The 72,089-nt window shown below is 46.1% G+C and overlaps 1 protein-coding gene across 1 annotated transcript; it reads right to left on the bottom strand.

The window, feature by feature from the left end:
• Positions 1-11,723: 11,723 nt before the first annotated feature.
• RPSA (ribosomal protein SA) lies at positions 11,724-47,627 on the bottom strand. Its single transcript, XM_069737187.1, has 8 exons — positions 47,535-47,627; positions 47,180-47,343; positions 33,310-33,428; positions 30,011-30,256; positions 25,598-25,726; positions 21,080-21,236; positions 20,966-21,001; positions 11,724-11,899 (listed from the first exon to the last, which is right to left on the bottom strand). The coding sequence occupies exons 2-8, from the start codon at positions 47,310-47,312 to the stop codon at positions 11,799-11,801; spliced, it is 921 nt and encodes a 306-aa protein (XP_069593288.1). The 5' UTR covers positions 47,313-47,343; positions 47,535-47,627; the 3' UTR covers positions 11,724-11,798.
• Positions 47,628-72,089: the final 24,462 nt, after the last annotated feature.

Genomic DNA, 72,089 nt, shown 5'->3' with positions numbered 1-72,089 from the left:
CGTGTGCGGAGAGGACCGAGGGGCTGCACCATGGAGCCGTGTGCGGAGAGGACCGAGGGGCTGCACCATGGAGCTGTGTGCGGAGAGGACCGAGGGCTGCACCATGGAGCTGTGTGCGGAGAGGACCGAGGGCTGCACCATGGAGCCGTGTGCGGAGAGGACCGAGGGCTGCACCATGGAGCTGTGTGCGGAGAGGACCGAGGGGCTGCACCATGGAGCCGTGTGCGGAGAGGACCGAGGGGCTGCACCATGGAGCCGTGTGCGGAGAGGACCGAGGGGCTGCACCATGGAGCCGTGTGCGGAGAGGACCGAGGGGCTGCACCATGGAGCCGTGTGCGGAGAGGACCGAGGGGCTGCACCATGGAGCTGTGTGCGGAGAGGACCGAGGGCTGCACCATGGAGCTGTGTGCGGAGAGGACCGAGGGCTGCACCATGGAGCCGTGTGCGGAGAGGACCGAGGGGCTGCACCATGGAGCCGTGTGCGGAGAGGACCGAGGGCTGCACCATGGAGCTGTGTGCGGAGAGGACCGAGGGGCTGCACCATGGAGCCGTGTGCGGAGAGGACCGAGGGGCTGCACCATGGAGCCGTGTGCGGAGAGGACCGAGGGGCTGCACCATGGAGCCGTGTGCGGAGAGGACCGAGGGGCTGCACCATGGAGCTGTGTGCGGAGAGGACCGAGGGGCTGCACCATGGAGCCGTGTGCGGAGAGGACCGAGGGGCTGCACCATGGAGCTGTGTGCGGAGAGGACCGAGGGCTGCACCATGGAGCTGTGTGCGGAGAGGACCGAGGGCTGCACCATGGAGCCGTGTGCGGAGAGGACCGAGGGGCTGCACCATGGAGCCGTGTGCGGAGAGGACCGAGGGCTGCACCATGGAGCCGTGTGCGGAGAGGACCGAGGGGCTGCACCATGGAGCCGTGTGCGGAGAGGACCGAGGGGCTGCACCATGGAGCCGTGTGCGGAGAGGACCGAGGGCTGCACCATGGAGCTGTGTGCGGAGAGGACCGAGGGCTGCACCATGGAGCCGTGTGCGGAGAGGACCGAGGGGCTGCACCATGGAGCCGTGTGCGGAGAGGACCGAGGGGCTGCACCATGGAGCCGTGTGCGGAGAGGACCGAGGGGCTGCACCATGGAGCCGTGTGCGGAGAGGACCGAGGGCTGCACCATGGAGCCGTGTGCGGAGAGGACCGAGGGCTGCACCATGGAGCTGTGTGCGGAGAGGACCGAGGGCTGCACCATGGAGCTGTGTGCGGAGAGGACCGAGGGCTGCACCATGGAGCCGTGTGCGGAGAGGACCGAGGGGCTGCACCATGGAGCCGTGTGCGGAGAGGACCGAGGGGCTGCACCATGGAGCCGTGTGCGGAGAGGACCGAGGGCTGCACCATGGAGCCGTGTGCGGAGAGGACCGAGGGCTGCACCATGGAGCCGTGTGCGGAGAGGACCGAGGGCTGCACCATGGAGCTGTGTGCGGAGAGGACCGAGGGGCTGCACCATGGAGCTGTGTGCGGAGAGGACCGAGGGGCTGCACCATGGAGCTGTGTGCGGAGAGGACCGAGGGGCTGCACCATGGAGCTGTGTGCGGAGAGAACCGAGGGCTGCACCATGGAGCTGTGTGCCGAGAGGACCGAGGGCTGCACCATGGAGCTGTGTGCGGAGAGGACCGAGGGGCTGCACCATGGAGCTGTGTGCGGAGAGGACCGAGGGGCTGCACCATGGAGCTGTGTGCGGAGAGGACCGAGGGGCTGCACCATGGACCCTTGTACCAATGGGAATCAGTGTGAGTGGTCTGAGGATGTATTTTGGAAAGAGTTTGTTACGTGAGTAGGGCTGTTGGAGAGGGGGAGGGGCTGTGCGGGGAAGGGAGGTGGGTGAGGGGCTGTGCGGGGAAGGGAGGTGGGTGAGGGGCTGTGCGGGGAAGGAGGGGGTGAGGGGCTGTGCGGGGAAGGAGGGTGGTGAGGGGCTGTGTGGGGAAGGGGGGAAGGGTGGTGAGGGGCTGTGCGGGGAAGGGGGGGAGGGTGGTGAGGGGCTGTGCTGGGAAGGGTGGTGAGGGCCGCTGTCGGGAAGTGGGTAATGTCACTCGTGAGGATGCATGGTTGTGGGGAAGAGAGGGTGATGTCACTCGTGCCTTTTGTTAATTATCTCTCATTTGGCTTAATTTAGATTTGTGTGTATGTATGTATGTATGTATATATTTTTTTAGACTTATTTATGTGTTTTTAATAAAACTGTTTTGGAACTATTGGTTGAATTTTCATTTCTAAAGCTCTGGGTACGTTCACATATTACAATTTGTTGGGGAAACAATCTGTAGTAAAGTTCTCACCAGTAGACCCGCACAAAATTGTTCAGATCTCGCTCTCAATTTCTTCCTTGTCTTCAGCAGCTTGTAGCATATTTTTTTTAACTATAAAATAAGAATATAGCTTACTTGGGGCAGCGGTTATGGAGAAGGGTCCCTGCTGCAGGAAGCCACCAGCAAAATTGGGGCCAGGTTGCGGGCCCTCATGCGAGATCCCAATCTGCCATCTTCCTGCAGCCCACCGCTTACCCTTCCAGCCCAGTATCCGCAGCCTTGCACCGATGGGCCCCCCTCCCACCCAGGGTCGAAGCTTCACCCCACCGTCGCCGTCTTCCTGCTTCATGGACCCTGCCTCCTGTGACCCCAATCCGCTGCCCCCCAGGGAACCTACCATAAATTCTGGGGCTGTGGTGGCGTCGCGCTGTGTGTGGCTGGTGCAGTGGAGGCATCGCGCGGTGTGTGGCTGGTGCAGTGGAGGCATCGCGCTGTGTGGCTGGGGCTGTGGTGGCGTCGCGCTGTGTGTTGCGGGGGCAGTGGTGGCGTCGTGCTGTGTGTGGCTGGGTCAGTGGCGGCGTCGCGCTGCGTGTGGCTGGGGCGGCGTCGCGCTGTGTGTGGCTGGGGCTGTGTCGGCGTCGCGCTGTGTGTGGCTGGGGCTGTGGCGGCGTCACGCTGTGTGGGGCTGTGGTGGCGTCGTACATTGTGGGGCCATTGAGCTCTGTGGGAGGGCTGTTTATCAAGGTACAATGGCTGAATAACGGGAGCAACTGATTTATAGATTTTATAAAAAGCAGTGAATTATATGGCGCTGATTTGCTGTTAGAAGTAAGGACACAAGTGACAATAAGCCCTATCGTAACATGTAGCAGCGAGTCAGCGGAATTAATTCTGCTCAGTATTAAGTGATACAAATATTAAATAGTAATAATTACATTAATACTGAGCAGAATTAATTTCAGACTATTAGTTTGGCCTCCACAACAGTCTTTCATGTGGCCCCTGGAATACAGAATACTAAAATCTCACTATGAGGGAAAACGATCTTATAACGAAGCTTCCACACTTGAATAGAGAGAACTTGTTTTCATCAGATGACCCCTTTATCAGAGGTGTCAAACTGCATTCCTCGAGGGCCGCAAACAGGTCATGTTTTCAGGATTTCCTTGCATTGCACAGGTGATAATTTAATCACCTGCACAGAATGATTCCAGCACCTTGTGCAATGCTAAGGAAATCTTGAAAACACTCATGGTTTGAGGCCCTCGAGGAATGCAGTTTGACACCTCTGCCTTTATCATCTATCCAAGGTGATCGGTGGTGTCCCAACAGCAGGGATCGGCACTGATCGGCAGAATGGGGCACTTTTATCGCTGTAAGGTCTCCCTCACACTAGCATTTAAGTCAGATGAATGCAGTTCGATAAAAAAATCAGATTGCTTTTGTGCCAATATTATTCAAATGAGGGCGTACAGATCAGCGTTTTTTTCTCAGCTGTATGCTCACGATTTCACTCTGAAATCTGATGGGTGTGGGAAAAAAAATCAGATGCCATACAGACCATCAATAAGCGGACCACCAGTATACATTCTGTAATGCTGTAGATAAGCCCCCCGATGTAACCTGAAAGATAAGAAAAGCAAGTTAAATTATACTCATCTGGGGGGTGATCCGGTGCAGTCAGATGGGGGTCTCGGTCCGGCGCCTCCCATCTTCATGCAATGACATCCTCTCCCTTGCTTCCTGTCGTGGCTCCTGCGCTGGCGTATTTTATCTGTCCTGTTGAGGGCAGAGTTAAGTACTGCAGTGCGCAGGCATCGGGAAAGGTCAAAGAAGCCCAGTGCCTGCGCACTGCAGTACTTTGCTCTGCCCTCAACAGGGCAAAGTACGCCTATGCAGGAGCCATGACAGGAAGCAAGGGAGACGACGGACCGCGATGTCCACCGGACCACCACCCCAGATGGGTATAATCTAACTTGTTTTGTTATCTTTCAGGGAACATTGGGGGGGGGGGGGCGTATCTACAGCATTACAGAATGCTGTAGATGAGCCCCTGATGGTTGTGGCTGAAGCTTATATACGAAAAAGTATGTGATAGATTCCCTTTAAAAGGACTTTGTCAGCACAGAATGATTATTCAAAACAAGTACAGGTGCTTGGTGCACCCTTGGTATGGACAGATATTTAAAGGGGTTGTCCACTGCAAGTGTAAGGGGAGTCAGGGCCGTAGTCATGTCTGACATATATTGCTCAATCGTGCCCTGGTCCCCCGTCACATAAAACCAGTGTCCCTTTTTCAGCATACCTTCTGCTTCACCTGAAGTTCTGCTGCTGGCACTATTACGCATAAAGAGACTGAGTCCAAGTTCAACTTAAAACAGACAACTTTCATGTCCTTTGAACAATTGCAGACTAAACATGATATCCCAAGATCCCAATTTTTTCATTACCTACAACTGAGATCAGCTTTTCAGTCGTATATAAGGGGTATGGGTGCAGGTCGAGCTATCTCGTCCCTGCCTCTGATAGGAATTCTCAACTCGCAGGGTCCCCAGGGCCTTATCTCTTCTTTGTATACTTATATGCTGTCTGTGGGGACTGGGTCTGCTATAAGATCTATCAAGGGGAAGTGAGAGGCACTTATCCCTGACGTGCACGAGAAGGAATGGGAAGAGATTCTAGAGTCTCCACTCAGGGTGTCCCCATCGATTAATAACAGGATGACCCAATTATATATATACCAATCGTATTTGACTCCAATACGTCTTTTTAGAATGGGCCGATTTCAATCGTCAGAATGTTTACGTTGTCACTCATCGGACGCAGGTTTTATCCACATGATGTGGAAGTGTCCCATCATTCTTCAGTAGTGGAAGAGGTGATGTTCATTATTACCGTCCTTGTTGTCAACTCCTGTTCCCTTTGAGCTGCTAATTTGTCTGTTTGGGGTATGGGATGAGGAGGCTTGGGATCATTATGTCGGGATTTTTCTACGAGAGACACTTTTTATGGAACGGAAGTGGGTGGGGGGGTTCATGTCCCTCACTTAGGGTTTGGATTGAACTGGTGAACTCTGTTATCCCATACGAATGTACATTATATCAGAACAGAGGATGTCCGGGTAAATTTGATAAAATCTGGGATAGATGGAACGCCTCCCACCTTACTCTATAAATTCATAGTAATTGGATATCAGTGGAAAGAGTTAGATTTTTTGTTCTGAAAACATTGCACAGAGAAAATATAATGCATAATATTAAATGGCGGAATAGTAGTTAGTATAGATACAGTTGTAGTAATAGTTTAGGAACTTTAAATTTTCACAGGTCCATTTTTTTTTATTTATATGATTCACATGAAGCAAATGATTCAATATGCACAATTTGTTGCTCTTTGAAATTTCATAGATTGTAAACATCGTTTTGGATATAATTAAGAATGTTTCACTCTGTACTTATAATGCATATAATGTGTTGTTGTGCAACACAATAACAAGTACAAGTGTGTATATTGTACAATTATATTTTGTGGTTAATAAACGAATTTAAAAAAAAAAAGACATCTTTACTGGTTCCTTTTTTCAGCACATCCGTGTCTTTTGCAGCATCAACATTGGGTTCCACACAGTTTACATCCTTCGCTTTCCCTGTGCTCTCCCTCATGTCTTTCAGCACGTTCCTGGATCGTACAGTCTTGTCCAGTATCACAGCGTGCTCCTTATCCAGCTTCACTACTCTTATTCCCCTGTCCGCTTCGCCCTAGACAATTGTAAGCTGACACATGATAGACACCTGCATTCCTGTGCTGCCGCAATTCCTGATCTCCCTACCTTGTGTCTGGATGTCTGGGCTTCTAGCTTCCAATGTTACGGAGCCCTTGGTGTTGTCCCAGGTTCTGGGGTCCTCCGGGAGTGCTAGTGATGTGTCATTGGCAAACGATCGGACACTAAGGGCCGGCTCCCTTCTGTGAACAATGGGGACAGCACCCCAGTGAGAGCCACTAAATTCTCTGAATGGCTCTCACTGGGTGTAAAATCCTAGTGTTTGGCAGGTGTAACACTAATTGGTTCCTAGCAAGTGGGCAGAGTTTCGGACGCCTGAACACGCATTCAATAGGGATCCATTTAGGATCCAAAAAGAGCCGGATCTTTTTGATGAGCAAAGCTATAAGAACTGGATCACCAAAAAGAGCTGGACTGCCCATCACTAAGAGTCCCTGGCCCTACTGCTCTCTAACAAGGAAATACTCCTTATCTTATCCACAGATGTGCTCTTCACAGAGGAAAGCAGGTTCACACTGAGCACATGTGACAGTCTGGAGACGCCGTGGAGAGCGATCTGCTGCCTGCAACATCCTTCAGCATGACCGGTTTGGCAGTGGGTCAGTAGTGGTGTGGGGTAGCATTTCTTTGGAGGGCTGCACAGCCCTCCATGTGCTCAACAGAGGTAGCCTCACTGCCATTAGGTACCAAGATGAGATCCTCAGACCCCTTGTGATCCCGGATGCTGGTGGCCCTGGGTTCCTCATAATGCAGGACAATGCCAGACCTCATGTGGCTGGAGTGTCAGCAGTTCCTGCAAGATGAAGGCATTGAAGCTATGGACTGGCCCGCCCGTTCCCCAGACCTGAATCAGATTGAACACTATCTGGGGCATCATGTCTCACAGCATCCACCAATGTCTCGTTGAACCACAGACTGTCCAGGAGTTGGCGGATGCTTTAGTCCAGATCTGGGAAGAGAACCCTCAGGAGACCATCTGCCGCCTCATCAGGAGCATGCCCAGGTGTTGTAGGGAGGTCATACAGGCACGTGGAGGCCACACACTACTGACCATAATTTCCTTGTCTTGAGGAATTTCCACGGAAGTTGGATCAGCCTGCAACTTCATTTTCCACTTTGGTTTTGAGCATCATTCCAACTCCAGACCTCCGCGGGATATTAGTTGTGATTTACGTTGATCATTTTTAGGTTTTATTGATCAACACATTCCACTATGTAATGAATAAAGATTTACAACTCGAATATTTCATACAGTGTGGGATTTTAGTGTTCCCTTTATTTTTTCAGCAATGTACATAGCAGCATTCAGTAGTAAAACATACAGTAAGAACATTTAACCGAGAGAAGGGTGGGGATCTTTTCAGTCTTTGTAACCCCTTACACAAGGACAACCCCTTCTAAAACTAAATGTTAGGCCCCCGCAAAAAATAAAGCTTATACTCACCTCCTGTACCGATGCCGTTCCCACAGTGTTGGCACTTGCGGTCCCGGGGTTGTGATGCAGTGGAATGACATGTAATGCCCAGCGCCCAATCAGCGCTGGCATCACTGTACCCGCCTTCAGACAAACTGAGCATGAAGAGGAAGTCCCGGCTGCAGCTGATCCCTGGATTTTTCTTCATGTTCAGTTGGTCCGAAGGCAGAGGCAGTGATTGGGTGCCAGTGTCGCATGTCACAACACCGTATCACAGCCCCGTGCGAGTGCCGACACTGCGGTATCGGGGCCAATCATTTAGGACAATCCCTTTAAGTGCTCCTTCTCATCTAATTTTTTCCTCTCTCTGCTCTCCCTCTATTTTGATTGACAGCTCTGGCTTTATAGAACCAGAGAGGGGCGGACATAGATGGAAAACAAGTAGGTTGGTAATGAGCACTTAAATGTTTGTCTGCACCAAGGGTGCTGTATTAAGCACCTGTGCTTGGTTTCAACAGTCATTTTGTGCAGACAGAGTCCTATTAGGGCTACGCACATGAGAGGGGAAGAAGAACCAGTGGATGGAGTGAGAACTGTCGATTAAAGCAGAATTCCACTAGCGATGGTGTGTGATAAACTTTTTAATAGAGCTAGTGGAGTTTTGCTTCACTCAGCAGCGCTATTCACTTCACTCGAGTTGTGCCTGCCTCGCACACCCTCCATAGGAGAGTACACTCTCCACATTGCCTGAATCAGTCCCAGCTGACATGCCCAAGGTGCACTTTCTTTCTACATACCTTTAAAGGGACACTGTCACCTGAATTTGGAGGGAACAATCTTCAGCCATGGAGGCGGGGTTTTTGGGTGTTTGATTCACCCTTTCCTTACCCGCTGGCTGCATGCTGGCTGCAATATTGGATTGAAGTTCATTCTGTCCTCCGTAGTACATGCCTACAATCTTGCCTTGCGCAGGCGTGTACCATGGAGGACAGAGAATGAACTTCAATCCAGCTCAGCGCTGCTGAGTGAAGCAAAACTCCACTAGCTCTATTAAAAAGTTTATCACACACCATCGCTAGTGGAATTCTGCTTTAATCGACAGTTCTCACTCCATCCACTGGTTCTTCTTCCCCTCTCATGTGCGTAGCCCTAAAGGGACTCTGTCTGCACAAAATGACTGTTGAAACCAAGCACAGGTGCTTAATACAGCACCCTTGGTGCAGACAAACATTTAAGTGCTCATTGTTCCCTCCAAATTCAGGTGACAGTGTCCCTTTAAGGCCACATTAAGGCTAGTTTCACATTTGTGGAGGACTGCTCCGCCCACTGCCGCACCTCTTCCTTCAGCTCCGCCTACGTCAGCATGCATCCTGTGTACTCTAACATTGGGTACGCAGGTCATGCGGATGCCCCTGCATGCGCAGTTTTCACGCTACGTCAACCGCAACAAAATGCAACATGTTGCGTTCGAAGCAAGTCGGCGCAGCGTGAAAACGACGCATGCGGAGGCCTGCGTACCCAATGTTTAAGATAGGGTACACAGGACGCATGCCGATGTAGGCGGAGCTGAAGGAAGAGGCACAGCAGTGGGCGGGGCTTCACGGAGGAACTACGCAGCCCTCTGCAAATGTGATACCAGCCTAACACGACCAATATTTGGATAGTATTTTACCTCAGTATTTATAAGCCAAAGCCAGGAGTGGGTGATAAATACAGAAGTGGTGACGCGTTTCTTGTATACTTTTCCTATATTTCACTCCTGACTTTGGCTTATAAATACTGAGGTAAAATACTGACCAAATACTGATAGTGTGACCATGGCCTAAGACCCCAAAGCATATTAGATAACTGTCAGCTCTCCAGCCGTTCGTCTGACAGCTATTTCGTCTATCTCATACACAGGAGCACTTTACAAACGTTCTCGTGCGGTCTATTAGAGAGCAGATGTCATGTTACTGTGGTGGTGGCATATCTTCAGAGAGAGCAAGAGGATCAACCATTAAAATTCTAACAGGCTGGATCCTTCCTTTAACTGACAAAGTATGGAAGGATAGTTGAGATGCCCCATACACATCAGATTGTAGCTGAACCTGCCGACATTAGTCTTATGTGCATGGAAACCTTAGTGTAACTGTGCTGATCAGTTTATTCTGATAGACTTCCAGCCATACATGGACATTTATGCAATGGTAATATACTCAGTTCTATCATTTATTGTATTTGTTATACTTTGCTGCCATCTACTGGCCGTTGCTGTATTCACTAATATATTGTGTTATGTACTTCCCACAATACCTTTCTGTCATAGCTCCTCCTATCTTCTTCCTTCTTTTCCTGCTTTGTACTCCATGTCATCTTGGATCTCGCATGTGCTGCAGAGCTGGAGAAAGGATTCTCTTTGTTACCTCTAACCCGAAGCTTCTATTATCTCTATCTGGTGATTCTGTAACAGCTCTAACCTACAGTCCTCACTCTCACCAAGGTACTGTAAATAAACCTGTTGAATGTATCACTGCATCATCCTTCCGGATCACCACGCACGGCTGATAGAGACTGGTGGCACAGGTTGGCGAGTAACGCTACCTGCCATTGTTTATATAGCGATTTGTGATCACATCCCTCAGACACATCTCATCCACATATATCGGTGGCAGAATAGTAACCACTAGAATAGACAGTACCAATCTGCAGAAACATCAGTACAGCAACTTCGATCTAGTCAACTCTGTAGTGAGGCAGCTGAAACGGAGTTGCTGTACAGAGGATGTCTTTATAGACAGTGCTGTGTGCCCAAATATAATGAACCTCAGTGCAGGAACGCCAATCTAGTCATCTCTGTAGTGACACAGCTAAAATGGCATTGCTGTACGGAGTACATCCTTATAGACCAGTGGTGCCGAACCTATGGCACGCATGCCAGAGGGGGCACGCAGAGCCCCTCCTGATGGGCACACACCATCTCCTCAAAACTAGTCTCGCCACCAGTCCCCAGCCCGCTCGTAATCTCCCTTGTCACTCGCGCCGGCGCTGCGGCCACTCCTCTGCACTTAACTCTCCCATCAGGCTGCACAACGGTCCATCAGTCTGCGCACGTGCCGAGGATGACACACGGGCTTAGGAGAGTGGTGGCGGCACTATTACCAAGATGGCATGTGCCCACAGATAGGACTGATATGAAGAGACCAGATCAGCATTGGAACAGGCAGAGGTGAGTAGTTTTTTAATTTGAGGGCATACTGTATGCAGTGTCACGTGGGGCCATTATACTGTATGCAGCGTCACGTGGGGCCATTATACTGTATGCCGCATCACGTGGGGCCATTATACTGTATGCCGGGTCACGTGGGGCCATTATACAGTATGCAGCATCGCGTGGGGCCATTATACAGTATGCAGCATCGCGTGGGGCCATTATACAGTAAGCAGCATCGCATGGTGCCATTATACAGAATGGAGCATCATGTGGGGCCGTAATACTGTATGGAAGGCAATGCAGGGCCCCATTATACTGTATAGAGCACTATGAGGCCCATTACGCTGCATGGAGGACTATGTGGAACTACAGTACTGTATGGAGGACATTTTGTGGACATTATACTGTGTGGGGATTACCTTTGGAGAATCACACTGATGGGGTCATCATTATTTGTTATTCTATAGTATAGACGCTATAGGGCACTAATGTAGGAGTTTTTGTAATCTAAAACCTCAGTATTCCGGTTAAATTGCAGTGTTGGCACTTTGCAATAAATAAGTGGGTTTTAGATTGCAGTTTGGGCACTTTGTCACTAAAAGGTTCACCATCACTGTGCTAGATCATAGAGGAGAGACAAATGAATTGTAAATCAGGCTTTGTGACTGCAGTTATTCGGTGAATAGCAGCGATCACGTGACAGGGGACCGTAAAAAAACCAGCCCCGATCATGTTCTCCAGGGTCTCAGCTGCCCCCAATAGCAGAGACCACACAGATTTTCGGACACTGGGAGGGAGCTATACCCTTTTTTTCTAAGAGTTGTCACAAAGCGGCACCGAGGAATAAGTACCTTTAACTGCCGCTGTTAAAAAGGCGTATCGGCGGTCTTTAAGGGGTTAAAGTTATTTTTACTATTGAGTTAATTTTTTTTTAAACTACCCTTTATAACTTATGTTATAAACAAAAGGATAGTGTGGACATATGTTTAATATTCACAGCTAAGACATTTCTCCAGCATTTTAAATGAAGATGCAGCACCACTTTTAACTTGAAAACATGTTCATGTTTATTCTGGGATCATAGCAGGCACTAAAATAAGTGACACCAGATAATTCTTTAGGACCATTCAGTGGTTGTTCCAACCCACTCCGATGCTTGAGCAGTCGGAGCAGCAGACCAATCATCCGTGCTAGCAGGCTGTGAACTCCAGTCTTCCGCTACAAATAAGAATTGAAGACTTTAGTATTTTATATACATTGCTGCACATTTTATTTATTTTGAACATTTTATTTATAAATAAAAACAATGTCCTAAATGAACTTTAGAGCTGTTATTTCTCAAGGATTTTGTCATCAAGGTTCTTAAAACGCTTATTTAGAAGACATACACATTGCAATAATTCATTAACATGTACAATTAAACCTGGTATGAGTCTATCAAACTATGCTAGACATCAAGACTGTGGTCACTAGCAAGAGTCATGAACATATACCCAACTAAAAGTGCACACAATGTGCACGTCGTCCTCTTCACACACATTGTGGGACCAGAGCTTAGCCCATATTTGCCGTTGCTTTATACATTGACTTATGTGGCTCTTAAACACAAATATCTGTCTCAAAATAAAGTACCTGATCTATTGGATGAAGTGGTAAACTATGACTGCCTAGTTAAGCAGCATTTTTCATAAGTGCTTTCAATAAAGAAATGAAAGTAATATATAATGACTAGGATTTCACTGTGTATACAAATATCAAAAGACTGACCGTCACAGAAAATAGGTGTGTACAGGTGCTTACCAAGTTAGCCATATCCATACATAACCAATAAAGTAGTTTGCATGCTATAGGGCTACTTTGTTCGTTATAGATGGAGGTGGCTACTCTTAATTCACATCTGGTATTTGTTAGGAAGTCACGGTCAGTCTTGATATTTGTATACATAGGGTCTCTGAGCACCACCATCAGCCTCAGGCGTTTTTAATTATAGCTGGATCCTACCTTCACATAAATGTAGGCTTCAGCCTAAGAGGATTCACATTTAGCAGGTTCCCAGCAATGAGAATCGCCTTATCGTGGCTGCTGGGTATACATGAATTGGCAAATTTATGCACTAAGTATTCTCAATTATTCAAATTTTTTAGTGCATGAACGCAGTTCAACATTTGATATATTTCATGTTTGCATGCTATAGAGCTACAGAGTGCGACTATTTGTTGGTAGGATTACACTGCGTGCACCATTAAATATTTTGATCAAATTTTATGCAATTTTTTAACTTCTAGCTGTATAATCTTGAATGATTATTGGATGAAGGAGATCAGATGTGTGTTTGTGTAATGAGAGGGGTGTGGTTGAAGGATACATCTCCCTTCACCGAAGTGTGCAGAATTATTATTAGGCAGGGATGAAGGGCGAAAAATTAAGATTTAACGAACTATAAAAAGTCAATAAATGGTTACAAGTCTTAGGCTGGGTTCACACTGCGTTCCACGTGTCCGTTAGACTACGTTACACCGCGGCATAACGCGGTGTAAAGCAGTCCGTCTAACCGCCGTTAGACGGACTGCTTTACACCGCGTTATGCCGCGGTGTAACGTAGTCTAACGGACACGTGGAACGCAGTGTGAACCCAGCCTAAGACTTGTAACCATTTATTGACTTTTTATAGTTCGTTAAATCTTAATTTTTCGCCCTTCATCCCTGCCTAATAATAATTCTGCACACTTCGGTGAAGGGAGATGTATCCTTCAACCACACCCCTCTCATTACACAAACACACATCTGATCTCCTTCATCCAATAATCATTTAAGATTATACAGCTAGAAGTTAAAAAATTTGCATAAAATTTGATCAAAATATTTAATGGTGCACGCATTGAATACAATATCGGACGCATCGCTAGAGCGCGCCCACAATGGGCGTGCGCTAGCGATGTGCACGCAAATTAACTGCAAAAGATTAAATGTGCAGTGACCAGGAACCCATTACCCTCCAAAGCGGTCATATCCCAGAACTGCAACCTCTGGAGAGCCCATAAGTACAAGACGTTTAGTGATCAGGACATGACCAAGGTAAGGAAGGCTGAAACCTGACCACCACCGAGCATTACACAGAAGTTGAAACATCAAGACTGGGCCAAGAAATATCTGAAGATTTTTCAAAGGTTTTGACGAGTGTCTGTTGATGGCTAGGCTAGTGGAGTAACAGGTAAAGATGTCCCTTTCAACTCAGATGCAAGGTGGAGGTGCGGTACTGCTATGTGCTGGTATTAACCCCTTTCTGACCTCGGACGGGATAGTACGTCCGAGGTCAGAAGCTTCGCTTTGATGCGGGCTCCGGCGGTGAGCCTGCATCAAAGCCGGGACATGTCAGCTGTTTTGAACAGCTGACATGTGCCCGTAATAGGCACGGGCAGAATCGCGATCTGCCCGCACCTATTAACTAGTTAAATGCCGCTGTCAAACGCAGACAGCGGCATTTAACTACGGCTTCCGGCCGGGCGGCCGGAAATGATCGCATCGCCGACCCCCATCACATGATCGGAGGTCGGCGATGCTTCTGAATAGTAACCATAGAGGTCCTTGAGACCTCTATGGTTACTGATCGCCGGTAGCTGTGAGCGCCACCCTGTGGTCGGTGCTCACAGCACACCTCCATTTCTGATACATAGCAGCGAACATCAGATCGCTGCTATGTAGCAGAGGCGATCGCGTTGTGCCTGCTTCTAGCCTCCCATGGAGGCTATTGAAGCATGGCAAAAGTATAAAAAATTAAAGTAAAAAAAAATGTGAAAAAAAAATAAAAAAATAAAAAAAAAGTTTAAATCACCCCCCTTTCGCCCCATTCAAAATAAATCAATATAAAAAATAAAAATCGAACCTGCACATTTGGTATCGCCGCGTTCAGAATCGCCCGATCAATAAAAGAAAAGCATTAACCTGATCGCTAAACGGCGTAGCGAGAAAAAATTTCGAAACGCCAGAATTATGTTTTTTTGGTCGCCGCGACATTGAATTATAATGCAATAACGGGCAATCAAAAGAACATATCTGCACCAAAATGCTATCATTAAGAACGCCAGCTCCGCACGCAAAAAATAAGCCTTCACCGGACCCCAGATCACGAAAAACGGAGACGCTACGAGTATCGGAAAATGGCACTTTTTTTTAGCAAAGTTTGGAAAAAAATTTTCACCACTTAGATAAAAAATAACCTAGTCCTGTTAGGTGTCTATGAACTCGTAATGACCTGGAGAATCATAATGGCAGGTCAGTTTTAGCATTTAGTGAACCTAGCAAAAAAGCCTAGCAAAAATCAAGTGTGGGATTGCACTTTTTTTGCAATTTCACCGCACTTGGAATTTTTTCCCCGTTTTCTAGTACATGACATGGTAAAACCAATGATGTTGTTCTAAAGTACAACTCATCCCGCAAAAAATAAGCCCTCATATGGCCAAATTGACGGAAAAATAAAGTTATGGCTGTGGGAAGGAGGGGAGCGAAAAATGAACACTAAAAAACTGAAATTCTAAGGTCATGAAGGGGTTAATAAGCTAGTTGAAAAAACAAAACAAAAAAAAAACCTCCCAAACCGACTGCCAGTTTTTAGAAGACATGATCAAGCTGTAGAACAGTGGGGAAAAAGGCTGCATCTTTCATGTAAAGTAAGATTTTTATACAGAACATTGCTCCATCGCACGCGTCAGTCTCCACTGCTCTGCTGTCAGTAAAGGCCTTAGGCTATGTGCACACGTTGCGGATTAGGCTTCTTTCACACTAGCGTCGGAATCTCCCCGACGCATTGCGACGGGGAGATTCCGACGCTAGCGTTTGCTGCATTGCACAATGGGTGCAGCGGATGCATTTTTCCGGCGCATCCGCTGCCCCATTGTAAGGTGCGGGGAGGTGGGGGCGGAGTTCCGGCCGCGCATGCGCGGTCGGAAAAAGCGGTCTGTCAGCTGAAAAAAACGTTACATGTAGCGTTTTTTTTCTCCCGACGGTCCGCAAAAGCACAACACATCCGTCGCTCGACGGATGCGACGTGTGGCAATCCGTCGCAAATGCGTCGTCAATGCAAGTCTATGGGGAAAAAACGCATCCTGCAAGCACTTTTGCAGGATGCGTTTTTTCTGCAAAACGACGCATTGTGACGGATTGCAGAAAACGCTAGTGTGAAAGTAGCCTTAGGAATTTTTGGAGCGGATTCTGCCTCTCCTGGCAGAAAACACACCTGCGGATTTTTCACGTTTTTTGTGCGGTTCCACAGCGTTTTTTTTTTTTTATTTGCTGTTTATTTACCCCTGCGGTTTTCTATAATGGAATGGGTACAAAAACGCTGCAGATTCACAAAAAAGTAGTGACATGCTACTTATTTTAAACCGCAGCGGATTTTCCACAAAGTGTGCACAGCATTTTTTTTTCTCACTGATTTACATTGTATTGTAAATCAATTGCGGATCTGCAGCGTTTCAGCACCTCAAAAAACGCTGCGGATCTGCAGAGAATCTGCAACGTGTGCACATACCCTTACAGATGAAACAATGACATTTCCTCCCTTAAGGTACCGTCATATTAAGCGAAGCTGCAGCGATATAGACAACGAGCCGATCGCTGCAGCGTCGCTGTTTAGGTCGCTAGAAGACATCAAACACGGCAACAGCAGAACGATGCAGGAGCGATCCAGTGCCGTACTTATCGTTCTCGCTGGTTGTTCGCTACATGAAAAAACATTGCAGGCATCGTTGCTTTTGCTGTCAAACATGACGAATCACGCCGACCTGACGACCAAATAAAGTTCCGGACTTCTAGCTCCGACCAGCGATGTCACAGCAGGATCCTGATCGCTGCTGCATGTCAAACACAACGAGATCGCTATCCAGGACGCTGCAACGTCACGGACCGTTGTCGTTCTCGTTGGAAAGTTGCTCAGTGTGAAGGTACCTTAACCTGACCTAAACCCTACTGAGAACCTATGGGCACTTCTTAAAAACAGGAGATTAACGTTAAAGGAAAAAAAGTACACCCGTCACAGTGTCTGAAGCTGTGGTTGGTGCAGCCAAAAATCAACAAATAAGAAACTGACCGGATCCATGGAAGGAAGGTTGCTAGCGAAAAGAAGAGTGGCTATATTGGTCACGGATTGTTTTTCTTTAAAAGTCAGTAATTTATTTTGTACACTGAAATGTTTGGTTATTATTCTCACTTTAGCAGATATTGAGATGGGGAAAAAAAAAAATCATCATTTCCATTTAATCCCTTCACGACCTATGACGTATAGGTAAGTCATAAGTCGAATCCTGGCCAGAGCCCAAATCTCTCACATTACAGCAGATTTGATCAGCTGTCATGTGCCCCTATCAGCTGTGGGTGGAATTGCGATCCACCTGTGGCTGTTGACATGTCAACTAGCGATGAGCGAATATACTCGTTGCTCGGGTTTAACATAGTTTTTAAGGTTGAAGGAAGACTTTAAGTCCATCTAGTTCAACCCATAGCCTAATCTAACATGCCCTAACATGTTGATCCAGAGGAAGGCAAAAAAAAAACCCATGTGGCAAAACAGTAAGCTCCACATTGGGGAAAAAAAAAATTCCTTCCCGACTCCACATACGGCAATCAGACTAGTTCTCTGGATCAACACCGTAACAAGGAATCTAGTATATATCCAGACCCCCCTTAAATTTAAGTAATGAATCACTCATTACAACATTATACGGCAGAGTTCCATAGTCTCACTGCTCTTACAGTAAAGAATCCGCGTCTGTTATGCTTAAACCTTCTTTCCTCCAGACGCAGAGGATGCCCCCTTGTCCCTGTCTCCGGTCTATGAGGTTTGCCAGAGAACGCTCGGGTGTCCTTTGAGTTTTTGTGACTGCTCGGAGATTTAGTTTTTGTTGACGGAGCTATATGATTTGCGGCTGCTAGACAGCTTGATCACATGTGGAGATTCCCTAGCAACCCTCACATGTACTCAGGGTGGCTATCAGCCATAAATCAGGCAGCTGAGACAGAAATGGAATCTCCGAGCAGTTACAAATACTCGGAGACCACCTGAGCGTGCTCAGGAAAACCCGAGCAACAAGTACACTTGCTCATCACTAGTGTCAACTCCTTTATGATTTATGACATACAATGCCGCATCTTTGCCCATGACAGCTGATTTGATAGCGATCCACCTGCGTCTGTTAACATGTTAAATACTGCTGTTAATCTCAGTCACACCCTGCCCATCAGCGTCCCTGTCACATGATCTCAGGGCGCCGATGGGTTAGCATGATAGCCGGGGGTCTGCAGAGGAACCCCGTGGCTGTCACTGCAGGTGTCCTATACAGTCAGCTGATTTTGCAGAATATATAACTGCAGCTTGTCCTGTTGCTTGTTTACATGCCCCATTATCTTTATATGTAAATACATCCCAAAAAAATGGAAGCAGCACACCATAGTAGAGTCAATCCACGTGCAGTTTAATTGCCCATATGAGCAATTAAACTGCACGTGGATTGACTACTATGGTGTCCTGCTTCCATTTTTTAGATATATTTACTAGAATTGCTATATAAGCATACTGACCGTAAGGTTATTAGACCATACTCAGTCATGAAGTGTTTTACAATTTTAAAAATGACCTTTATTCACATAAAAAAATACACACATTTAAAAACAGTGCCTCAAAACCAAAATATTAATGAGGACCAACAAAGACAGGGGCAAATGTCCAATACTATAGAAATTTAGTTGTTAAAGGCAATCCATTACTTTAATTTTTGTTTTTAGCAGCAGCTACTCACAATTAAGGTGCAAATGCAGAGTAATTTATTACGGAGTTGTATCATGGGAAGGTGCCAAACGCGCAATTATTCCTCAATGGATCATTGTTAAATAGATCAAATGTCAATCACCAGAGACATAATTCCCTAGTGAATAGGGCAATTGGCCACCCCAAAATGCTCACACAGGAACACCAGGCACAGCAACCCACATGTCCAAAAGCTGTAAATCATAAAGTGATACTAACCAGTATCGGTACCTCCTCTCATTGGTGTAATCACCCAAGCATCTAAGACATGCTGCCCCAAGTATTAACCATAAAGCTGTTGCACCTCCCACCGGCCTCTTAAAATCCACACCTAACATATTACACGCAAAACCTGCATGTAAAAGTAATCTGCTCGGTACATATTACCTGAACTTACTGCCGTTGTCCTGCCTCGTGGCACGCTAGACCTCAGCTACCCCCAGGGGCAGTGCATGTCTTAGATGCTTGGGTGATGCTAGGGAATTATGTCTCTGGTGATTGACATTTCATCTATTTAACAATGATCCATTGCAGAATAATTACGTGTTTGGCACCTTCCCATGATACAACTCTAATAAATTACTCTGCATTTGCACCTTAATAACCGAGTAGCTGCTGCTAAAAACAAAAATGAAAGTAATGGATTGCCTTTAACAACTAAATTTCTATAGTATTGGACATTTGCCGCTGTCTTTGTTGGTTTTTTAATATTTGATCTGGTTTTGAGGCACTGTTTTTAAATGTGTGTATTTTTTGTGAATAAAGGTTATTGTTAAAATAGTAAAACACTTCATGACTGAGTATGGTGTAATAACCTTACGGTCAGTATGCTTATGTCTATTCTGGGGTGTTGCCTATCCTCAGTTTAGTGGAAATGGGCTGGTGCGTTGTGTTTATCATAGAATTGGTATATGCCTGGGAAGCTTTTACACCCGATGGATATTTTTTGTGCTGTTTTTTCACTTTTTTCTACATGTAAAAACCAGTGAAACCACTGATTGCAGAATGTACTAAGGCTATGTTACGTCCTATAGTGATCAGTTAGACCGATTCCCGCAGCAATCCATTGGCAAACCGTTGTGCAAACTTTAGTCAGTTTTTTCTCTCTGCTGGCTCCGTTAATTAGCCATCCGTTTCATTTGTAACGCTTCTGTTTTTTGCTTATGAACCAGATACTAGATCCAGTAAGCAAAAAAAAATGTATAAGTTACAATTTAAACAAATGGATAGTTAATAGATCCATTTTCCATAAACTTTAATGTTCAAAAGACAGAACCAGCAGAAATCAGTTAGTTAAAACTGACTAAAAAGTTGTGTCTGCACAACATTTTTGCCAAAAGGATTGCTGCTGGATCCATTCTAACTGATCACTACTGGACATGTGAACATAGCCTTAGGCTACGTTCACATGTCCAGTAATAATCCATTTAAATTAGTCCATTAAATAGCCACACTTTTTCCCCCAATTTTAAAAGAATCTGTTTTTTGCTTACTGGACCAGTTTCAAATGGATGAACACTTGAAAGTTCTCATTTGTCCAGCAGTATATGTTTCCCACCTCCAGTAAGCAAACAAACAGCTACTTTTCAAATGGATGGCTAGTTAAAGGCAATCTGTCACCTAATTTTGGGCCACCGCAATCAGGGGCTTACCTACAGCATTCTGTAATGCTGAAGATAAGCACCCCCCCCTATATAACCTGAAAGATAAGAACAACAAGCTAGATTATACTCACCCAGGGGCGGTCCGGTCCAATGGGAGTCGCGGTCCGGTGCCTTTCATCTTCATACGATGTTGTCCTCTTCTTTGCTTCCTGTCGCGGCTCCTGCGCAGGCGTATTTATCTGCCCTGTTGAGGGCAGAGCAAAGTACTGCGGAGCGAAGGTGCCGGGAAAGGTCAGAGAGGCCAGCCGCCTGCACACTGCAGTGCTTTACGTTGCCCTCAAAAGGGCAGATCAGTACACCTGCACAGGAGCCGCGACAGGAAGCAAAGAAGAGGACGTCATCGTATGAAGATGGGTGGTGCAGACCCGGACCTGCGACGCCCATCGGACTGTATCGGACCCCACCCCCCACCCCCAGATCAGTATAATTAACTTGATTTACTTATCTTTCAGGTCACATCGGGGGCTTATCTACAGCATTACAGAATGATGTAGATAAGCCCCTGATGGCGGTGGCCGCAGTTTATAGCCCCAAAATTAGGTGACAGATTCCCTTTAACAGACCCATTTCCTATGGACTTGTTGGCAAAAATACACGCAGTTTTTTTTTTTTTTTTAGCTGGACCAAAAAAAAGTTTTTTTTTTAAATGGAGCATAACTATAAAATACAAAACCATTTATTTCCACCTTTTCTGCTTGGTTAAATATATTCCTTTAAAGTCGTGCAAACAGCGTTTCACATGCAGTGTAAAGAGGACCCAAGTTCGGATCTATTATGTCAACATTTTATTCTAAAATTGATTTTTATATTTAAATTTCTTACCTGGAACTTTGGGCACTGCTGGAAGTTCAGGACGATCTAGGTTTGAATATTAGAAGTAGATTAAACATCATGAAACATTTTATGGCAATTTTTAAAAACAAAACAGCTACATACCAGCAAACTGTTGAATGGGCACTGAAGGAACCTGAACTCCCTCTGACCAGTCTGCAACTTCAGTTGTATTAAATTCTGCGACAGGTGCAGTCCATTCACCCTGGTATTCCTCCTTTGTGGTAGCCTTCTCAGCAGCAGCTTGCTCCTCTTTCTCAATCTGAAATTAAAATAAAAAAATATATTTGCAAAACTAAGCATCAGCAAACGCTTGAAGACCAGACAAAATTCAATTTACAAATGAATCACACTAGGTTACAGAACTTGTGCCCAAACCCCCAGATGTCTGCTACAACTACCATGGTCAAACAAAACAGGCAAAAGAGTTTCTGAAAATGCTTTGTCTATCAAATATCCAGTTCAAAACTTAAAACAATCTCCAAATCTCCATTTAGATGTTGAAAGTTGATCAATTGCAGAAACTCACGTCAATATATCTTAACTCCATACCGTCGAAGCTGGTTTTCACCTTCCCGATAGTGACACGCTAGAACTGAAAAATTGGGCTTTGTGCGATAGTAACTTTGTAATGCTTCTTTGACCCAGCAAGAGTGAGTTTTTCACTAACGTACTGTAAGAGTGGTAAACGAAAATGGCTAAATTTGCATTTACCAAACTGAAATTTGATGCCCTTGTTACTTCGGTCCAGCACACAAAATCGCTAATAACTAACAATTCCTACCTGTCTAGTTACTATCTTCTTGTATGTGGTCTGATACTGTGTAATCACTGGGCAGGCAGCTATAGCAGCTTGGAGCAGGAAACACCCCCAATATCAGATGGTATCAGGGGGCTGGCTACACCCCTAATGTATGACGTTACTTCTCATAAGGGAGCAGCCACAGCACAACACAGAATTACACGTAGTGAGGATGGGAAACTGCACTCTTCATGTTATTTAAATACCTTATGAAAGTATGGCCATTACAATATTTTTTTATCTCCCTGGGAGTACCCCTTTAAAACAAAGTGGAAACAAAAAAATTAAAATATGTAGTATTTTCCACAAAAATATTACTTTAACCCAGGGGTAGGGAAAAAGAGGCCCAATATGACCTTTGCTGCATCCCCCAGCAGAATCCCATGAGCCAGTGCTCGGGATGGCAGCCGCACTTGTAAGCATTGAAGGATTCCTTCACTGGCCAGCATACTTGGTGGGCAGGTTGACGCACCCCTGCTCCTCCCAGTGATGTATATATGGCAGTCCCAGCATCTCCTGTGTGATGAATATGATTCACAAAGTTACGCTCCAGACTGGCAAATATGGAAGAGCAGCTGTGAGAAGCAACATACTCAATATCACCCAATTTCAAAGCCGCACCAAAGAGAAGCAGCTCCAGCCATCATGTAAGGGGCGAGTTCATTGTTTCATGAAAGGGTAATTTTTAAGTTGATAATTTTGTGTAGCGACCGAATTATGGTAGAAATTTCAAAATGGCCCTTGGCAGAAAAATGGTTCCCCAGCCCTGCTTTAGCTCCAAATTCTCTTATTTTTACAATATTAGCAGTAAAAATAGGAGAAATTGCACAACAAATTGGGAGGTCTAGAGTACAATGATAAACCATACATGGTCACATACTACTGTTTGGGCACACGGAAAGGAAGGGGAGACGTTTGAATTTTGGCTGAAACCGATTGCAGATGTCATGCCACTTTTGAAGAGCCTCCGAAATGCCAAAACAGCAGAAACCCCCACAAGTAGCTAATCTGGAAACATCACTCAAGGAAATCTGGGGATGTAGGGAGCATTTTTAAACGGATTGTCAGCACAGAATGGCCATCAAACCCACTACAAGCATTCGGTACATGGAGGCGCAGTTAAACATTTAGCGTATGTGCACAGGGACTCCGTTTGAAGAGTTATTCTGTGCTGACAGAGTCCCATTATTTTGTGAGATCAGCACCATTTCGTTTCGCTAGTCAGGAAATTCAAAGCGCAAAATACATGCACTTTTGGTGCAGATTTGTCCCCACTCATTAGTATGAGTGTGATCGGCAGCAAAAACACTTAGGCTATGTTCACACTTTGCAGATTCCACTGCGGATTTTTCCGCAGCAGAATTCCAAAATCCGCAGATAAAACCCGTCGCGGTTTTTACTGCGGATTTATCGCGGTTTTTACTGCGGTTTCTTCTGCGGATTTTCATCTGGAGTTTTCTATTGGAGCAGGTGAAAATCCACAGAAAAGAAGTGACATGCTGCGGAATGTAATCCGCAGCGTTTCCGCGCTTTTTTTTCCGCAGCATGTGCACTGCGTTTTTTGTTTCCCATAGGTTTACATTGTTCTGTAAACTCATGGGAAACTGCTGCAGATCCGCAGCGGTCAAATCCGCTGCGGATCCGCAGCAAAATCCGCAAAGTGTATAGCCTTAGGCCATGATCACACGTTCCTGATTTCCCTGCTGTTTTTCTGCACTAAAAACCGCAGCTCTTGGCAGAAAACGCAGGTCTTTTTTTTATGCGTTTTTGGTGCGTTTTTTGATGCAGTTTTCTATGCAGAGTCTGTTTTCTAGGAAGTTTTTTAGGGTTAAAATGGCTGAAAATACCCTAACCCTACCCCTACCTTTAACCCTACCCCTAACCCTACCCCCATTCTAACCTTAGTGGGAAAAAAAAAAATAATTCTTTATTTTATTATTGTCCCTACCTATGGGGGTGACAAAGGGGGGGGTCATTTACTATTTTTTTTATTTTGATCACTGAGATATAATCTATCTCAGTGATCAAAATGCACTTTGGAACGAATCTGCCGGCCGGCAGATTCGGCGGGCGCACTGCGCATGCGGAGATGAGGGCACGGGGGGGTGGCGTCGGAGCACGGGGGGTGGCATCGGAGCATGGGGGTGGGATTGGGGCACGGGGGGGCAGCTACACTGCAGCGGTTCTGCACCACAAACCGCAGAAAACCCGCAGATATATTTTTGATCTGTGGGTTTTACTGCGGGTTTGACCTCACAATGGAGGTCTATGGGTGCAGAACCGCTGCAGTTCCGCAAAAAGAAGTGACATGGTACTTTTTTACCGCAGCTATTCAGCGCGGCTTTTTTAGTTAATTCCCGCATCATGTGCACAGTGGTTCCTGTTTTCCACAGGGTACAGTGTACTGTACCCTGCATGGAAAACAGCTGCGGACCCGCAGCGGCAAAATCGCGGCGGTTCCGCAGTAAAAAACGCACTGTGTGAACATGGCCTTAAAGAATCGACATGCTGCAGATCTAAATCTGCAAGTCAAAAATAAGCAACTTCAAGATTCCCATTCACTTTGCTAGCATCAGGAAATCGTTCATGTGTTGAGACAAAACTCTGCACACGTTGCTTTTTTATTCCCTCACACAGCCTTAAACACAACTTTCCACCTGCTTTTCTTCGAACATTTCATCCTTGTGGTTGGCTCTTTAAAAGCAGACCTGTCAGAGGAGGGCAGAAGGGAGATTGATGGAACACAAGCAGGTGGGAAGTTTAGGTCCTGCCAAGTACCCGCTAGCTGTGGTGGTAATTTGCACTCATTCTGTGCTGACCAAATCCCATTATGCCTTAGTTGACTAATAGAACTATTTTCATTGGGTTGTTGAAAATATATACATTTGATTTTTTCCCACTAAAATGTTAATTTTACAAAGGACCAATAAGAGAAAACACATTCCATAGCTCAGAAGGGAAGGAGCGCCATGCTGGAGTTCAGATTTTCCTGGAATGGATTTTTGCTGAGTGGGGGCTTGTCATTTTTTCTGAAGATCTCATAAGTGACCACATTTTACAAACTAAACCCCTCAATGAATTCATTTAGGGGAAGCTTGGACATGCCTACAGGAGAATCCTCCGGTGGGCCCCTGTGCAAGTGCGAGCCTCCACCCTCTTCTATGAGCAGTTCTTGGCACAATATACTATGTGTAAAAAGGCAGCAGCTTATTTAATTCATGGTTATATACATTTGTGATTGAGGATAATGTCACATTTGCATGTAGTTGAAAGGTGGGGCCCTGGTGTTGGGTATTGGTGGGCCCTTAGCAAGAGAAAAATTCAAAATAAATTTTTTCCTTTGACCATTGAGCACACATGAGGTCAGAAACTGGGCACACAGCAGGGCTCCGAAGAGAAGGGGCGCTATAACTTATGGAGAGCGATTTTGACTAATTTAAAGGATTTAAATAGGGACTAGACCCCCTATATAAATTAGGTAGTTTAAATGCTATTTTTGGGGGTGACAGACTCCCTTTAGCATTTAAGTGCAAGTCCAGCTTATACACCGAAGTACCCATAGACCCAAACATATGGCGTAACTACTGTAAGTATCTGCAAATTGTTACTGCTCTGAATTTGGAAACTGACTACTACTGCGTAGCGTTTACATTATATAGTACAAAAAAATATATCCATACTATTAGAAACAGGAACAAAACATCTGTCAAAAGCCACAAAATAAACACTTATTGTAAATGTACAGAGCAATAGTGTTAGTTGGAAATGCTTTAACTCAAAACAACTACCGGTAATATTGAACTTCCACATTATATACCGACCTCTTCTGGATCACGGTAGAAATAAAGATCAGGCATGACCTCCCATGCGTGCTCGCGGGATATTGTGCCTCTCATACGAAGAACTTCACGGGCCAACATCCACCACATGAGGCCAACTGAATGAGCCCCCTAGAAGAAAAATAAAACAATTATAAAGTGCTTTGTCAAATGGGAAGATTTATTTAAAGGTAATCTCACCACATTTGACCTATCTAAACTGAGTGCTGAAAAACAGTCCTACCGGTATGCTTCATATCAGATGGCTTATTGTAAATCATCTTTTATCACTATATAAAATGACCTCTTCCTGGCTGTGGGGAGGACACTGCCTGGAGTCATCTGACTCTGCCCCAGAGATTATTATACATGAAGGGGAGTTATCAGCGAGACAACTTATGTGCAAACGCTCAGGAATTGGCAGCACTTTGGGCTCTGCACATGTCAGCTGCGTCCAAACAACTGTCGGCTATTGAACGCAGGTGAATCCGCCCGTGTTCACTGAACCGTGCGGATGCACCTCATCCAATACACGCGATGGGTGAAATTTCTCTTGTGGAGGCTTGCATCTCCATAAGACAAATTGATATTGGGAAGACGTGCTGCATGGCCATCTCTGGATGCATAGTTGACATGGGATTTATTGAAATCTCATCCACTATGCTGTAACAGAACCGGAGAAGTGAACCTTGTGTTCTTGCAAACATTTTTGCTTCTCCTTGCCCTCTGCTGTGTGAGCAGTGAGTGCCGAGTGTCAGCATTAGCACACCCCCTGACAAAGGCTACGTGATGAAACACGTGTCGGGATCGGGCACCAGTCCAGCAGGAGGAGAGGTCTAAGGTACTTAGCAATACCTATATTTATATCTGCTGAACACGTCTCTCTATATATGCATGTGTATACCTAGCCTTTTTGGCTTTGTGGATATTTGGTGCATCTGGCTTAGTAAAAATTATGGACATGTATTCCTTACCTTATCTATATATTAGATGCACCTTTTCAATCAATTGTTTATTTATTCATCTCTTCGTGCTGTATTGTCACCTTCTGTTTGCTCACTGTGCCTATACGTGATCAACAGCTTTTATATTTTGTGTATTAGACCAAAAAAAAAATGTTATTTGTTAACATTCTGGGCCACAATTTTTTTTTGTGAATAGGTTGTTTTACCTAATAAGTGCTGTGATTGCAGTACTTAAGGGGCTAAAATGCCAGGAGCAGTGTGAGCAGCAGCGATCGCACACGAACAGCCTGTGTGTGCGCGCAAAATGACGTATCCATACGTCCAAGGTCGTCAAGTACCAGACAACCTGGATGTATGAATATGTATGGTCATAAAGGGGTTATAATTTAATAAGGTACTGGATTGTTTTCTTGATAAATATTACATATTGTGGGCCCTAGATTCTGTGATGGGCCATTGATCAGATTGCCATATGTGGAGTCGGGAACGAATGTTTTCCATGAAGAGGTTGTGCAACCCGAAAATCCAAATTTTTTTTAAAGGGGACCTGTCAGCAAGATTGCGCTGTTATACTGATTAAAATGATACCTTGGTTGATGAAATCAGTCTTGTGGTTGTTTAATCTTTAATTTCAGTTAATGATATGCTCGTGCTCCGGGGCGGCCTGTGGGGGGTCTTAATGTGGTGCTCTAATTAGGTATTCACCAATATTATATATCACCTGCAGCAGGTAGGCCGCAGTACCTGTGCTGCAGCATGATTGCATGGGTAATGTACAGTTCATTCTTTTATATCATGCTATAAATTCATTAAAAAAATATAATAATAATAATAGTGTCTGAAAACGGCGCCAGCACAGTTCTACCCATCAGTGATTTGATAACTGCTACTGCACAGGCGACACCATCTTGCTAGAGAAAAAAAAGGAATTGAAACAACAACTCCAAGATGGCACCGCTGGCAGCAGCTGCTGATAGAGGCCACTGTGCAGGTACCATCTTGCTAGAGAAAAAAAAATCCTGTTTCATCATGGCGCCGGCCATGCGATAATTTATATCATGATCTAAAAGAATGAACTGTACATTATAATAAACTAATATATGCTGCGGCATGATCGCACGTGTAAACTAGGGGGCTGGTCAGTGAGGGATCAGTGACCTGTCAGAAGCCATATAGATGCATACCTAATCAGAGCACCACATGAAGACCCCCCCACAAAGGCCGTCCCAGAGCACGAGCATATCATTAACTCAAAACTGAAAATAGAAGATTAAATGACAACCATAAACGGATTTTATCAACCAAGGTATCATTAATCAGTACAACTGCGCCAACCTGACACGGTGTGTAGGTTACTGAGCACAATCCTGCTGACAGGTTCCTTTTAAGCCAGTGTTTCTCAATTCCAGTCCTCAAGACCCCACAACAGGTCATGTTTTCTGGATTTCCTTAGTATTGCACAGGTGATAATTTTATCACCTGCTCAAGCATTAATTCCATCGCCTATGCAATACTAAGGAAATCCTGAAAACCTGACCTGTTGTGGGGTCTTGAGGACTGGAGTTGAGAAACACTGCTTTAACCCCTTAGTGACAGAGCCAATTTGGTACTTAATGACCGAGCCAATTTTTGCAATTCTGACCACTGTCACTTTGAGGTTATAACTCTGGAACGCTTCAACGGATCCCGCTGATTCTGAGATTGTTTTTTCGTCACATATTGTACTTCATGTTAGTGGTAACATTTCTTCGATACTACTTGCGATTATTTATGAAAAAAACGGAAATATGGCGAAAATTTTTAAATTTTGCAATTTTCAAACTTTGTATTTTTTATGCCCTTAAATCAGAGATAGGTCACGAAAAATAGTTAATAAATAACATTTCCCACATGTCTACTTTACATCAGCACAATTTTGGAAACAATTTTTTTTTGTTAGGGAGTTAATAAGGGTTAAAAGTTGACCAGCAATTTCTCATTTTTACAACACCATTTTTTTTTTAGGGACCACATCACATTTGAAGTCATTTTGAGGGGTCTATATGATAGAAAATAACCAAGTGTGACACCATTCTAAAAACTACACCCCTCAAGGTTCTCAAAACCACATTCAAGAAGTTTATTAACCCTTTACGTGCTTCACAGGAACTTAAACAATGTGGAAGGAAAAAATGAACATTTAACGTTTTTTTTGCAAACATTTTAATTCAGAACCATTTTTTTATTTTCACAAGTGTAAAAACAGAAATGTAACCATAAATTTTGTTATGCAATTTCTCCTGAATACGCCAATACCCCATATGTGGGGGTAAACCACTGTTTGGGTGCACGGCAGGGCTTGGAAGAGAAGGAGTGCCGTTTGACTTTTTCTATGTAGAATTGGCAGGAATTGAGATTGGACGCCATGTCGCGTTTGGAAAGCCCCTGATGTGCCTAAACAGTGGAAACCCCCCCACAAGTGACACCATTTTGGAAACTAGACTCCTTAAGGAACTTAACTAGATGTGTGGTGAGCACTTTGAACCCCCAAGAGCTTCACAGAAGTTTATAACGTAGAGCCGTGAAAATAAAAAAATCGCATTTGTTTACACAAAAATGATCTTTTCGCCCACAAATTCTTATTTTCACAAGGGTAACAGGAGAAATTGGACCCCATAGGTTGTTGTCGGATTTGTCCTGAGTATGCTGGTACCCCATATGTGGGGGTAAACCACACAGGGGTGTGGGTGAGCATCTTTAACCCATAGATACATCATAAAACTTAAGAATTTTAACCCCTTCACAATAATATTATTAATAATAATCTTTATTTATATAGTGCCAACATAATCCGCAGCGCTTTACAGTTTAACAGTTTCAAACACAAAAGTCATAAGTAACAACGTTAATACAATAATTAAAGCAAAATAAGACGACCCTGCTCGTGAGAGCTTACAATCGAACCTTTGATGCACCCATATCATGGTCAGAAAGTTCCCGCAATCTTATAACTTGAGTGCACCCCACTTCCAGTGAGCAGATAATATCACTGTCAGCAGTATTTAACATTTGTGAGCCAAAGCCAGGAGTGGAACAATCAGGGGAAAAGTATAATAGAAACACGTCACCACTTCTGGATTTGGCTTACAAATACCAATACTCAATGTGTGCACTTGACCTCAAGTAAGATTTTGCCACAAAGCCTAATTTTAAAAGGAACCTGCCACACTACCTGCTTATTAACCCATAGGCATCATAAATCCAAGACTGCTTTCACGCTTTCAGGTAGGTACGGTATATCTCTCTCGGAAATGCTAAAGGCATTTCAGAGAAAATATAGCTAGGAGATCAAATGGAAGGAGGGGATGCCATAGACAGACCAGTCTGGTCTCACCCTTGGTTGGATAAGTCTCTCCCATTGATAAATTATTTTGACTGTAAAAAGCAGTTTGATTGCAATCATTTCACTTACCTTGTTGTTACAGGGAATTGCAATATCCACATAGCGCAGAGGAGAATCTGTATTGCAGAGGGCAATTGTAGGAATATTGACATAAGAGGCCTCAGTAAGAGGTTGATGATCAGCTCGTGGGTCAGTTACCACTAGTAAACGTGGCTCCCGAAATGCAGCCTGAATCTGGTTTGTGAACGTTCCAGGAGTGAATCGTCCAGCAATTGGTGTGGCTCCACATGCAGATGCAAACTTCAATACTGCCCTCTGAGAAAAATAAATATATATAAATATATAAAATGTTTACACTTTTTGGCAAAGTAGCACAGGCCTTAACCCCTTCATGACCAGGGGATTTTTCGTTTTTCCGTGTTCGTTTTTCGCTCCCCTCCTTCCCAGAGCCATAACTTTTTTATTTTTCCGTCAATTTGGCCATGTGAGGGCTTATTTTTTGCGGGACGAGTTGTACTTTTGAACGACATCATTGGTTTTAGCATGTCGTATACTAGAAAACGGGAAAAAAATTCCAAGTGCGGTGAAATTGCAAAAAAAGTGCAATCCCACATTGGTTTTTTGTTTGGCTTTTTTGCTAGGTTCACTAAATGCTAAAAATGACCTGCCATTATGATTCTCCAGGTCATTACGAGTTCATAGACACCAAACATGACTAGGTTATTTTTTATCTAAGTGGTGAAAAAAAATTCCAAACTTTGCTAAAAAAAAAAAAAAAAATTGCGCCATTTTCCGATACTCGTAGCGTCTCCATTTTTCGTGATCTGGGGTCGGTTGAGGGCTTATTTTTTGCGTGCCGAGATGACGTTTTTAATGATAGCATTTCGGTGCAGATACGTTCTTTTGATCGCCCGTTATTGCATTTTAATGCAATGTCGCGGCGACCAAAAAAACGTAATTCTGGCGTTTCGAGTTTTTTTTCCCGCTACGCTGTTTAGCGATCAGGTTAATACTTTTTTTTATTTGATAGATCGGGCAATTCTGAGCGCGGCGATACCAAATATGCGTAGATTTGATTTTTTTTTTATTGATTTATTTTGATTGGGGCGAAAGGGGGGTGATTTAAACTTATGTTTTTTTTATTTTTTTCACATTTTTTAAAACTTTTTTTTTTAACTTTTGCCATGCTTCAATAGCCTCCATGAGAGGCTAGAAGCAGGCACAAGCCGATCGGCTCTGCTACATAGCAGCGATCTGCTGATCGCTGCTATGTAGCAGAATTGCACGTGTGCTGTGAGCGCCGACCACAGGGTGGCGCTCACAGCGACGGGCAATCAGTAACCATAGAGGTCTCAAGGACCTCTATGGCTACAATGGAGACGCATCGCCGACCCCCGGACATGTGACGGGGGTCGGCGATGACGTCATTTCCGGCCGCCCGGCCGGAAGCGGTAGTTAAATGCCGCTGTCTGCGTTTGACAGCGGCATTTAACTAGTTAATAGGTGCGGGCAGATCGCGATTCTGCCCGCGCCTATTACGGGCACATGTCAGCTGTTCAAAACAGCTGACATGTCCCGGCTTTGGTGCGGGCTCACCGCGGAGCCCTGCATCAAAGCAGGGGAGCCGGCATCGGACGGTATAGTACGTCCGATGCCGGTAAGGGGTTAATTACAATTGACTTAAAATCTTTCAGGCATAAATTATACAGTACACTAGCCCATAGCTAGAGTAGATTTTTGATTCTAGAATGCTGGCTTTGGCAGTAAGGGCTGAAATTACTTATATTAACCTTCTAGACAAAGATTTTTTTTTTAATCTAACAAGTGTTATTATCCCAAACGCCAATGCATTTCCCCCTTTCCTGTATCCCGGGTTTATCAGGGGACATATTCTGTGTGGTATGTCTAACATTTACCATTAGCATTAATTTTCAAATGTCCATTCATTTTGTTCAAATGTTAGGCTTAGGTTGTAATCCTTTACCCCCCTTCATGACATCAGCTGTTCGTGCAAGTCGCAAGTGGAATTATGCCCCATACTCAGGTGATGGCTGCGTGCTACAGCCAGGACCTGCCTCCAACAATCGTGGGTGGAGCACCACCCGTAATTGTTACCCTATTAAATGCAGCTGTCAAACTCTTAACAGTGGCATTTAACAGTGCTGGCATGAAGGTACATCATTCCATGAACCAGTGACATGATCGTGGGTCGCCAATAGGTTGCTACGACAGCCAGGGATTTGCTTGAACATCCCCCTGCTTGTCATTACGGAGCTCCTTTAAACACACATGGCCGGGCTTTAAAGGAGATTATGATTTTTGCTATATGCAGCAATGTAACAGCATTGCAGTATACAGCACAAGTGATCAGATGTCTGTAGTGTCAAGTCCCTTTAAAGGGAACCTGTAAGCAGGTAGGCGATCTCTGAGAGCCGCTACTGTGCTGCCTGCGCCATCTTGGAGGACATTTTTTTTTTCTTTCTTCAGCAACATGGCGCTGGCACCTGTGCAATAGCAGCTATCGAATCTATACACAGATAGCCGCTACTGTGCAGGCGCCATTTTCAAATTGCCTTTTTTTTATCCTCGCTCAATTAAATCAGCAAAAGGGATTAAGTGCAAAGTACACATGTGATTATGCTGCAGCGCAGGTGACCTGCCTGCAGGTGGTTTTATTTTTATTCACTATGTGCTGGGATTCATTATGCAACCTAGGGGGCGGGTCAGTGATGGAGCAGTGACCTGTCAGCAGTCTGCATTATGAATATATAATCAGAGAACCACATACCCCAACCCCAAGAATCTCTAAACTGAAAATAGAGATTACACAACAACCACAAGACGGATTTCATCAACCAATGTATCATTGTAATCAGTATAACAGCGCCGACCTGACAGTAGGTTACTATGCACAATCCTGCTGCTGACAGGTTCCCTTTAAGGGATCTAAACAGAACAGTGAAAAAAAAAAGTTTTTAATAAAGTTCATATCACAAGATTTTTTTCCCCCCCGTTTTCCATGATACTGAGGTAAAATGAATGTGTAAATTCAAGTACAACTCTTTCCAAAAAAATAAAGACCTCAAGTCTATATGGACAGAAACGTAAATAAAGTTATGGTCCTGGGATGAAGGGGAGGTAAAATATAAAAAAACAAAAATTGGTTATGTCATGAAGGTGTTAAAATGGAAGTTACACTGAACTATGTTAAGGTACTTCGCCCCTATGAAATTACCTTCAGTATAGATTTAATTGTCATACTCGCTTTGAAAACTGGCTTTATGCCACAGGAAAAAGGGGTGCGAGTGGCAGCCACTTACAGGTGTGGCATCGATGAAAATTGGGTGCGTCCTAAGAAAAAATAGTACCTGACCGGTGTTCCTGGAAGAAATTACACAGACATCAGCTGGGTTCTCAATGGCAACAATAGCCCGTGCAGCAAGCAGAAGTTTCTCCCATGTGCGTTTCAGGTTTATAATGTAAATGCCTGAAATAAAAAATACCTTAAATTAAATATTGTACGTTGTTAGGATGTTAAATACTTAACCTTTAACTAAATTGTAATTATTCACAATTAAAAAACACTGAAAACCATTTCCCTTTTTATGACAAATGACGGACATAACGCGTCGTGAGCAGGTGCCAGTTCCCGCATCATGATGTGCTATGCCGTCATGGATTAAAATGGTCATTGCACAAACACAGCGACAGTTTCATGCTGATCGGTTGCTGACTGCCACAGCTAGAGAGGCAGGGTCCCATGTAATCGGTCCCCGCTCGCTGATCACAGCAATTTGTCAATCTGACCGATCACAACATGCTGCGGAATTGGGCTGGAGCTAGTTGCCACTGAAGCCAGAGCTCCTGCAGCAACAGCCAAGGCCAGCTCCACCCCTGGCTGATTAACCCTCCAGATGCTACAATCTACAGCGATAGTGGCACTTGGAAGGTTGTGAGAGGAGTGGGTTCCCAATGACCGGCTTGGTATTTCAGTGACAAAACAAGATGAGATGATGGTTGTCATGGCACTCTGAGCTCAAACAATGACCTCTTGGTGTGCCAGGTATTGTGGCCCATTAGACCCAACCATAGGCAGGGTCTAACAGGCAATCTGCCTGTGTAAAATCACAGGTCTCGTGCACTGCAATGCATGAGACCAATGATCAGACATAAAAACGTTAATGTCCCACAGAGGGATGAAGCAAGAAAAAAAATAAAAATTAAGAACAAAACAAGAACAATTACACCATTACACATTTCTGGAAAAAAAAAAAAAATCACCATGTCCAGAGCAACCCGAACTATAAAACTAAATCTACTGTAAAATCCATAAAGAAAAAAAAAAGGGGAAGAAAATGAGATACAAAAAGAACAATGTAAATAAAAATGGCATCTCTGAAAAAGTAATCTAGTCCCACAAAAAATAAGCCGGCCATACAGCTCCTTTAGTGGAAAAATAAAGCTCTAAGAACAGAGCGATGCAAAATCAATATTTTTCCATAGTTTTTGTTGTATTTAAACAAAAAAAAGAAAGCATATTTTGAGGATTATAAGACGCACCCCAAATTTTGAGGAGGAAAATAGGGAAAAATGTTTTAATAAAATGGTGGAGCATCTAATAACCCACTTTTACGATAGCTTGCCTGGGGTCAGCGGCAGTAGTGCAGGATCGCTGCTGCAGGTAGCTGGAGGGAGGAGATGCCGCAGCAGGCCCCAGGCTGGTAGGAGGTGGTGTTTGGCGGTTTGGAGGCTACGCACATATTTCATGAAAGCCCGGAGACCTCACAATTTCCATGCTTTTAATGCAGTGGACTGATGGAAAATGTTCACCAAAGGCGGCAAATGCGCAATTCTCATCTGTGGCAAGATATCAATTTGTGCATGCGCCACCTCCGAGCTGTCACAAAATGCCGGTAGAGTCTTGCACCACTATACACCCCCGCCTACCAGCTTTGGACCCACAGCATCACCCCACTCCTGCGGATGCAACCAGAAGATCCTGCAGCAGTGACCCTGGTACCCCACTCCACTGCAGCTGGTAAGCTACATTCGGATAAGATGCACTCCCAAATTTGTGCTTCGAAGTGAGTCTTCTAATCAGAAAAATATGGTATATAAATGTGGTATTACTGGAATCATAGTGATCCGAAGAATAAAGCAGTCTTATAAACTTTCCACACTGGACGGTATAAAAACAATCTGAAAAAAAACAGCTGCTGTTTTTTGTTCATTCTGCATCGCAAAAAACAGAATAGAAAGCGATCAAAACATGTTATGTACCTGAAAATGGTATTAAGAAAAACATCAACTCGTCCCACAAACAAGCCCTCACATGTCTGTCAGCAGAAATATAAGAAAATTATAGCACAAAATGTCAATACAATTTTTTTTTTAACAAACAAGTTTAGTGTGACAGCAGCCAAACAAACAAAAAAAACATTATAAAATGTCTGCTATTACACACCGTAGGGGATTAACCCCTTCATGACCCCAGCTTTTTTCAGTTATGCGTTATCGTTTTTCGCTCCCTTTCTCAGAGCCGTAACTTTTTTACTTTTCCATCAATATGGCCATGTGAGAGCTTATTTTTTGAGGGACGAGTTGTTCTTTTGAAGGACATAATTGGTTTTAGCATGTAGTGTACTTGAAAAAAAGAAAACTAATTCCAAGTGCAGTGAAATTGCAAAAAAAAAACTTGTTTTTTGCTTGGCTTTTTTGCTAGGTTCACTAGATGCTAAAACTAACCAGCCATTATGATTCTCTAAGTCACTATGAGTTTCTAGACACCAAATATGTCTAGGTTCTTTTTTATCTAACTGTTGAAAAAAAAAAATTATTCCCCCCCCCCCCCCGGGATCAATAAAGTGTATCGTAGTTTGATAAAAGAAAAAAAAATTGCGCCATTCTCCGTTACCCATAGCATCTCCATTTTTCATTATCTGGGGTTGGGGGAGGGCTTGTTTTTTGTGTGCCGAGCTGATGTTTTTAATGATACTATTTTGGTGCAGATACGATATTTTGATTGCCCATTATTGCATTTTAATGCAATGTCGCGGCAAAAAAAAACGTAATTCTGGCGTTTTGACTTTTTTCTCGCTATCGCTAGCGATCAGGTTGATTGTTTTATTGAAAGATCGGGCGATTCTGAAGGCAGTGATACCAAGTATGTGTTGGTTTGATTTTTGTATTGCTTTATTTTGAATGGGGTGAAAGGGGGGTGATTTAAACTTATATTTTTTATTTGTTTCACATTTTAAAAAACTATTTTTTAAATTTTGCCATGCTTCAATAACCTCCATAGGAGGCTAGAAGCTACCACAACTTGATTGGCTCAACTACATATGATTGATGCTCAGATCGCCTATATGTAGCAGAATTACAGCATTGCTATGAGCGCTGACCGCAGGGTGGCGCACACAGCAATCCAACATCAACAACCATAGAGGTCTTAACCCCTTAATCCCATATGACGTACTATCCCGTCCAGGTGACCTGGGACTTAATTCCCATGGACGGGATAGTACGTCATATGCGATCGGCCGCGCTCACGGGGGGAGCGCGGCCGATCGCGGCCGGGTGTCAGCTGCCTATCGCAGCTGACATCCGGCACTATGTGCCAGGAGCGGTCACGGACCGCTCCCGGCACATTAACCCCCGGCACACCGCGATCAAAGATGATCGCGGTGTGCCGGCGGTGCAGGGAAGCATCGCGCAGGGAGGGGGCTCCCTGCGGGCTTCCCTGAGACGATCGGTACACGGTGATGTGCTCACCGTGTACCGAGCGTCTTCTCCCTGCAGTCCCCGGATCCAAAATGGCCGCCGGGCTGCATCCGGGTCCTGCAGGGAGCACTTCCGGGTCAGGATCAGGCTGCAGCTGCAGCTCTAATCCTGCCCGGCTGTATGTCAGATCACCGATCTGATAGAGTGCTGTGCACACTGTCAGATCGGTGATCTGTGATGTCCCCCCCTGGGACAAAGTGAAAAAGTAAAAAAAAAAATTTCCACACTTGTAAAAAAAAAAATAAAAAAAAAATTCCTAAATAAAGCAGAAAAAAAAAAATATTATTCCCATAAATACATTTCTTTACATAAAAAAAAAACAAAAAAACAATAAAAGTACACATATTTAGTATCGCCGCGTCCGTAACGACCCGACCTATAAAACTGGCCCACTAGTTAACCCCTTCAGTGAACACCGTAAGAAAAAAAAAAAAAAAACGAGCCAAAAAACAACGCTTTATTATCATAACGCTGAACAAAGAGTGGAATAACACGCGATCAAAAAGACGGATATAAATAACCATGTTACCTCTGAAAACGTCATCTTGTCCCGCAAAAAACGAGCCGCCATATAGCATCATAACCAAAAAAATAAAAAAGTTATAGTCCTCTGAATAAAGCGATGCCAAAATAATTATTTTTTCTATAAAATAGCTTTTATCGTATAAAAGCGCCAAAACATAAAAAAAATGATATAAATGAGGTGTCGCTGTAATCGTACTGACCCGAAGAATAAAACTGCTTCATCAATTTTACCAAACGCGGAACGGTATAAACGCCTCCCCCAAAAGAAATTCATGAATAGCTGGTTTTTGGTCATTCTGCCTCACAAAAAAATCGGAATAAAAAGCGATCAAAAACTGTCACGTGTCCGAAAATGTAACCGATAAAAACGTCAACTCGTCCCGCAAAAAACAAGACCTCACATGACTCTGTGGACCAAAATATGGAAAAATTATAGGTCTCAAAATGTGGAGACGCAAAAACTTTTTTGCTATAAAAAGCGTCTTTTAGTGTGTGACGGCTGCCAATCATAAAAATCCGCTAAAAAACTCGCTATAAAAGTAAATCAAACCCCCCTTCATCACCCCCTTAGTTAGGCTAGGTTCACATTGCGTTAATGGGTTAACGCTAACGGACAGCGTTGCACGGCGAAAATGTCACAATTAACGCCGTGCAACGGGTCCGTTAGCACAACCATTGACAGCAATGTGATTTTCAGGTGTAGCGCATCGCTAGAGCGTGCCATTTTCGGCTCGCGCTAGCAAGGTGCCATTCTCTTGTGGCGCGCCTCAGACGCTGCTTGCAGCGTCCGCGGCGCGCCCGAGGTCCGATCCCCGATCTTCCAGAGCGGGGACGTTAACGCGACCACTAAACACGACACCTAAAAAGACATTGTGTTAGCGCAATCCGCTAGTGCTAAACGGATTTCCCTAACGCAATGTGAACCTAGCCTTAGGGAAAAATAATACAATTAAAAAAAATGTATTTATTTCCATTTTCCGGTTAGGGTTAGGGTTAGGGCTAGGGTTGGGGCTAGGGTTAGGGTTTGGATTACATTTACGGTTGGGATTAGGGTTGGGATTAGAATTAGGGGTGTGTCTGGGTTAGGTGTGTGGTTAGGGTTACAGTTGGGATTAGGGTTAGTGGTGCGTTTGGATTAGGGTTTCATTTATAATTGGGGGGTTTCCACTGTTTAGACACATCAGGGGCTCTCCAAACGCGACATGGCGTCCGATCTCAATTCCAGCCAATTCTGCATTGAAAAAGTAAAACAGTGCTCCTTCACTTCCGAGCTCTCCCGTGCGCCCAAACAGGGGTTTACCCCAACATATGGGGTATCAGCGTACTCGAGACAAATTGGACAACAACTTTTTGGGTCCAAGTTCTCTTGTTATCCTTGGGAAAATAAAAATTTGGGGGGCTAAAAATCATTTTTGTGGGAAAAAAAAGGATTTTTATTTTCACGGCTCTGCGTTGTAAACTGTAGTGAAACACTTGGGGGTTCAAAGTTTTCACAACACATCTAGATAAGTTCCATGGGAGGTCTAGTTTCCAATATGGGGTCACTTGTGGGTGGTTTCTACTGTTTGGGTACATCAGGGGCTCTGCAAATGCAACGTGACGCCTGCAGACCAATCCATCTAAGTCTGCATTCCAAATGGCGCTCCTTCCCTTCCGAGCTCTGCCATGAGCCCAAACAGTGGTTCCCCCCCACATATGGGGTATCAGCGTACTCAGGACAAATTGAACAACAACTTTTGGGGTCCAATTTATTCTGTTACCCTTGTAAAAATACAAAGCTGGGGGCTAAAAAATCATTTTTGTGAAAAAAAAAAAATTTTTTATTTTCACGGGTCTGCGTTATAAACTGTAGTGAAACACTTAGGGGTTCAAAGTTCTCACAACACATCTAGATAAGTTCCATGGGAGGTCTAGTTTCTAATATGGGGTCACTTGTGGGGGGTTTGTACTGTTTGGGTACATCAGGGGCTCTGCAAATGCAACGTGACTCCTGCAGACCAATCCATCTAAGTCTGCATTCCAAATGGCGCTCCTTCCCTTCCGAGCTCTGCCATGCGCCCAAACAGTGGTTCCCCCCCACATATGGGGTATCAGCGTACTCAGGACAAATTGGACAACAACTTTTGGGGTCCAATTTATTATGTTACCCTTGTGAAAATACAAAACTGGGGGCTAAAAAATTTTTGCGAAAAAAAAATAAATTTATTTTAACGGCTCTGCGTTATAAACTGTAGTGAAACACTTGGGGGTTCAAAGCTCTCAAAACACATCTAGATAAGTTCCTTAGAGGGTCTAGTTTCCAAAATGGTGTCACTTGTGGGGGTTTTTAATGTTTAGGCACATCAGGGGCTCTCCAAACCAACATGGCGTCCCATCTTAATTCCAGTCAATTTTGCATTGAAAAGTCAAATGGCGCTCCTTCCCTTCCGAGCTCTGCTATGCACCCAAAAAGTGGTTTACCCCCACATATGGGGTATCGTCGCACTCAGGACAAATTGCACAACAACTTATGTGGTCTAATTTCTTCTCTTACCCTTGGGAAAATAAAAAATTGGGGGCGAAAAGATCATTTTTGTGAAAAAATAAGATTTTTTATTTTTACGGCTCTGCATTATAAACTTCTGTGAAGCACTTGTTGGGTCAAAGTGCTCACCACACATCTAGATAAGTTCCTTAAGGGGTCTACTTTTCAAAATGGTGTCACTTGTGAGGGGTTCCAATGTTTAGGCACATCAGGGGCTCTCCAAACGCAACATGGCGTCCCATCTCAATTCCAGTCAATTTTGCATTGAAAAGTCAAATGGCGCTCCTTTCCTTCCGAGCTCTGCCATGCGCCCAAACAGTGGTTTACCCCCACATATGGGGTATCGTCGCACTCAGGACAAATTGCACAACAACTTTTGTGGTCTAATTTCTTCTCTTACCCTTGGGAAAATAAAAAATTGGTGGCGAAAAGATTATTTTTGTGAAAAAATATGATTTTTTATTTTTACGGCTCTGCATTATAAACTTCTGTGAAGCACTTGTTGGGTCAAAGTGCTCACCACACCTCTAGATAAGTTCCTTAAGGGGTCTACTTTCCAAAATGGTGTCACTTGTCGGGATTTCAATGTTTAGGCACATCAGGGGCTCTCCAAACGCAACATGGCATCCCATCTCAATTCCAGTCAATTTTGCATTGAAAAGTAAAATGGCGCTCCTTCCCTTCCGAGCTCTGCCATACGCCCAAACAATGGTTTACACCCATATACGGGGTATCAGCGTACTCAGGACAAATTGGCCAACAATTTTTGAGGTTCAATTTCTTCTCTTACTCTTGGGAAAATAAAAAATTGGGGGCGAAAAGATCATTTTTGTGAAAAAATATGATTTTTTATTTTTACGGCTCTGCATTATAAACTTCTGTGAAGCAATTGGTGGGTCAAAGTGGTCACCACACATCTAGATAAGTTCCTTAGGGTGTCTACTTTCCAAAATGGTGTCACTTGTGGGGGGTTTCAATGTTTAGGCACATCAGTGGCTCTCCAAACGCAACATGGTGTCCCATCTCAATTCCTGTCAATTTTGCATTTAAAAGTCAAATGGCGCTCCTTCCCTTCCGAGCTCTGCCATGCGCCCAAACAGTGGTTTACCCCCACATATGGGGTATCAGCGTACTCAGTACAGATTGTACAACAATGTTTGGCATCCATTTTATCCTGTTACCCTTGGTAAAATAAAACAAATTGGAGCTGAAATAAATTTTGTGTGAAAAAAAGTTAAATATTCATTTTTATTTAAACATTCCAAAAATTCCTGTGAAACCCCTGAAGGGTCAATAAACTTCTTGAATGTGGTTTTGAGCATCTTGAGGGGTGCAGTTTTTAGAATGGTGTCACACTTGGGTATTTTCTATCATATAGACCCCTCAAAATGACATCAAATGAGATGTGGTCCCTAAAAAAAAATGGTGTTGTAAAAATGAGAAATTGCTGGTCAACTTTGAACCCTTATAACTCCCTAACAAAAAAAAATTTTGGTTCCAAAATTGTGCTGATGTAAAGGAGACATGTGGGAAATGTTACTTATTAAGTATTTTGCGTGACATATCTCTGTGATTTAAGGGCATAAAAATTTAAAGTTGGAAAATTGCGAAATTTTCAAAATTTTCGCCAAATTTCCGTTTTTTTCACAAATAAACGCAAGTTATATCGAATAAATGTTACTACTAAAATGAAGTACAATATGTCACGAGAAAACAATGTCAGAATCGCCAAGATCCGTTGAAGCGTTCCAGAGTTATAACCTCATAAAGGGACAGTGGTCAGAATTGTAAAAATTGGCCCGGTCATTAACGTGCAAACCACCCTCGGGGCTTAAGGGGTTAAGGAGAGCTCTGGTTGTTATGCCGACGTGCCGATGACCCCCAATCACATGACGGGGGGTTACTGGTGCACGCATTTCCGTCTGCAAGCACTTGCTAAATGGTGCTGTCAGTTTGACAGCGGCATTTAACTAGTTAATAGGCGCAGACGGAATCTGTTCAAAACAGCAGACATGTCCCGGCTTTGATGTGGACTCACCGCCGGAGCCCACATCAAAGTGGGGGTACTGCCATCGGATGAACTATTCAGTCCAAAGGCAGAAAGGGGTTAAATTAGCAGCTTTTCTTCAACCCAGTTCCTTTAATATACAGTCTGCGTAGAGTCAGTTATATCACAGTCCGCTGCAGTCGGGTGGGGGCACCCCTTTGCGCAGGTATTTAGGATGCCCCCAGCCCACGTTTGTCGATCACCTGTGGGCTAACTAGTGGAGTGATTTGTCTGGTCCACCTCCTCATTGATGTGCAACTTACTGCAAGGGAACGACTATGCTGACTTAGCAATATGGGGTCACTGTCCCCAAGGTCGGTCATTTGCCAATCTCAGCCAAGGCATATAGGACTGGTTTTGATGTATGGCCTCAATCCAGAGTCAATAGTGCCCCTGAAGATGAGAAAGGGAGAGACATTTCTCACTTAGTTCACCAGGGATGACCATCATGCTTATAGGCTGGTCTTCTGGATGCAATCACTGAAGGTGAGGCTATGCGTGCCAGTGTTCCAGAGCAGAACGGAAAGGCCGTCCACAGAACGGAAAGGCCGTCCACAGAACGGAAAGGCCGTCCACAGAACGGAAAGGCCGTCCACAGAACGGAAAGGCCGTCCACAGAACGGAAAGGCCGTCCACAGAACGGAAAGGCCGTCCACAGAACGGAAAGGCCGTCCACAGAACGGAAAGGCCGTCCACAGAACGGAAAGGCCGTCCACAGAACGGAAAGGCCGTCCACAGAACGGAAAGGCCGTCCACAGAACGGAAAGGCCGTCCACAGAACGGAAAGGCCGTCCACAGAACGGAAAGGCCGTCCACAGAACGGAAAGGCCGTCCACAGAACGGAAAGGCCGTCCACAGAACGGAAAGGCCGTCCACAGAACGGAAAGGCCGTCCACAGAACGGAAAGGCCGTCCACAGAACGGAAAGGCCGTCCACAGAACGGAAAGGCCGTCCACAGAACGGAAAGGCCGTCCACAGAACGGAAAGGCCGTCCACAGAACGGAAAGGCCGTCCACAGAACGGAAAGGCCGTCCACAGAACGGAAAGGCCGTCCACAGAACGGAAAGGCCGTCCACAGAACGGAAAGGCCGTCCACAGAACGGAAAGGCCGTCCACAGAACGGAAAGGCCGTCCACAGAACGGAAAGGCCGTCCACAGAACGGAAAGGCCGTCCACAGAACGGAAAGGCCGTCCACAGAACGGAAAGGCCGTCCACAGAACGGAAAGGCCGTCCACAGAACGGAAAGGCCGTCCACAGAACGGAAAGGCCGTCCACAGAACGGAAAGGCTGTCCACAGAACGGAAACGCGCCACCTGCTAAAGGTGGAGCCATCACAGTGCGACAGGTTTAAAGAGAAACAGGCTGGCAAATCTATCGCAGAAATCATTCGTTCTAACTACTGACAAGCAATATGTGTCCATGTTGAGAAAGTGCATTGCGAGACTGCTGGAGGATGATATCCCCTTTCCACTGCAGTTACCCATGTATGGTCCCCACAAAAATGTCTGGCCACATGCGTGGTCGGAAAAAGCAGACAAACAGACAAAAAAGCAACATTTTTTGGCCCGATGGACTGCAAAAACACGTCGCATCCGTCGCACGACGGATGCAACGTGTGGCAATCCGTCGCAAATGAAAGTCTATGGAGAAAAAACGCATCCTGCAGGCAACTTTGCAGGATGCGTTTTTTCTTCAAAACGACGCATTGTGACGTGCATCGAACGACGCTAGTGTGAAAGTAGCCTAATTGGGAGGCATAAAATCAGAGCAAAGCAGTGCGCAGGCGCTCCGAAAGGTCAAAGAGCCCCGGCGCCTTTAGTACCTTTGTCTGCCCTCAACAGGTCAGATCAGATCAGTACACCTGCGCAGGAGCGCTATGCCGAGCAGACTGTGGATGATGTAGGGACGTGTCATCCACATGAAGCAAGCAGGAGGGCGGTGATCCTAAGATGGGAGGCAAGGGACCATGCCCTGCAACACCCCTCTGACAGGACCGCTCCACAGGTGAGAATAGCTATTTTTCTTCTCTTACAGGTCAGGTTGGGGGCAGATATACAGTGTTATAGAATACTGTATATCAGCCCTGAAAGACTGTGGCCTTACTTCATATCGGCCCAAACTGGTGACAGGTTCTCTTTAACACCCTTTCCGACCTCCGCCGCGCTATTACTGCGGAGCTTGATGCAGGCTGCGGCAGTGAGGCTATTCAAGCATGGCATATGTAAAAAAAAAAAAAAATGTTTTAAAAAATCTGGAAAAAAAATAACCTTAACCCCTTCATGACACTGGGTATTTTCATTTGTTAATTTCTCGCTCCCCTCCTTCCCAGAGCCATAACTTTTTTATTTTTCCGTCAATATGGCCATGTGAGGGCTTATTTTTTGCGGGACGAGTTGTACTTTTTAACGTCATTGGTTTTACCATGTCGTGCACTAATAAATGGGAAAAAAATTCGAAGTGCGGTGAAATTGCAAAAAAAAGTGCAATCCCACACTGGTTTTGTGTTTGGCTTTTTTTCTAGGTTCAATAAATGCTAAAACTGACCTACCTGCCATTATGATTCTCCAGGTCATTACGAGTTCATAGACACCAAAACATGTATAGGTTATTTTTTATCTAAGTGGTGAAAAAAAATTCCAAGCTTTGCTAAAAAAAAAAAAAAAAAAAAAAAAGAAAAAATTGTGCCATTTTCCGATACCCATAGCGTCTCCATTTTTCGTGATCTCGGGTCGTGTGAGGGCTTATTTTGCATTTGCATTTTTTATTTGCATGCCGAGCTGACGTTTTTAGTGATACCACTTTTGTGCAGATACATTCTTTTGATCGTAGTAATTCTGGCGTTTCAAATTTTTTTCTTGCTACACCATTTAGCGATCAGCTTAAAACTTTTTATTATTGACAGATCTGGCGATTCTGAACGCGGCGAGAACCTAGACATGGGGTCTATGAACTCGTAATGACCTGGAGAATCATAATGACTGGTCAGTTTTAGAATTTAGTGAACCTAGCAAAAAAGCCAAACAAAAAACAACAAGTGTGGGATTGCACTTTTTTTTGCAATTTCACCACACTTGGAATTTTTTTCCCGTTTTATAGTACACGACATGCTAAAACCAATGATGTCGTTCAAAAGTGCAACTGGTCCAAAAACATGGTCATATTGACGGAAAAATTAAAAAGTTATGGCTCTGGGAAGGAGGGGAGCGAAAAACGCAAAAATGGAAAAGGGCAAGGACTTGAAGGGGTTAAGCCTTGCAATGCTTTTGAGAAATATGCAAGTTGTTTTTTCAGAAAGGAAGAAGACTAGAACTCTAGTACCACCTGACACCGCACAGGCGTTCTTATCTGCCCTGTACAGCAGTGCGCAGGTGTCTGGAAAGGTCAGAACAGAAGAAAAAAAAAAAAACATTCCCCACCCTTGTTCTACAACCTGATGTTTATGCACACCTTACTTAGGCTGGTTTCACACTTACGTAGGGCAGAGCTGCGGAGGGCTGCGTACTTCCTCCGTTAAGCCCCGCCCACTGCAACAACTCTTCCATTCAGCTCCGCCTACATCAGCATGCATGCTGTGTACCTATCTAAGGCTACTTTCACACTAGCGTCGTACGACGCACGTCGCAATGCGTCGTTTTGCAGAAAAAACGTATCCTGCAAAGTTGTTTGCAGGATGCGTTTTTTCTTCATAGGCTTGTATTAGCGACGCATTGCCACACGTCGCAACCGTCGTGCGACAGTTGCGTCGTGTTGTGGCGGACCGCCGGCACCAAAAAACGTTGCTTGTAACGTTTTTTGGTGCGTTGTGTCCGCCATTTCCGACCGCGCATGCGCTGCCGGAACTCCGCCCCCTCCTCCCCGCAACTCACAATGGGGCAGCGGATGCGTTGTAATAATGCATCCGCTGCCCCCGTTGTGCTGCGTTGACACAGGATGCGCCGGTACGTCGGCCCGACGCACTGCGACGGGCCAACGCTAGTGTGAAAGTAGCCTAACTTTGAGTATACAGGCCATGCGGAAGCCTCCGCATACGTCATTTTGCCGCTGCGCCGACCGCAAAAATAGCAATATGTTGCGTTCGATGCAGGGTCAAAAAGACGCATGCGGACGCATCCATCCGCATGGCCTGCGTACCCAATGTTACAGATAGGTATGCAGGACGCATGCCAGATAAAGGCGGAGCAGAACGGAAGAGGTGCGGCAGTGGGTGGGGCTTAATGGAGGAACTACGCAGCCCTCCGCAGCTCTGCCCTACGCAAGTGTGAAACCAGCCTTACACAAGCCAATTTTCAGTTGCTAACATGGGTCAAAGACGAAAAGGAAGCCACACTTTGGACAACCATTTTGTAAAATGGCAGACTGTATAATGCAGCTGTACTAGATACAAAAGGAGGCCACCTCTGCAGCCCTCACACACCAGGCAGAGGGAACCCAGAAACCAACAAGACATGGAGTTCCCACACTATGGCCACCTCTGCAGCCCTCACCAGGCAGGGGGAACCAGAAACCAACAAGACATGGAGTACCCACACTACGGCCACCTCTGCGGCCCTCACTACATCAGGGGGAAGCAGAAACCAACAAGCCATGGAGTTCACACACTACGACCACCTCTGCAGCCCTCACACACCAGGCAGGGGGAACAGAAACCAACAAGACATGGATCACACACCAGGCAGGGGAACCAGAAAAAAGCCATGGAGTTCACACACTAGAGCCACCTCTGCAGCCCTCACACACCAGGCAGGGGGAACAGAAACCAACAAGCCTGGACTTCACACACTACGACCACCTCTGCAGCCCTCACACACCAGGCAGGGGGAACAGAAACCAACAAGACATGGATCACACACCAGGCAGGGGAACCAGAAAAAAGCCATGGAGTTCACACACTAGAGCCACCTCTGCAGCCCTCACACACCAGGCAGGGGAAACCAGAAACCAACAAGCCTGGACTTCACACACTACAACCACCTCTGCAGCCCTCACACTACGAACACCTTTGCAGACCTCACACACCAGGCAGGGGAAACCAGGAGTTCACACACTACGACCACCTTTGCAGCCCTCACACACTACGACCACCTCTGCAGCCCTCACACACTACCACCACCTCTGCAGCCCTCACACACTACCACCACCTCTGCAGCCCTCACACACTACGACCACCTCTGCAGCCCTCACACACTACCACCACCTCTGCAGCCCTCACACACTACCACCACCTCTGCAGCCCTCACACACTACCACCACCTCTGCAGCCCTCACACACCAGGCAGGGGGAAATCTACATTTCGAAGAATAGCCACCGTACTCTTTCATATTGGGGCTGTATGGCCTCTAATTACACATTATTCCACTGACCATCACTCTTTCTCTTGTAGACATACTGCTCCATTTGAAAATCGAGATTAGTGCCTCCCAGGTGGGTCCCAGCCGCCAGGTACTTGAGGACATCTTCCTCCTTCATTTGCAGGACATCAAGACCTCCGGACATTGTTACACCCCGTGAAAGCTACGATGGGGATCTGAGGGCAAAAGGAGAGGTTAGATGACGTCAACTTTCCCTCAGCATGGCAGCTTTTAATAAGAAACCATTATGTATAAATCTACAGTGTGCGGAGTAAGCCATGAGCCATCATACAGGAGCGTCGCACCACCGATTACTCATAGAACAAAGCAGCTTTCAGCCAGAATCGCACTATTGCTAACCACTCACTGGAATCAACGCCGTATGGAAGTCTCCAGATAAGAGCAGGAAGCGGAAAAGACCGGACGCGCGCGAGAAGCGTGTATATATAGTCAATTTACTAGCCAATCACGCAGAGTTTTGTGTACAAGTAAATCCACAACCAGCCAATAAGCGCTGCGCTTGTTTGGCGGCCATACATACCACGTTTTTTGGAAGACGTAATCGTTGGGTAGCGTCTAGAATGGAGTTGCTCCTGTGAGGGGGATTTATGGGGCGGAGCCTCCTCCAGTCAGTGCAGACCCGATACCAGGAAGCATCGTCGACGTGGATTGGAGCGGCTCCTGTGAGGGTCTCCTTCCAGCAGCTCCACTCTACACAGCTGACTAGTGAGGTGACTAGAATGGAGTGTCTGCAGGGAGGATCTCACTGTAGACTGCTCAGTACTGAGGTGACCGGAGCGGGGTCCTCACAGGAACTACCCCACTGTAGACGGCTCAGTACTGAGGTGACCGGAGCGGGGTCCTCACAGGAACTACCCCACTGTAGACGGCTCAGTACTGAGGTGACCGGAGCTGCTGGAGCGGGGTCCTCACAGGAACAACCCCACTGTAGACTGCTCAGTACTGAGGATACCAGAGCTGCTGGAGCGGGGTCCTCACAGGAACAACCCCACTGTAGACGGCTCAGTACTGAGGTGACCGGAGCTGCTGGAGCGGAGTCCTCACAGGAACAACTCCACTGTAGACGGCTCAGTACTGAGGTGACCGGAGCTACTGGAGCGGGGTCCTCACAGGAACAATTCCACTGTAGACGGCTCAGTACTGAGGTGACCGGAGCTGCTGGAGCGGGGTCCTCACAGGAACAACTCCACTGTAGACGGCTCAGTACTGAGGTGACCGGAGCTGCTGGAGCGGGGTCCTCACAGGAACAACCCCACTGTAGACGGCTCAGTACTGAGGATACCAGAGCTGCTGGAGCGGGGTCCTCACAGGAACAACCCCACTGTAGACGGCTGAGTACTGAGGTGACCGGAGCTGCTGGAGCGGGGTCCTCACAGGAACAACTCCACTGTAGACGGCTCAGTACTGAGGTGACCGGAGCTGCTGGAGCGGGGTCCTCACAGGAACAACTCCACTGTAGACGGCTCAGTACTGAGGATACCAGAGCTGCTGGAGCGGGGTCCTCACAGGAACAACCCCACTGTAGACGGCTCAGTACTGAGGATACCAGAGCTGCTGGAGCGGGGTCCTCACAGGAACAACCCCACTGTAGACGGCTGAGTACTGAGGTGACCGGAGCTGCTGGAGCGGGGTCCTCACAGGAACAACTCCACTGTAGACGGCTCAGTACTGAGGTGACCGGAGCTGCTGGAGCGGGGTCCTCACAGGAACAACTCCACTGTAGACGGCTCAGTACTGAGGTGACCAGAGCTGCTGGAGCGGGGTCCTCACAGGAACAACCCCACTGTAGACGGCTCAGTACTGAGGTGACCGGAGCTGCTCGAGCGGGGTCCTCACAGGAACAACCCCACTGTAGACGGCTGAGTACTGAGGTGACCGGAGCTGCTAGAGCGGGGTCCTCACAGGAACAACCCCACTGTAGACGGCTCAGTACTGAGGTGACCGGAGCTACTGGAGCGGGGTCCTCACAGGAACAACCCCACTGTAGACGGCTCAGTACTGAGGTGACCTGAGCTACTGGTGTGGAGTCCTCACAGGAACAACCCCACTGTAGACGGCTCAGTACTGAGGTGACCAGAGCTGCTGGAGCGGGGTCCTCACAGGAACAACTCCACTGTAGACGGCTCAGTACTGAGCTTACCAGAGCTACTGGAGCGGGGTCCTCACAGGAACAACCCCACTGTAGATGGCTCAGTATTGAGGTGACCGGAGCTGCTGGAGCGGGGTCCTCACAGGAACAACCCCACTGTAGACGGCTCAGTACTGAGGTGACCGGAGCTAATGGAGCGGGGTCCTCACACGAACAACCCCACTGTAGACGGCTCAGTACTGAGGTGACCAGAGCTGCTGGAGCGGAGTCCTCACAGGAACAACTCCACTGTAGACGGCTCAGTACTGAGCTTACCAGAGCTGCTGGAGCAGAGTCCTCACAGGAACAACTCCACTGTAGACGGCTCAGTACTGAGGTGACCGGAGCTACTGGAGCAGGGTCCTCAAAGGAACAACTCCACTGTAGACGTCTCAGTACTGAGCTTACCAGAGCTACTGGAGCGAGGTCCTCACAGGAACAACCCCACTGTAGACGGCTCAGTACTGAGGATACCAGAGCTACTGGAGCGGGGTCCTCACAGGAACAACCCCACTGTAGATGGCTCAGTACTGAGGTGACCGGAGCTACTGGAGCGGGGTCCTCACAGGAACAACCCCACTGTAGACGGCTCAGTACTGAGGTGACCGGAGCTGCTGGAGCGGGGTCCTCACAGGAACAACCCCACTGTAGACGGCTCAGTATTGAGGTGACCGGAGCTAATGGAGCGGGGTCCTCACAGGAACAACCCCACTGTAGACAGCTCAGTTCTGAGGTGACCGGAGCTAATGGAGCGGGGTCCTCACAGGAACAACCCACTGTAGTCTGCTCAGTACTGAGGTGACCAGAGCTGCTGGAGCGGAGTCCTCACAGGAACAACTCCACTGTAGACTTCTCAGTACTGAGGATACCAGAGCTGCTGGAGCGGAGTCCTTTCAGGAACAACTCCACTGTTGTCCTAGTATCTTGGGCGTGCTCGGATAATATATTCGAGTCCATACGACTGCATGTTTTGCAGCTGTTACAAACAGGCAATCCTGCTCTTGTGTGATAGGAGAGCTGTTGCCTAAACAGCTATAGAGCTAACACCTTTCTATTATTATTTATTGTTATAGCGTCATTTATTCCATGGCGCTTTACATGTGAGGAGGGATATACATAATAAAAACAAGTACAATAATCTTAACCCCTTAGTGACAGAGCCAATTTGGTACCTAATGACCGAGCCAATTTTTACAATTCTGACCACTGTCACTTTATGAGGTTATAACTCTGGAACGCTTCAACGGATCCCGCTGATTCTGAGATTGTTTTTTCGTGACATATTGTACTTCATGTCAGTGGTAACATTTCTTCGATATTACTTGCGATTATTTATGAAAAAAACGGAAATATGGTAAAAATTTTTAAAATTTTGCAATTTTCAAACTTTGTATTTTTATGCCCTTAAATCAGAGAGATAGGTCACGAAAAATAGTTAATAAATAACATTTCCCACATGTCTACTTTACATCAGCACAATTTTGGAAACAAAATCTATATGATAGAAAATAACGAAGTGTGACACCATTCTAAAAACTACACCCCTCAAGGTTCTCAAAACCACATTCAAGAAGTTTATTAACCCTTTACGTGCTTCACAGGAACTGAAACAATGTGGAAGGAAAAAATGAACATTTGACCTTTTTTTTTGCAAACATCTTAATTCAGAACCATTTTTTTTATTTTCACATGTGTAAAAACAGAAATGTAACCATAAATTTTGTTATGCAATTTCTCCTGAATACGCCAATACCCCATATGTGGGGGTAAACCACTTTTTGGACGCACCGCAGAACTTAGAAGTGAAGGAGCACCGTTTGACTTTTTCAATGCAGAATTGGCTAGAATTGAGATCGGACGCCATGTCACGTTTAGAGAGCCCCTGATGTGCCTAAACAGTGGAAACTCCCCACAAGTGACACCATTTTGGAAACTAGACCCCTTAAGGAACTTATCTAGATGTGTGGTGAGCACTTTGAACCCCCAAGTGCTTCACAGAAGTTTATAACGTAGAGCCGTGAAAATAAAAAATCGCTTTTGTTTACACAAAAATGATCTTTTCGCCCAAAAATTCTTATTTTCACAAGGGTAACAGGAGAAATTAGACCACAAAAGTTGTTGTGCGATTTCTCCTGAATACGTTGATACCCCATATGTGAGGGTAAACCACTGTTTGGGTGCACCGCAGAGCTTGGAAGAGAAGGAGTGCCGTTTTACTTTTTCAATGTAGAATTGGCTGGAATTGAGATTGGACGCCATGTCGCGTTTGGAGAGCCCCTGATGTGCCTAAACAGTGGAAACCCCCCACAAGTGACACCATTTTGGAAACTAGACCCCTTAAGGAACTTATCTAGATGTGTGGTGAGCACTTTGAACCCCCATGTGCTTCACAGAAGTTTATAACGTAGAGCCATGAAAAAAAAAATTGCATTTTTTTCTACAAATATCTTTTTGCCCACAATTTTTTATTTTCACAAGGGTAACAGGAGAAATTAGACCACTAAAGTTGTTGTGCAATTTCTCCTGAGTACGTCGATACCCAATATGTGGGGGTAAACCACTGTTTGGGCGCACCGCAGAACTTGGAAGAGAAAGAGTGCCGTTTTACTTTTTCAATGTAGAATTGGCTGGAATTCAGATCGGACGCCATGTCGCGTTTGGAGAGCCCCTGATGTGCCTAAACAGTAGAAATCCCTGACAAGTGACCCCATTTTGGAAACTAGACCCCCCATGGAACTTATCTAGATGTGTAGTGAGAACTTTGAATGCCCAAGTGCTTCACAGAAGTTTATAATGCAGAGTCGTGAAAATAAAAAATATTTTTTTTTCCACAAAAAAGATATTTTAGCCCCCAAGTTTTTATTTTCACAAGGATAACAAGAAAAATTGGACCCCAAAAGTTGTTGTCCAATTTGTCCTGAGTGTGCTGGTACCCCATATGTGGGGGTAAACCACTGTTTAGGCGCACGGCAGAGCTCGGAAGGAAGGAGCGCCGTTTTGGAATGCAGACTTTGATAGAATGGTGTGCGAGCATTATGTTGCGTTTGCAGAGCCCCTGATGAACCTAACCAGTAGAAACCCTCCACAAGTGACCCCATTTTGGAAACTAGACCCCCCAAGGAACTTATCTAGATGTGTGGTGAGAACTTTGAATGCCCAAGTGCTTCACAGAAGTTTGGAATGCAGAGTCATGAAAATAAAAAATATTTTTTTTTCCACAAAAAAAATATTGTAGCCCCCAAGTTTTTATTTTCACAAGGGTAACAGGAGAAACTGGACTGCAATAGTTGTTGTCCAATTTATCCCGAGTACGCTGATGCGCCATATGTGGGGGTAAACCACTATTTGGGTGCACGGCAGAGCTTGGAAGGGAAGGAGCGCCGTTTTGGAATGCAGACTTTGATAGAATGGTCTGTGGTCGTTATGTTGCGTTTGCAGAGCCCCTGATGTACCTAAACAGTAGTAACCCCCCACAAGTGACCCCGTTCTGGAAACTAGACCCCCCCCCCCCCAAGGAACTTATATAGATGTGTGGTGAGAACTTTGAATGCCCAAGTGCTTCACAGAAGTTTAGAATGCAGAGTCATAAAAAAAAAAAAAATTCCACAAAAAAGATTTTGTAGCCAAGTTTTTATTTTCACAAGGGTAACAAGAGAAATTGGACCCCAGAAGTTGTTGTCCAATTTATCCCGAGTACGCTGATGCCCCATATGTGGGGGTAACCCACTGTTTGGGCGCACGGCAGAGCTCAGAAGGGAGGGAGCACCATTTGACTTTTTGAGCGCAAAATTGGCTGTCGTGTTTGGAGACCCCCTGATGTACCTAAACAGTGGAAACCCCCCAATTCTAGCTCCAACCCAACTCCAACACACCCCTAACCCTAATCCCAACCTGATCCATAATCCTAATCACTAACCATAATCACAACCCTTACCCCAAAACAACCCTAATGTCAACCCTAACCATAACCCTAATCAAAACCCTAAATCCAACACACCCCTAATCCTAATCTCAACCCTAACCTCAAACCTAACCCTAATCCCAATACACCCCTAATCATAACCCTAACCTTAACCCTAATCCCAAACCTAACCCTAATCCCAAGCGTAACCCTAATGCCAACCCTAACCCTAATACCAACCCTAATCCAAACCCTAATCCCAACTCTAACCCTAACTTTAGCCCCAACCCTAGCCCTAACTTTAGCCCCAACCCTAACCCTAGCCCTAAGGCTACTTTCACACTTGCGTCGTTTGGCATCCGGCGCAATCCGTAGTTTTGGACAAGAAACGGATCCTGCAAATGTGCCCGCAGGATGCGTTTTTTGCCCATAGACTTGTATTGCCGACGGATCGTGACAGATGGCCACACGTCGCGTCCGTCGTGCACTGGATCAGTTGTGTTTTGGCGGACCGTCGGCACAAAAAAAGTCCAATGAAACTTTTTTTGTACGTCGCATCCGCCATTTCTGACCGCGCATGTGTGGCCGTAACTCCGCCCCCTCCTCCCCAGGACATAGATTGGGCAGCGGATGCGTTGAAAAACTACATCCGCTGCCCACGTTGTGCACAATTTTCACAACGTGCGTCGGTATGTCGGGCCGACGCATTGCGACGGCCCCGTACCGATGTAAGTGTGAAAGAAGCCTAACCCTAAATTTAGCCCCAACCCTAATCCTAAATTTAGCCCTAACCCTAGCCCTAACCCTAATTTTAGCCCCAACTGCTGTTCTCCTGCCGGCCAGCAGATGGAGACAGATGGCGGGCGCACTGCGCATGCGCCCGCCATTTTCTTTACCCCGGCAGCCAGGAGGAGCAGCAGGAGGACCCAGGGACACAGGTGAGTATGCTAGGGTCCCCGAATCCCCCTATTTCTCTGTCCTCTGATGTGCGATCACATCAGAGGACAGAGAATTACACTTTACTTTTTCTTTTTTTTTTTTTGCGGTCGCCGGTAAACAGTTAATTACCGGCGATCGCAAAACAGGGGTCGGTAAAACCGACCCCGATCATGTTCTTTGGGGTCTCGGCTACCCCCTGCAGCCGAGACCCCAAAGATTTCCCCAGTGCCGGCCGGTGGGCGCACTGCGCATGCGCCCGCCATTTTGAAGATGGCGGCGCCCACCGGGAGCCACGAGGAGCACCGGGGGAGATAGGTGAGTATCGGGGGGCTATCTGGGACCCCTTTTCTCTGTCCTCCGATGTGCGATCACATCGGAGGACAGAGAAATTAAAAAGAGATCGCGTTTTGGGTTTTTTTTGCAATCGCCGGTAAACTGTTAATTACCGGCGATCGCAAATGCGGGGTGGGTAAAACCCCCCCCGAATCATGTTCTCTGGGGTCTCGGCTACCCCCGGCAGCCGAGACCCCGGAGAAAATCCGACTCTGGGGGGCGCTATTCACTTTTTCCACAGCGCCGTTAATTAACGGGGCTGTGGTTTAAGTACCCTTAGCGGCCGCCGTTAAAAGGCGTATCGGCGGTCGCTAAGGGGTTAAACAATACTAGTCGTAACTGGAACAGGAGGAGAGGGGACCCTGCCCGCGAAGGCTCACAATCTACAAGGGATGGGTGAGAATACAGTAGGTGAGGATAGAGCTTGTCATGCAGCAGTGTGGTCGATCGGTGGTTACTGCAGGTTATAGGCTTGTCGGAAGAGGTGGGACTTCAGGTTCTTTTTGAAGGTTTCGATGGTAGGCGAGAGTCGGATGTGTTGTGGTAGAGGGTTCCAGAGTAGGGGTGATACGCGAGAGAAATCTTGCATACGATTGTGGGAAGAGGAGATAAGAGGGGAGTAGAGAAGGAGATCTTGTGAGGATCGGAGGTTGCGTGTAGGTAAGTACCGGGAAACGAGGTCACAGATGTATGGAGGAGACAGGTTGTGGATGGCTTTGTACGTCATGGTTAGGGTTTTGTAGTGGAGTCCCTGGGCAATGGGGAGCCAGTGAAGGGATTGACAGAGGGGAGAGGCCGGGGGACAGGTGGATTAGTCGGGCAGCAGAGTTTAGAATAGATTGAAGGGGTGCGAGAGTGTTAGAGGGGAGGCTACAGTAGTCAAGGCGAGAGATGATGAGGCCATGGACTAGGGTTTTTGCAGATTCTTGGTTGAGGAATGTACGGATTTGTGAAATATTTTTGAGTTGAAGTCGGCAGGAAGTGGAAAGGGCTTGGATATGTGGTTTGAAGGCGAGATCAGCGTCAAGGATTACCCCAAGGCAGTGTAAGGATTCCGGACTTTCCTGGTGTCTGTTCGGCCTGATCCAAGATGGAGTCTTGGATCTCGCCCTGTCATGGAACTTCCTGTCTGTCCTGACTATTTAAGTCCGGGTCTTCTATTCACCTGTGCTTGAGTTTTTTGTGTTGCTGGCTCCTGAGCATCAGCCTGTTTGCTGGCTAACTCCCTGCTTCTACTGCTCTCTACTCGGTGGTCTGCTTCACCCCATTCAGCTACCTCTCGTCTCTGGAACTGCTGCGACGTGCAGCACACCAGTGGAAGGATTTCCTTTGTATACAAAACTTTTCCCAGTGTTGTGCCTCTTTGCACAACCACACCAGGTGAGCAAGACTCAAGCTGTGTTTTTCTCTCCAAGAAAGATATACTCATCTACTACGCTTAGATAGCGCTCTCCCACTTCCCTCGTCCTCTCTTCCAGGACGTCATTCACATGACGCACCATCTGTGAACAATTGGACTCCTACTAACAAGTACTGTGCACACGTGTGAGCAAGTTTTGCTGGACTTCATCATTTAAGTACTGTGTGCATTTGCACTATAACTTTATTGGACTTCCTCGTTCAAGTGTCTTGTTTGCTTCCACATTATTTCCTTGCTGGACTGGTTCACATTAGCGGTCGCGCCCCGACCTCGTTACTATTGCAGGAATATCTGTACCATGTATTGTTCGCTATTCTGTTTGCTGTGATTCTCTATATAGAGCTGAGGACCTCGTTACAATTGCAGAAATATCTGTTAGTTCTGTTTACATTTCTGTTTTTGAGTAAATAAATCTTTTGTTGCAACTTTGCTCTCAGGCTTTATCTCATGCTATCAGATTCCGTAGTATAATTATTACAGGCAGCGAGCTTGTGGGACTGGGGAGAGTGGGCAGCCATGCACTGTAATGGATAGGTTCGTTGGGGGGTCGCGTAAGATGGGGGAAAGATGATGAATTCTGTTTTGTCCATGTTAAGTTTCAGAAATCTAGTGGAGAAGAAGGATGAAATAGTGGACAGACATTGAGGGATTCTGGTTAGTAGGGAGGTGATATCTCGTCCAGAGATGTAGATCTGTGTGTCATCAGCATAGAGATGATACTGAAAGCCATGAGATTCTATGAGCTGTCCCAGGCCAAAGGTGTAAATGGAGAAGAGCAGGGGCCCAAGGACTGAACCTTGTGGGACTCCGACAGATAGGGGGCAAGGTGAGGAGGTGGTGTGTGAGTGGGAGACGCTGAATGTCCGGTCTGTTAGGTATGATGAGATCCAGGATAGGGCCAAGTCTGTGATGCCAAGGGATGAGAGGGTCTGTAATAATAGGGAATGGTCAACTGTATCAAAGGCAGCCGTCAGGTCAAGGAGGAGGAGGACAGAGTAGTGTCGCTTGCTCTTGGCGGTTAAGAGGTCATTGGTGACCTTAGTTACGGCAGTTTCAGTGGAATGGTGTGACCGGAAGCCAGATTGTAAGCGGTCAAAGAGGGAGCAAGAATAGAGATGGGAGGACAGTTCAAGGTTAGACGTGTTGTTCCAGTAGTTTGGAGGCATAGGGGAGAAGTGATATAGGGCGATAGCTAGATACAGAGGATGGGTCAAGAGAGGGCTTTTTGAGGATAGGTGTGATGGAGGCATGTTTAAAGCTTGAGGGGAAAACAGTTGTTAGTGATAGGTTGAAGAAATGGGTTAGGGTTGGGATGAAGACTGGTGAGGCTTGGGATGAAGTGGGAAGGGATCGGGTCAAGTGCACAGGTGGTGAGATGCGATCTTGAGAGTAGAGTGGAGAGTCGATCTTCTGTAATGGTGGAGAAGTTGGTTTTGGAGGTGGAGGGCTGGGAAGTCGGGAGGAAGGGCTCTGGGAGTTGTTGACCAAAACTGTCTCTGATGTTATCAATCTTCTGCTTGAAAAATTAGGCAAAGTCTTCAGCTGAGATAAGTGGGGAGGGAGGAGGTGCTGGGGGACGGAGAAGAGAATTGAAGGTGTTGAATACTTGTTTAGGGTTGTGAGACAGGATATGAGAGATGAGAAGTAGGTTTGTTTAGCTGTGGCGAGTGTGGTCTTGAAAGTAGTGAGGGACTGTTTGAATGCGATGAAGTGCTCGTTGGAGTGGGATCTTTTCCATCTGCGCTCAGCAGCCCTGGTGTTGTGAATTCCGCTCTTGGGCTCCCTCCGGTGGTTGTAAGTGGCACTTTTGTGAGTTCTGCTCTTGGGCTCCCTCTGGTGGTTTCAAGTGGTATGGCTGCTCCTTGGATTTAGCTGTCATCAGCTGCTTCCACTGATCGTCTTTTCTGCTCGGCTATTTTTGACTGGCTTTTCCTTCAGCCCTTGCCACTTGTAAATGGTTTCTGGTTGGATTCACATCTCTTTGAATTTCCCTGTTATCCTGACCAGTTCAGCAAAGCTAAGTTCTTGCTTGCTCTTTTCTGTCCACAGATTGTGGACTTAAGGTACCTTCACACATAACGATATTGTTAACGATATCGTTGCTACTTGTGACGTAGCAACGATATCGTTAATGAAATCGTTATGTGTGACAGCGACCAACGATCAGGCCCCTGCTGGGAGATCGTTGGTCGCTGAATAAAGTCCAGAACTTTATTTCGTCGCTGGACTCCCTGGAGACATCGCTGGATCGGCGTGTGTGACACCGATCCAGCGATGTCTTCACTGGTAACCAGGGTAAACATCGGGTAACTAAGCGCAGGGCCGCGCTTAGTAACCCGATGTTTACCCTGGTTACCATGCTAAAAGTAAAAAAAAACAAACACTACATACTTACCTACAGCTGTCTGTCCTCCAGCGCTGCGCTCTGCTCTCCTCCTGTACTGGCTGTGAGCCGGAAAGCAGAGCGGTGACGTCACCGCTCTGCTTTCCGGCTCCCAGACAGTACAGGAGGAGAGCAGAGAAGCAGAGCGCAGCGCTGGAGGACAGACAGCGGTAGGTAAGTATGTACTGTTTGGTTTTTTTTACTTTTAGCATGGTAACCAGGGTAAACATCGGGTTACTAAGCGCGGCCCTGCGCTTAGTTACCCGATGTTTACCCTGGTTACCGGCATCGTTGGTCGCTGGAGAGCGGTCTGTGTGACAGCTCTCCAGCGACCAAACAGCGACGCTGCAGCGATCCGGATCGTTGTCGGTATCGCTGCAGCGTCGCTAAATGTGAAGGGGCCTTTATCCGTTCTGTGTTTTCTATGTTTGTCCAGCTTATCAGTATGAATTATTTCTGTCTTGCTGGAAGCTCTGGGAAGCAGATTTACCCTCCACACCTTTAGTCAGGTGTGGAGTTTTTTGTAAACTCTGCGTGGATTTTTGTAGTGTTTTATACTGACCGCACAGTATTCCATCCTGTCCTATCTATCTAGCTAGACTGGCCTGTGCTCATTCTGGTTTCATTCTGTGTATGTCTTTTCCCTCTCCACTCACAGTCATTATTTGTGGGGGGCTAATCTATCCTTTGGGGATTTTCTCTGAGGCAAGATAGTTTTCCTGCTTCTATCTTTAGGGGTAGTTAGCTCTTAGGCTGTGACGAGGTGCCTAGGGAAAGTTAGGAGCATCCCACGGCTACTTCTAGTGTTTTGTTGAGCTTAGGGACTGCGGTCAGTACAGATACCACTTCCTTCAGCTCGTTCCATGTTGCTCCTAAACCACCGCATCATAACACCCTGGAAGCTCACCTCAGTTCTTTGGTCAGGCTGTTTGTTGATTTTGCAAGCTTTGGTATGTGTTAGGGGGGCAGCAGATTCCAAAGCTACAGCTATTGTGGTGTTATATAGAGCGGCAGCATCAGCCGCATTGTGTATGGAACTTATGTCTGTGAGAGGGAGGAGAGATTCAGAGAATGAATGTAGGTCAAGATGTTTAAGATTTCTGCGAGGGTGTGAAAGTTTGTGGGGTGGGGATTGTAGACATGGAGTGGAGAGAGATGAGAATGTGAGAAGGTTGTGGTCAGAGAGTGGAAGAGGTGAGTTAGAGAGGTTAGATAGAGAGCAGAGGCGGGTGAAGATGAGGTCAAGTGTGTGGCCATCTTTGTGGGTGGCTGTAGAAGACCATTGAGTGAGGCCGAAGGAGGAAGTGAGAGGTAGAAGTTTAGTGGCAGCTGAGAGGGAAGTGTAAATGGGGATGTTGAAGTCAGCCATGATGATAGTAGGGATGTCCGCGGAAAGGAAGTGAAGAAGCCAGGTGGTGAAGTGGTCAAAGAAGGTGGTGGCTGGCCCTGGGGGGTGGTAAATGACAGCCAGTTGGAGGGGGAGTAGATGCGCAGAGTGCACCTCAAAGGAAGGGAGGGTAACAGAGGGTGGGATTGGGGTGAAGGAGCAGTTATCTGACAGGAGAAAACCAACTCCTCCACCATGTTTGCTGCTGGGGCGGGGTGTGTGAGAAAGGTGGAAGCCACCGTAAGAGAGTGCAGCAGGGGAGGCTGTGTCAGAAGTGGTGAGCCAGGTTTCGGTGATGGCGAGGAAGGAAAGTTTGGTAGTAACAAAAAGATCATGGATGTAGGAAAGCTTGTTGCAGACAGAGCGAGCGTTCCACAGAGCTCCTGTTAGAGGGACTGTGGAAGCGGGGGCTGGGTGAAAGGGTATAAGGTTAGAGAGGCTACGGAAGGTTGTATTAGAGCGTGGATGGGAGGTAGAAATGACTGTGGGAATATGGTGAGGAAGACCAGGATTTGGAGAGATATCACCAGCAGTGAGAAGGAGCAGAGAAAGTGTTAGCAGGTGGGAGCAGGAGAGGGCATGAGGTGGCTGTCTGTGTTTGGAGACAGAGGATTGTATGTTAAGGAACAGTTCTGAGGAGGAGGTGAGGTGGATGGGGAGGATTGAAGCAGCGATAAACAGTTCCTTACTTGGTGTGGGGATTGGGGAAGGTAGCAGAAAGTGAAGGATTATAGGGGTGAAAGTGAAAACAAACAGAAACATTGTTTACAGTGACTGGCCAGTTACCTTCAGTTCGCTTCAGGTTCAATTCAGGTTTTAATTCTACTGTAATCCACACTTTTCGGACACACTTATAGGAATCACAATGCAGACTGAAGTCTATGCAGACTTGAGCTATGCAATATATGTAAAACTAACTAATATGTCCAAAGGCCTTAAACAGACTGTCAGCGCAAACTGACTGTTCAAACCAAGCACAGGCACTTGAAGCACACCTGGTACAGACAAACATTTAAGTGCCTCTTCACACCTGCTTGGTTTCTATGTTCACCCTTCTCTGGTTTTATAAAGCCACTAGATGGTGGCCCGATTCTAACACATCGGGTATTCTAGAATATACATGTCCACATAGTATATTGCCCAGCCATATAATAACAAAAGCCCAAAATGGAAAATAAATAACTGGTTTTCTCCAACATGCTCACAGCCCGGTGGGGGAGCCTTAAAGGGAGAAGTTATCTAGAAAGTACAAGTAGAACACTCCCAACAACTAGATCCATAGAAAAAAACACTGAAGTATATGTCCATATTTAAATAAGTTACAAGTTTATTATGTCACAATTCACAAAACATATAAATATATACAAATTAGTTCATGCAGAAAATATCAACTAATTCAGTTAGAGAAAGACCGGGTAGCACAGACCGAAATACAGTGTGGGTTACACCTGATGCCGTAAACAAATAAAGTGCATAGTGTTATGATCCGGTGACCTAGGAGCAGCATGAAAACTTTCACTGGAATAAGTGGTAACTATACTGACCGCAAATCCTGATCTTAACACCGCCACTAGAAGTAGCCGTGGGATGTACCTAACAACCTAGACACCTCGTCACAGCCGGAGGACTAAATACCCCTATAGATGGAAATAGGAAGACTATCTTGCCTCAGAGCAGAACCCCAAAGGATAGGCAGCCCCCCACAAATATTGGCTGTGAGTAGGAGAGGAAAGACACACACAGGCAGAAAAACAGGATTTAGCACAAGAGGCCACTCTAGCTAAAATAGGAAAGGATAGGACAGAGTTCTGTGCGGTCAGTATTAAAACCCTTCCAAAAATATCCACAGCAGATTATACAAAAAATTCCTCCATCTAACTAAAGACGTGGAACGTATATCTGCAACTCCAGAGACTAACACACTCAGAGCAGGAATACAATAAAAAAACAAGCACACAGCTTGTGTGCCATGGAAAAAGAAACAGACACTTATCTTTGCTGAATTGGCAGCTAAGCAGGAGAAGCCAGACAGAGATCCAACACTTCCCAAGAAACATTGACAACTGGAAAGGACTAATGAGTCCTGCAAACCTAAATACGCCAGTCAGAATTGCAATTAGCAGATACACCTGTCCAGGACTGCAGCCCCGGGACAACTGCATTACCACCTACAACCACCGGAGGGAGCCCAAAAGCAGAATTCACAACAGCATAGTGCAGATATGGGTAGGCAGAAACACGGGGGTATATTAAATCCGTATAAAAAAGTCATTTGGCCCCATACAGAGGCTCCAAAAATCTAAGGAGAGATAATCATTCCCACCCCGGGTTCTTAGGCTACTTTCACACTAGCGTCATTTTGAATACGTCGCAATGCGTCGTTTAGGTGAAAAAATGCATCCTGCAAAATTGCTTGCAGGATGCGTTTTTTCTCCATTGACTAACATTAGCAACGCTTTGCCACACGTCGCAACCGTCGTGCGACGGTTCCGTCGTGTTGCTGCGGACTGTCGGCTGCAAAAAAGTTACATGTAATGTTTTTTGCTGCCGACGGTCCGCTTTTTCCGACCGCGCATGCGCGGCCGGAACTCCGCCCCCACCTCCCCGCACCTCACAATGGGGCAGCGTATGCGCTGGAAAAATTCATCTGCTGCCCCCATTGTGCGGTGCATTTACTGCTAGCGTCGGTACGTCGGCCCGACGCACTGCGACGGGCCGAGTACAACGCTAGTGTGAAAGTAGCCTTACCCATGTGCTGGCATCAAGAACGATCCACACAGTAGCCCCAACACGCGTTTCGTGTCGGCTTCGTCAGGGGGCGGCGCTGCTGGATGTCTACGGCTGATATTTATAGGTCCCCCAATTGTTACATTGATCCCACCTGTTGCGGCGCATGTACCCCGTCCACCCGACCAGGAGTTGCATCGAGAACGGCGTCCAACATGGCGCCGCAGTTCACAGCTTTGTCGCGATGACGTCACTGCACCGCACGCGTCATTAACTGGCGCTGCCCACAATGCCCCGGACTAGAGATGGCAGAGGACATGCGCACAATGGATAAATCCGGTAACATATCTAGTACGCCCAAATCCAAAAAGGAGTATGCCGTCTTAAAATAGAAAATAATAATGATCCCATATATAATGAATAAAAAAAGGGGAAACCCCAGAAGTGCGAAGGTGCTCAATATTGAATGAAAAATGTTAACTTATTAAACACAATCTCTATAAAACCACGGAATACATGTCCATGGGAAAAAAAGGGGGGAGGGGAGGTGACAATGTTAAGAATACAATGTAGTCGCTATAGGTGTGAACATACTATCATGAACACGAATAAAGACACAGATTACAGCATAACGTCAGTGTCCCTACCAACAGGAAAGTGTTATATACAAAATAACATGTGACACTTATATTCATCAAGTGAAAAAATTGGTTCGTGGATCCATTCTCTCATCACTCCACGAATGCTGTGACTTCAAGATGCCGAGTGTAAAATGTGAGGATGATTCGAGGAAGGAACCAGTCAACCATTCCTGTATTTGATTATGGATCTCATATACTCTTTTCGGTAGGGGAACCACATCAACAGTGCCACAGGTATATATAGAGATGACTAAATACAAATAATCAAAGAAAAAAAGTTAAAAACACACAAAGAAAAAAAAACATTCAGCAACAAGCAATATAAAAATAATAAAAACTGGAACTGTCTCTATAGAAAGGAACTGAAACTCAATTGCTCATTAAGGCCTGCAGGAGCGATTGTATTTAATACCGTAATCCAACAGCATTCTCTCTGTGCCAACTTCTGTTTCGCATCACCACCTCTTATGCCTACCCGAATCCTGTCAATGCCCCAAACCTTTAGATCTTTAGGATTACATTTATGGTGTCGACGAAAGTGCTTAGGGATGGGTTTTAAGCTGTTTTCTGTTATGGACCTGGTGGTTAGGAGCACCTGGAATGACCTGATGGTTAGACTAACACAGAATAAGCTCGGAAGTGGGAGCTCTGCTGACCGCAACCCCTAATCCTATCACACACACTAGAAATAGCCGTGGAGCGTACCTAACAGGCCTAGACGCCTCTTCACAGCCTAAGAGCTAACTAGCCCTAGAGGTAGAAAATAAAGCCTACCTTGCCTCAGAGAAATTCCCCAAAGGAAAAGGCAGCCCCCCACATATATTGACTGCGAGTTAAGAAGAAAGTCACAAACACAGGAATGAAACAAGTTTCAGCAAAGGGAGGCCAGACTAATCAGACTGAGGATAGGAAAGGTATCTTTGCGGTCAGCACAAAAAACTACAAAAGACCACGCAGAGTGTGCAAAAAGACCTCCGCACCGACTCACGGTGCGGAGGTGCCACTCTGCATCCCAGAGCTTCCAGCTAGCAAGGCAAAATCATGATAGCAAGCTGGACAAGAAAACAATGAATAAATAATAAACTAGCAGGGACTTAGCTTGTGCTGGAGTAGACAGGTCACCCGAAAGATCCAAGAGCGAACTGAACCAGTACAAGAACATTGACAGCTGGCATGGAGTAACGATCTGAGTGGAGTTAAATAGAGCAGCCAGCCAAAGAATAAACTACGTCACCTGTGGAAGGAACCTCAGAAGCAGCAGCTCCACTCACAGCCACCAGAGGGAGTCCATGGACAGAACTCGCCGAAGTACCATTCATGACCACAGGAGGGAGATCGATAACAGAATTCACAACAGTACCCCCCCTCTTGAGGAGGGGTCACCGAACCCTCACCAGAGCCCCCAGGCCGATTAGGACGAGCCAAATGAAAGGCACGAACTAGATCGGAAGCATGAACATCAGAGGCAAAAACCCAGGAATTATCTTCCTGACCATAACCCTTCCATTTGACCAGATACTGGAGTTTCCGTCTCGAAATACGAGAATCCAAAATCTTCTCCACCACATACTCCAACTCCCCCTCGACCAACACCGGGGCAGGAGGATCAACGGAGGGAACCATAAGCGCCACGTATCTCCGCAAAAACGACCTATGGAACACATTATGGATGGCAAAAGAAGCTGGAAGGGCCAAACGAAATGACACAGGATTGAGAACTTCAGAAATCTTATATGGACCAATGAAACGAGGCTTAAACTTAGGAGAGGAAACCTTCATAGGAACATAACGAGACGACAACCAAACCAAATCCCCAACACGAAGTCGGGGACCAATACAGCGCCGGCGGTTAGCGAAATGTTGAGCCTTCTCCTGGGACAATGTCAAATTGTCCACCACATGAGCCCAAATCTGCTGCAACCTGTCCACCACAGTATCCACACCAGGACAGTCCGAAGGTTCAACCTGCCCCGAAGAGAAACGAGGATGAAAACCAGAATTACAGAAAAACGGCAAAACCAAAGTAGCCGAGCTGGCCCGATTATTAAGGGCGAACTCAGCCAAAGGCAAGAAGGACACCCAATCATCCTGATCAGCAGAAACAAAGCATCTCAGATATGTTTCCAAAGTCTGATTAGTTCATTCGGTTTGGCCATTTGTCTGAGGATGGAAAGCCGAAGAAAAAGACAAATCAATGTCTTAGCACAAAAGGGCCGCCAAAACCTCGAAACAAACTGGGAACCTCTGTCCGAGACGATGTTCTCCGGAATGCCATGCAAACGATCCACATGCTGGAAAAACAATGGCACTAAATCAGAGGAGGAAGGCAATTTAGACAAGGGTACCAAATGGACCATCTTAGAAAAGCGATCACAAACCACCCAAATGACCGACATCCTTTGAGAGACAGGGAGATCTGAAATAAAATCCATGGAAATATGCGTCCAGGGCCTCTTCGGGACCGGCAAGGGCAAAAGCAACCCACTTGCACGAGAACAGCAGGGCTTAGCCCGAGCACAAGTCCCACAGAACTGCACAAAAGAACGCACATCCCGTGACAAAGAAGGCCACCAAAAGGATCTAGCCAACAAATCTCTGGTACCAAAGATTCCAGGATGACCAGCCAACACCGAACAATGAACCTCAGAGATAACTCTACTAGTCCATCTATCAGGGACAAACAGTTTCTCCGCTGGACGACGGTCAGGTCTATCAGCCTGAAACTTCTGCAGCACCCGCCGCAAATCAGGGGAGATGGCAGACAAAATTACCCCCTCTTTGAGAATACCCGCCGGCTCAGGAAAACCTGGAGAGTCAGGCAGAAAACTCCTTGACAGGGCATCAGCCTTCACATTCTTAGAGCCCGGAAGGTACGAAACCACAAAATCAAAACGGGAGAAAAACAGCGACCATCGAGACTGTCTAGGATTCAACCGTTTGGCAGACTCGAGATAAGTCAAATTCTTGTGATCCGTCAAAACCCCCACGCGATGCTTGGCTCCTTCAAGCCAATGTCGCCACTCCTCAAATGCCCACTTCATGGCCAACAACTCTCGATTGCCAACATCATAATTGCGCTCAGCAGGCGAGAACTTTCTAGAAAAGAAGGCACATGGTTTCATCACCGAGCCATCAGAACTTCTTTGTGACAAAACAGCCCCTTGCTCCAATCTCAGAAGCATCAACCTCGACCTGAAACGGGAGCGAAACATCTGGCTGGCACAACACAGGGGCAGAAGAAAAAAGACGCTTCAACTCCTGAAAAGCCTCTACAGCCGCAGAGGACCAATTGACCACATCAGCACCTTTCTTGGTCAAATCAGTCAACGGTTTACCCACACTAGAAAAATTAGCGATGAAGCGACGGTAAAAATTAGCAAAGCCCAGGAACTTCTGCAGGCTCTTCACAGATGTCGGCTGAGTCCAATCATAAATGGCCTGAACTTTAACAGGGTCCATCTCGATAGTAGAAGGGGAAAAAATGAAACCCAAAAATGAAACCTTCTGAACTCCAAAGAGACACTTTGACCCCTTCACAAACAAGGAATTCGCACGAAGTACCTGGAACACCATTCTGACCTGCTTTACATGAGACTCCCAATCATCCGAAAAGACCAAAATATCATCCAAATATACAATCATGAATCTATCCAGGTACTCTCGGAAGATGTCATGCATAAAGGACTGAAATACAGATGGAGCATTAGAAAGCCCGAATGGCATAACCAGGTACTCAAAATGGCCCTCGGGCGTATTAAATGCTGTTTTCCATTCATCGCCCTGTTTAATACGCACAAGATTATACGCCCCTCGAAGATCTATCTTGGTGAACCAACTAGCCCCCTTAATCCGAGCAAACAAAACAGACAGCAGCGGCAAAGGGTACTGAAATTTGACTGTGATCTTATTAAGAAGGCGGTAATCAATACAAGGTCTCAAAGAACCATCCTTCTTGGCCACAAAAAAGAACCCTGCTCCCAACGGTGATGACGACGGGAGAATATGACCTTTCTCCTAGGATTCCTTTATATAACTCCGCATAGCGGCGTGCTCTGGCACAGATAAATTGAACAGTCGGCCCTTAGGAAACTTACTACCAGGAATCAAATTAATAGCACAATAGCAATCCCTATGAGAAGGTAGGGCACTGGATTTGGGCTCATCAAATACATCCCGGTAATCCGACAAAAATTCAGGGACTTCAGAAGGAGTGGAAGGCGAAATTGACAGCAATGGAACATCACCGTGTACCCCTTGACAACCCCAGCTGGACACAGACATAGATTTCCAATCCAATACTGGATTATGGACCTGTAGCCATGGCAACCCCAAAACGACCACATCATGCAGATTATGCAACACCAAAAAGCGAATATCCTCCTGATGTGCAGGAGCCATGCACATGGTCAATTGAGTCCAATACTGAGGCTTTTTCTTGGCCAAAGGCGTAGCATCAATTCCTCTCAATGGAATAGGATACTGCAAGGGCTCCAAGAAACAACCACAGCGCCTGGCAAACTCCAAGTCCATCAAATTCAGGGCAGCGCCTGAATCCACAAATACCATAACAGAATAGGACGACAAAGAGCAAATCAGAGTAACGGACAAAAGAAATTTAGACTGTACCGTACCAATAGTGGCAGACCTAGCGAACCGCTTAGTGCGCTTAGGACACTCGGAGATAGCATGAGTGGAATCACCACAGTAAAAACACAGCCCATTCCGACGTCTGTGTTCTTGCCATTCAGCTCTGGTCAAAGTCCTATCACATTGCATAGGCTCAGGCCTATGCTCAGAGAATACCGCCAAATGGTGCACAGCTTTGCGCTCCCGCAAGCGCCGATCGATCTGAATGGCCAAGGACATAGACTCATTCAGACCAGCAGGCATGGGAAATCCCACCATGACATCCTTAAGGATTTCAGAAAGACCCTTTCTGAAAATTGCTGCCAGGGCACACTCATTCCACTGAGTAAGCACAGACCACTTTCTAAACTTCTGACAATATACCTCCGCTTCATCCTGACCCTGACACAAAGCCAGCAAGATTTTCTCTGCCTGATCCACTGAATTTGGTTCATCATAAAGCAATCCAAGCGCCAGAAAAAACGCATCAACATCACGCAATGCAGGATCTCCTGGTGCAAGGGAAAATGCCCAGTCTTGAGGGTCACCACGCAACAAAGAAATAATGATTTTTACTTGTTGAACGGGGTCACCAGAGGAGCGGGGTTTCAAAGCAAGAAACAGTTTACAAATATTTTTGAAATTCAGGAGCTTAGATCTATCCCCAGAAAACAAATCAGGAATTGGGATTCTAGGCTCTAACATCGGATTCTGAACCACAAAATCTTGAATGTTTTGTACCCTTGCAGTGAGATGATCCACAGAAGAGGACAGACCTTGAATGTCCATATCTACACCTGTGTCCTGAACCACCCAGAGGTTAAGGGGAAAAGAAAGACAAAACACACTGCAGAGAAAAAAAAATGGTCTCAGAACTTCTCTTATCCCTCTATTGAGATGCATTAATACTTTGGGCCAGCTGTACTGTTATGGACCTGGTGGTTAGGAGCACCTGGAATGACCTGATGGTTAGACTAACACAGAACAAGCTCTGGGAAGTGGGAGCTCTGCTGACCGCAACCCCTAATCCTATCACACACACTAGAAATAGCCGTGGAGCGTACCTAACAGGCCTAGACGCCTCTTCACAGCCTAAGAGCTAACTAGCCCTAGAGATAGAAAATAAAGCCTACCTTGCCTCCCCAAAGGAAAAGGCAGCCCCCCACATATATTGACTGTGAGTTAAGAAGAAAGTCACAAACACAGGAATTAAACAAGTTTCAGCAAAGGGAGGCCAGACTAACTAAACAGACTGAGGATAGGAAAGGTATCTTTGCGGTCAGCACAAAAAACTACAAAAGACCACGCAGAGTGTGCAAAAAGACCTCCGCACCGACTCACGGTGCGGAGGTGCCACTCTGCATCCCAGAGCTTCCAGCTAGCAAGGCAAAATCATGATAGCAAGCTGGACAAGAAAACAATGAACAAATAATAAACTAGCAGGGACTTAGCTTCTGCTGGAGTAGACAGGTCACCCGAAAGATCCAAGAGCGAACTGAACCAGTACAAGAACATTGACAGCTGGCATGGAGTAACGATCTGAGTGGAGTTAAATAGAGCAGCCAGCCAAAGAATAAACTACGTCACCTGTGGAAGGAACCTCAGAAGCAGCAGCTCCACTCACAGCCACCAGAGGGAGTCCATGGACAGAACTCGCCGAAGTACCATTCATGACCACAGGAGGGAGTTCGATAACAGAATTCACAACAGTTTTCATCCTCCACATCGCGTGCTGCTTTTATGTCTCTTACGTGTTCACGTATGCGAACACGTAACTCTCTAGACGTCAACCCAACATAGACTAAATTACATGTACAGGTGGCATAGTATACAACGTGAGTTGTACTACATGTAATATATTCTTATATTTTGAATTTGCGCCATCCATCTGAGGACGTGAATACTGAGGATCTGACAAGATTTTTGCAGACAAGACAGTCACCACATGGAAAAAAGCCGTATTTTAGTCTCCCTGCTTTAAATGGGTCTGGTGCTTTAGCAAGCAAAAAATGAATACATCTCCTCTAATGGATAAAAAATTGAAAAACAAAGTATTACAGGTAATCAATTTGTCCACTCATGTTCTCTCTGAACCACAAAAAGAGGTCTTGGGGCTGGGTCTTTCTTTTTCCTCATGGAATAAGTTTAATTTTTTCATAGTGCTGAAGGACCTTCATCTTTTCGGCCGGAAGATAATTCTTAAAAGACTTCATCTACATTCCTCCGGAATCACTGAAATAACTGACCCTATTGAATTAGAAACTTTAAAATACCTGGAGGAGTTAGAACGAGAGTCCATTGCTGATGGGGTAAGTGCCTCTCCACCTCCTATATCAGCCAGATGTACCACGTTTCCCCCCTTTTCCTTATTCCCACAAGTCAAAATTTTCACGAAATTAGTGGTGGAAGATTTCAAAAAGATAACCAACTATAGAAAAAGAGAATTGTCACCACCTCGCAGTCCGGGGCGCCTTCTTTCTCTTCCCCGCCTGCTCTTACCTCTTCTGGTCCTGTGCTTAGCCAGCAGGGTCACGCTCCGGTCGTCCGCTGGCGCTCCGGGGTCCGTCCCTGCAGACATGCTGCCCGGGTCTTTGCTCCCATGTCTGCTGCACTTCCTCCTTTCTCTCTCTCTCCTAGGGAGTGCATAGGGGGTGGGCAGGTGAGCTCTCTGGCTTCTTAAAGGGTCAGCCCCTCCCTACTCACTGCCCCTCCTCCCGGCCTATCACCTGGAGGCTGGAGGTATATAAGGATCTCAGTCACTCCTAGACACTGCCTGGGCAACTTCTATTATCCTGAAGTTGCTGCTCCGGGTCCTATCCTGCTAGGCTTATCAGTCCAATTTGCCTGTCTTACTCTGTGTTCCTTTTTTCCCTAGGATCGAGTCTGGTCTCCACAGCATCCGGAGTCCAGTATCCTGTGTGGTTCCCTGCAGTCTTCTTCCTGCTTCCAAGTTCCACATTCAGCCCTGTTTTGTTTATTAATTTCTTCCTACCTCCTAGGTCGGTTTAACACAGGTGTCTGCCTCATCGGACCCTCTATTGGTGGTCTAGGGGAAATCCCTGTATAGGGGTCACTCCAGCCTTGGTCTCCTTAGAGGCTTTCTGGTGGTGTGGCCCTGTGGCCTTCCTTTGGGGTGTCTCCCCTAGTGTTTGAACTACTGCACAATAAAGCGTTTGAACCTGCTTTCCTGGTCTGGTTCTTCCTTCGCTGGGGACATTCCTCCTTACTAGCCGGCCACGCGGGTCTGACAAAGACTCTACAGTTGATCAGTCGGCACTACTGGTGGCCTGGGATGCGTCAAGAGGTGTCAGACTACGTCTCAGCCTGTTCTTCCTGTGCCCGCAACAAGACCCCCAAACGGCTTCCCACCGGTCAACTCTTGCCCTTGCCTATACCATCAAAACCATGGCAACACATTGCGATGGACTTCATCACAGATCTCCCTGCATCCTCCGGGAATACTGTCATCTGGGTCGTGGTGGACAGATTTTCCAAGATGAGTCACTTTGTTTCTCTGCCTGGTCTTCTTTCGGCACCCAAGCTGGCCGAGTTGTTTGTTCAACATATCCTCTGGTTGCATGGGTTACCCTCCAACATTGTTTCCGATAGAGGAGTACAATTCGTGTCCCGATTCTGGCGGTCTCTCTGCAGGAAACTCAATATTGCCTTGGACTTTTCTTCGGCTTATCATCCACAGTCTAACGGACAGGTGGAACGGGTAAACCAGGTGTTGGCAGGTTTTCTACGACACTTTGTCAACGCACACCACGACAACTGGACGTCTCTACTGCCTTGGGCGGAGTTCTCGTACAATAATCATGTTGGTGAGTCCTCTCGTAACACTCCATTTTTTATTGTATATGGGCAACACCCGAGGATCCCGACTCCCTTGGACATCGCGACTCCCAATCCTGCAGCAGAGGCCGTGGCTCGCGACTTCGCCAACATCTGGAACAAGACTCGTGAGGCTCTTGTGAAAGCATCCCAGCGCATGAAGGACCATGCCGACAAGAGAAGACTTGATGCCCAGATGTTTCAACCGGGAGACAAGGTATGGTTATCAGCCAAGTACGTCCGCCTTAAGGTGCCCTCCTTCAAGCTCGGACCTCGGTACATCGGACCGTTCGAGGTGTCCCGGAGACTCAACGATGTGTGCTATCGGCTACTACTGCCTCCTTCTTTGCGAATACATAATTCTTTCCACCGTTCCCTCCTCAAACCTGTGATCCTCAACCGCTTCTCCCAGGATCCGGGAGAGCGTCCTCCTCCGATTTCGGCCAATGACGAGTATGAGGTCAGTGCCATCCTGGACGTGAAGAAGAGAGGGCGTGCCACATGGTACCTGGTCAACTGGAAGGGGTTTGGTCCTGAGGAGAGGTCCTGGGAGCCGGAGGGCAACGTCCATGCTCCTCGTCT

The sequence above is a fragment of the Ranitomeya imitator genome, chromosome 8 (genome assembly GCF_032444005.1).
Source record: "Ranitomeya imitator isolate aRanImi1 chromosome 8, aRanImi1.pri, whole genome shotgun sequence".
Taxonomy (NCBI): Eukaryota; Metazoa; Chordata; class Amphibia; order Anura; family Dendrobatidae; genus Ranitomeya; species Ranitomeya imitator.
The sequence above is the reverse complement of the archived record's forward strand: the minus strand, read 5'-3'. Positions and strand labels throughout refer to the sequence as shown.

Coding starts and splice junctions, on each gene's coding strand:
- RPSA (XM_069737187.1), bottom strand. CDS start 47,312: ATGTCCGGAGGTCTTGATGTCCTGCAAATGAAGGAGGAAGATGTCCTC. Junction 33,429..47,179: donor CTACAAGAGAAAGAGTGATG/GTCAGTGGAATA, acceptor TTTTTATTTCAG/GCATTTACATTATAAACCTG. Junction 30,257..33,309: donor CTTCCAGGAACACCGGTCAG/GTACTATTTTTT, acceptor TATTTTTCTCAG/AGGGCAGTATTGAAGTTTGC.